This window comes from Uranotaenia lowii, unplaced genomic scaffold (assembly GCF_029784155.1).
Source record: "Uranotaenia lowii strain MFRU-FL unplaced genomic scaffold, ASM2978415v1 HiC_scaffold_62, whole genome shotgun sequence".
NCBI classification, from domain to species: Eukaryota; Metazoa; Arthropoda; class Insecta; order Diptera; family Culicidae; genus Uranotaenia; species Uranotaenia lowii.
Window position 1 is genome coordinate 4481 of NW_026598556.1, and position 53788 is coordinate 58268.

Genomic DNA, 53788 nt, shown 5'->3' on the forward strand with positions numbered 1-53788 from the left:
TATTTTTTCATTTTTTTTCCTTTTTAATCTTTATTATTAATTCTTTTTGTAATCCTTTCTTTGTTTGTCATTTTCATTTTTTTCTTTGATTTATTTTCACCTTTTTTTCCTTTTTATTCTTTGTTCTCTTTAATATTTTTTTTAAAATTTTTTCATAATTGCTGCCTTTTCATTTTTTTTTCAATTTTTTTCTGTTTTCTTAAAATATTTAAAAAAAAAAGTCACTCATTTTGTTTTGTTTTATTTTTTTTTTTTCACTCAAAATTAAAATCTTTTTTGGCATATTTTATGCTTTCTTTTTTCTCTCTTTTTTTTACTTCTAAGTATAAGCTAACGTGTTCAAGTGCAGTCCTTCTGCCTGTTAAGAAAACAAGACTTAAAATATATTTAAAGATTTTGAAAGCTACTTGTTTGTATAAGTGACTTTTTTAGAAAAAAAAACAATTGATCATACTCATCCTCTGATACTGGACCATAAAAGCTTGAAAAATATATGAAACCTAATATTCAGAGTCAGCATTAGAATCAGAATTCGAAAGAGAACTTGATAAATGGAAGTGTAATATTCACAGTTGTTTTATTGTTTTAAATTTATACGTTATGTATTTTTTGTATTCGTTTTCTAGGCTAGAGACGTTAAATTAAAGCATGAATCGCTTGAAAAATTATGTAGCACATTTTTGGCACGTCACCTTCTTTTTTCCAATTGATCATCAACAAAAACACTCAAAAACCAAACTCAAATGTTCAAGTTCCCACCTATGCCTTCTGTTTACCTTCTGTATTGTTCCCAGAAACTCGATTATTAAAGGGAGTGCTCTCGATGCAACCCAAACAAAAAGAAGGAAAAAACTCCATCCAACATTGTGAACCCCATCTTACTGTCTCAGTTTCGTCTGTTTTTCGGTTTAATTGTTATGGTAATCATGCGCTTGCTTGCATAACAACCAAACCAACCATTCTGTGCGTTGATGATGCTTTCGAAAACCAGGCCCCTCAAGTTTTCCGGTCGATGGTAAGAGAACAACTGTCAACAGAACAGCGATAATCCACCTCGACGCAGCACTTTTCGTCCAAGCGTTGGAATGAAACTCGACAGACAATAAATACCAACCTAACCTATAATAAAAAGGATGATCCATTATGTACCGCGACGGCCATGATGGATGGAAACTATTCACCAACATTCGCACAGAAACGTCTCTAAAGTCTGAGCGCTGAAGACTTGCTGTGGAGGGTTGAAGTGTTTGACGATCCAGTTGGACGGTCGAACGAGAGGCTATCCTACATTATAATAGTAGAAAGGAAGTTGGAAACGAAACTTCATTTTCATAATTTTCCACTTTTCATCCTTTCGTGGCGCAGCAGCGAGCACTCGAGACGCACCGAGGTTCTCTTCTGTCTGGGTGTCTGTGTTTGCAAAGTGCTTGGACGTCTTTTGCCATCGAAGGAGATATAGGATTTAGGAAAATACGGGAATCCGGGAGACATCCGCCCCAAACTGTGCCACTTTGGGGCTCATTTCCGTTCCAGATTTGGTCCTTAAGTGAATTTGGGCTAGCTAGCTGTGCGGTGAAATTGTGGGAAATGATTGCGTCGCGAATCAATGATAACGAAGAGGTTTCGTTTAAGATGATACTTAAATTTCTATTTTGATTAAAATTTGTACTCTTCGAGACTCAAAACAACATTAATAATGGAATTGTGAATCGCCATTCGAACTGCGTAGAGAAAAGATCGTATAAATTGTCGCCTGAAGTCAGTTTAAATCGGATATGATAGAAAGTTCACCATGTTTGTAAATTTTGAAATGATTTCGCTTCGCGCGGGTTTCAAGTGAGGAAATCATCATCATGTTCTCTCTGCAACCAGCAGTGCATCCAGATGGCTAAAAATCAGATGAGAATTGAGTAATATTGACCAATGAGGGAACTGGAAAATATTGTCGCTGGCAACGATTTTAAGGCTATGAGAGAAAAATCTTGCGAAAAATCAAGCAATCCGTCCGCTAACTGAATCGTTGATATAAAGTCGAAAATGAAATGTTTTTCAATTTTTTTTTGACTCCCAAATCGATAATTTCCCACGTTTTGTATCTTAGCTGATCATTAGAATTATTGGCAAAAAGATTGAGATATCTTAATTTTGTAAGGATTTCTTCACTCGACTATATGGGCTTGGCCGGCATCGTTATTGGAACTGGATGTGGGATTTCAAAAGATGTTTCAGTTTTGCCAAGGTGTGATATGACAACCAATACTCCTATTTTCTCGCTATCAGGTTTCTCACCGTTGGATGTGATCTCTAGCGGGCATTCACACATGGCGACCGTGACAGGAACAGGGTTTTAGGTTTCTGTTCTCAACGCAAATATGTCACGGTCGCCAAATTTATGAGCCCCTATTACTCCTAAAGGTTATACTCATCGGTGTACTTATTTACTGGAATGAGACTGCAAATAAGGCGATGAGTATATGAGTCTTCACAGAGTGAGGTAATCCGAAGGAAAAGGTTCTCTTTTGTCTAACACACACCTTAAATCACGAGGAAATCAATTAATTTAGTACAACATATGTTTACGTATTTTTTTCAAAGTTCACTAAACGCGATTTTGTGTTTTATTATCCTTCAATATAAAACAAAATCGGGTACCAATATCACGTAAACACCTTTCGTCGATAAAACACCATTACCATCAGAAAGCAGTAAATCCCTTTCTTGCCACAGCTCAGTCATCGTTGTTAAATTTTACTGGGGGTAGCAGATGTAGATTTCATGCGTCTTTATCCTAAAAAGTTCCAGTCAGGCGGCAGCCAAAGCAATGACTTGCTTTCCTCCCTCAGCATATTGGTGTTGTGCAATCTAGCCGCCAGATGATGGCACATGGCGATGACGATGGTGGATGCTGGAATTTTTGCAGTGGGCTTCCATTGCTGAAGTTTATAACACCCGGACCTACATGGCATGGATAAGCTCAGTTCCAAGTCGATCCATTGGGTGTGAAATAAAAATAAAGCAACAACACCCCCGCTGACGTTGACAGGTGGTAGCCAGCAATAATGTGCAGCTTTTGTGAAGCCTTCCTGTGCATCAGAATGTGTGTTTGAAGCCAAAGTTCAATTTTGCTCCTCGCTCAACTAGCAACAACAACGGGGGGTGTTGATTTTAGATTCAAGACAGCAAAGGAAACGTTTTCTCCTTCCCTCCCTAGAGGGAGAGGATGATGCTTTTTATCTCCGTTTTGGTTGTTCGTTGCATGTTATCCTGCTCGGTTTCGGGATCAATACGTGCCTGTTGTTTTTACCTTGAGCTTCAACAATTCATCAGCCAAGCAAGACAGGATCCGGATTTGCACAAGCTTTTAGGAAAGGTTTCACTACTTTTTCGCTTGTCATTGAATGAAATTTTCTTTCAATTTGACCACTTCTTCAAAATCTGACAAAGTGGTAAATTTGGCAAGATTTTTCGAGAACAGCTGACAGGCATTAGTCTTTCTTAATTTCGAGAACTCTTGAGTAATCCTCCTAGGAATAAGCTCGTCGATGTGACTCTAGTCGGAGGAGGCAATATGGCGCGTGTCGCGCCACACGACCCACCGATAGGCAAACGCTCGCTCATCTCATCATCCTTCCGGGAAAAACCCGAAACACAAGAACGGTTCCATCGTTCTCTCTTGAGTGTACAACATCTGCCTCGTACGTCCGAGGATCCGACCAGAGTCCGAACAAATGTCAATCGGCTGTCTAATTTGGAGAAACATCACTTCAGTTTTTGGGATTTGGCTTCCTTTTTTTTGTTTTTAATTCGTTAAGTGCTCTTGAGCCATCCTTTGGCTAATTTTAGCATTTTAGGGCGAAATAAGGCGTGGGTCAGTTGCACGGAAATGAGCATTTGATTATTGAAAACCCGTTTGAATTAGCCTTTTTGTTTTCAAACCAAAGGAATTCGAATATTCAAAATAACTTTCAGCTTCGTAACGTCTTATATCATAAAAAATGCAGTTTGAAAGGTTGTAGATATTGCCAATACAGATTTCATAGTTGATTTTGTAACCTTGGATCAAATTTGCCCCTTACATAAACTTTAATTATTTTTATGATTTTGTGTAAAAGACTCAGCCTTAAAATTAACGTAGAATTATGAACACATTTCTTTTGTTACAAAAGTTTTGTAGATGAACATATTTCTTGTAAGAAGCTACTAGACTCATAGTTCATGCCGAACAATCCTGTTTCTGTCCCTGATCCTCATCCCGATCATTTTAGATTGAACTATAATGATATGATTATATGAATATAAATATGATAGATTCAACTATAATAATATGATAGATTCAACTATAATAATATGATATATTTAATTATAAATATGATAGATTCAGTTTTAATTCTATGCTTGATTCAATGAGGGCAACTAAAAATATTGTAAATTTAAATTCTGTTTATATTGGAAGTTATCATATCTTAAGATGATTTTTTCGGAATAATTTTTTGCCTAGGTTTTTTTTCTTTTAATTTATTATTTCAGCATTTTGCATCTAGTCCGTTTTAGCCGCCACCATGCTAGAAAAGCTGTCCGAAAATCTCGATATCCTAGTCCTGGTTCCTCTGATGTTGTTCATTTTGCAGATGCATTTGCCCAGCAAACTCATCGGTTCCGGAAGACGTCCTTAAAAGTCCGTGCTTCTGCACCCGGCGAAGATTGACCTTGTTAGGAGAAACTTCACTCAATATCATGACATCAATCTAAATATCATACGCTGACTTATCAATGCTAGTTTCCTGTGGGATCCTGCCAGGATCAAGTAAAGGAACGTCGAGACCCAAGTCGATTTCGCGGGCAGCCAGAGTAGGTGTGCCTTTCCCAATTCCAGGAACTGTCGGCCTACTACACAACGTCTGCCAGGAACTGCTAGAGAAAAATGGCGCCCTGCCACCGACATCAGAAACTGCCGACCGAGCCCTAAAACAGAACTACGATCACTGTAGGGAATACGTACTTCTCTCACACTTCTGATTTTTTTAAATTTTTGCTGATGAACACGGATGAACACTATATATCACACAATCAATCATAGAAAAAAAAAGTTCTATTTACTATATTTATAGTTCAATACCTAGAATCAATCATACATTTGTAGTTGAATTTATCATATTTACAGTTGAATCAATTTTACCATTACAATTGAATCTATTGTTTTTATAGTTTAATTTGAGACGTCAACCAGGAATGTATAGTTGAATCAATTATATTTATAGTTGAATGCCTAAAATCAATCCTACAAAGATAGTTGAATCTATCATATTAACAATTGAATCAATTATACCATTACATTTGAATACATTATATTTATAGTAGATTCCGTAAAGTCAATCATCAGTTTGTAGTTGAGTCTATTATATTTATAGTTGGATACGAAAACATCAACTACACTTTGATGATTGGTATAACCAGCTGAAATAATCAGAACAACTGTGGTCTTTTTTCTCCGTGTTAACTGATTCTGATCCTGTTTCCAATGCTGATCCCAATCCTTACACTGATACTAGTCCTGATTTTGATCAATATTCTTTGATTACTATCATTGTTGACGAATCAATCGACGCATAGCATAGCCTGTAATACCGTTAATTGCTTTTAAGTAATAGATCATTTCATAAAGATGTCTTTTAAATTTAGATGTCTTTTGAAATTTGTTCGAGATGAATGTTCGCACCTCCATAGTGTTGCCGTAAGCGCTTTTCTTCATCAAAAGCACCTTTTTGGCCTTCTGGACAAAATTTCGGCTTAGGTTCAGCTTCTTAGCCACATTCCGAACGGAGGCGTTTGAGTTTCGTCTGAAGGCCCCAACTACGCGGTTGTGATTTTTGGTGTTGTACGGAATACTTTTTCCTTCACTTCTGGGCTTCCAATCAATGGTCAATCGTTCCTCGAACCGCTTAATCATTCGCGACCCCGTGGAATTCGCGATTCCCAACGTTTTAGCGATGAAACGATGCGAGAGATCCTTGTTCTCGTGGTGAATGCGCAAGAATTAATCACGCACGAGCTGTTCTTTCGACTCCATTTCCGCGAGTTTTGATCAAAGGACTTTAAAAATTGCAGGATGTAAACAATGCACTATGAACTAAATCCACCCAAATTTTCATTAAATTCTACCCAACGGTTAAAAAGTTAGAGAAATTTCATAGTATGACAATTTCTTCATGGATACCCTTTGATATCGTTTTCGTTTTTTTTTTCACACATAATCGATTTTGTTTGTTTAAGAAGAAAAAGTTTGCAACTGTGCCAGCAGAAAATAAACGAAAACGCTATAAGTTTATCTGAAAAGGTTCCTGAGATTTTCATCAGCTATTATTGTCTACAAACAACTTTACAAACGCTCATCCCAAAATTACCCAACAAATTCGATTCTGTTTGCTTTGAAAACAGAAAATATTGCACCATATTTCTCAACTTAAAGGAGATGGTTTCACGGATCCGGAGAGAGAAAAAAAAAACATTAAACACATGCTCATGGCTCAACGGCAAACGAGACAGCAAAATCAGCGCGCTTCACCCACATACCCAACCCATGCATGAATCTGGGATTTCTGGGAAAGCAGAGCAGCACATCGCGCGCGGCTTGATAGTGTACTTTTTTCCTCGTTTCGTTCCGTTTCGCTCCTATCTCCTGTATAAATAAATTAAACCGTACGCATGTTACATATTCAGCACCTCAGGACCCCACAAGCCCCAACAAACATCCACTGGCTTCCATCCGATTCCCGGTTGATCCAGATAAAGAAACTTCACCGAGGCTGAAGCGTGGAACGAGGAAAAAAAACATCAACAAAACATTCATATATGCGAGGGAACTCCATCTTTCGTTTAGTCTCTTTTTTCTATCTCTCATTTACTGGATCGCTTTTCATACCGAAATTGTCGAAGATAGATTACTCCGCGAGCCCCCAAACGCGGACGGATAGAGTTTTTTTAAAGTGGGTGATGCTTGATCAACCAACCGTTGAAGTGATAATAATAAAAAAAAGTCGAACTTTTAATTAAGCAGTACTATTCTGCCATTCGGTTGTTAGGATAAGATTGATTCCCCCGCCGGCGCGGTGGCTTGGGTTATTTGTTGGCAACCGAAAGCCTGGTGTCAGTCACATTTTCCTGGGGTCGGGATCGAGAGCCAAGAAACGTGTCCGGCTAAATGGTTTTCTTCCGATAGGACACCAAAAAAGCCACACGTCTCTGGTCCCGGCTGACGATTACCCAACAAAGTTTGTTGGAAATGGATCGGAAAATATGAAATTAAAACATTTTTAGGGGTCGAGAACTCTCCCGGAGACAAGAAACCGGTGCCAACGCACGTACCGTATGGCCTTTTTTTTCTTCCTACATACTTTATACCGGGTCTCGCTTGTGGGTGGATTAAAACTAATCGTCGCTACCAGAGCCCGGGACATGACAACGGAACGTTTTCCGGGGCTCAGCTTAGTTATTATCGGGTTTTATTGCCATTGGCCCCTGCTGCTGCTGCTGCTGTCTTCTTCTGTGAACTTCCAGAATCGAAACGTCTGACTCGGTTCGTTCGTCCCGGAGCTAGCTGGAACTTTACGATTTAATATAGGTGGGTATCTGTTTTATTTTCTGGTGCACTGTTCCGACCAGAGCGTGGACGCATCACGGACGGTAGCTCAGTAAAGAACGGCTCTGGCGTAGCTCTGACAACTGGTGATGAGTAATCAATGGAGACGCCATCAACAGAACCACCACCGCCAGTAACGGAGCAGCAACGTGGTAATTACTTATCTCGACATCCGATTGGATGCAATGCTCTACGAGTTGATTAACGGGTTCGCTTTTTTGTAATTATAACTTCGGAAGCAACGGGGGAGTGCTGGAGGAAAAGCGTGACGGCTTTAAGGTTATTCAGTTTGATGAATCCGTTTTTGTTGAAATCCTTTGCCGATGTTTTTTTGCTGTATGCCTCACGCCGTTATCTTGATGGCAGATAGAGTTGTCCTTCATTTACAGTATGGATTCTGACAGGTTCTCACACAAAATCTCTTGAGCCGATCATTATTACGGTTGCTTAGCAATATACCAACCATGTCGCACTTGGTTGTCATAGAGCTTTCTGGTGTGGCGATCATGCTTACAGTCACACACAACCCATTTTGCTGGCGATTTTTCAGTGCAAAAAGACGTCAAAACCCACCAAAATTTAACTGAACAGCTACGAAAAATGTCCTTGTCAGATGTAAACAAACAACTGTCAAGACCGAGGGGTCCATACTCCAATTCTCCCGGACTCAGATTTCAAGGAAACCAAATCAGACATTTCATAAAGAGATTAATCATCTTAATTTATGTTTGTTACTTCATTTATCGGCCTTATCGGTGAAAAGTGATGTCCTTTTCAGTAGGGACATCTTAAGATCATCTTAAGAGCATTATCATTACATATCAAATTTTTGTTCTGCACGGGCCAACTAATATAAAGTGGTAGATACAGATAGAGTGGCAGTTGCATCCACCGCACATTAGTGGATGTGGATATTCTTATGCCGTAAATTTATTTTTACCAATAAAATATTGGTGCCATCGGGCCAAATTGACCACACCATTTCAGGGCTCGAGCGAGTTTCTTTCAAATCCTACCTACCTACCTACTTCATTCCGATTTGGAACAGATGTCCTCCCTTTTTCGACCAACTGTTGAATGCACCCAAATTAAGAAGGTTCTCGAGCAGCTCCTTACGCGCGCATCTCCGGAACCTGATTTATAATTGCATTCATGTATCAGTTTTCCATTTTTTTCCATTCCTGAACCTTCACCTTGAATGTACCATGCACGTTTGTTTCTTGCTGTGGTAGATGTAGCTCATTTTTACTTGCAGCCAGTGAAAGAAACATAATAAATCCTCGGAACAAAACATCTGCTCCTTTTTTCGTCTGAAAAGCTACAATCTTTTTCATTCTGGATCACAATACACGGTCACCGGTTATTCATCCTTTTTTTTTGTTTTTCTCTCTTTTCCATCTCGTCCGTAGTTTTCCACAAAAGATCGATCGTCCATCTCAGATTTACTCGACACATCATCACCATCCCGGTAGTGGTAGTGGTAGCGGTCTGTTGGCCACTGGCAGTGCTGCCAGCAGCAGCAATGCCAGTGGCAGCATCTGTGGTGGATCCGCCGGCCCGGGACCGGTCACAGCTTCCGGCGGTTACGTGTACCTGCCCCAGACGACGGTCAACAACGGCGGCCAGACGCAGCACCAGCACTACGTTTCGCCGCAGCAGCTGGTCTACCACCATCATCATCAACCAAACAGCTACCATCACCAGCTGGTCAATCAGACAATCACCACTCCGACGCTGCACAAAAAGGGCTCGATCCGCAACAACAACGAGGTGCTGAAAAGGACCCGAGTTCAAAATGCGTAAGTACTTATTAAACTTCATTCAGCTACACAGACCAAATTGATTCATCGTTTGCATGTTACATAAAATGCATTTCCGCTAGCTAGTCAGTCGAAGGAAGTCATTGCCATTTGAACTTATCGTGTAGCGTCATAATGACTTTGTGCTAATCCAATTGACTGCGACAAAGACCATCCGACTAGAGTAGTGCTACCAGGCAGGAGGTTTCCCTATAATTATCTCTACTTGGGGCCTGTCTAGCGCTGGTCATTTCCCTTTACGGCAAACGAGCACTTCGTTGCCCCATTTTGGCTGCCGTTCGCCAACTCCAAACGCGGTCTCATATGCTCCAATTCCTCTGATCCCATTTAATTAATGTCGTTGAAAATCTCTTGCAAATAGACAAGTAGGAGCGCACATTACGTGTGTGCATCGTCGTCGTCAGACGCAAGGCGGGCGCGGAAAAGTTCTCACTCCCCCATCCCGTTGGTTAAATTTTGACAGCGACAGCTCAAAAACGTATAATTAACGAGCCGATTTTCCGATGACCCAGCACCATTAATTAGCCGACGACGATTCCTCCAACACTCCTCGACTCGAAACGCGCCCGTGTGCTATAATCCAATTCATTGGAACATGCAGCAACGCCTACAGACAGGACACCAAAATCGCCATCAGAGCCCAAGCTGCTGCTGTTGGTGCTAAAACAATGGAATATTTTAATTTATGAGCCTATAAATAACACCGTTCCCCCCGAAACTATTATTTGAATGGGAAATGGATAGGTTCCGTCGTCGTTGTCCACCCACGAAACGAAAAGAAAAAAAAATTGCCTACCTACTTTTTTCGATTGAAAAACTTCCGATCGCATGCTTCAAGCTTCTCTCAAGTGACGTCTAGCGACACCTAGCCGTGAGTTGTGCAACCATACAGCACCCGTTGCAAAAGCGTGCATGGAAACTTACGCATGCAGTTTTGTTTTGTCGGTGGTTTGTGGCGTCGGATCTGTCAGCCTGGCAAATCAGATAACAACTTTTAGTCGTCGGTAAAGTTTTCACATGACTCACTACTGTTGAAACAATTGCAAACTGTGTTTCGGTTGAAACAAGTGTGTTTTGCCAGCGGCTCGCTCGGTTCTGGAAAATAGAAACAAAACAAAAACAAACTCACACGGGTCGTTTCCAAGCTAGCGAATCACTTCAAAATAAGCTGATGTCTCGCGACAGACAGCGTGCTGGCGTCACACGACTTTCAAAGCGAGTAGGCTCTCGTTTCCGCAGTAATGGTAACGGTCAACTTTTGCCGTAGCGTCATCGCAAATGCAAACACAACTGTTACCTACTGATAACGCGTCGTTGTTGTAGCCTCGAATCTATGGTGACGACGCGTAATGCGTGTTTACCGCTGCGTTTGTGGAGTCAAAAGATTAAGGAGAAGGCACTGGCATCCTACTGTTCATTCATGTTAGCCGAAAAATTTAATCTTTTAAATTTTAGTACAACGTGGCTGCTACACGTGCAGTAGTCGGCGTCTGTACTAAAATTCAACCGCTGAAGAGGATGAGAGCCGTTTGTCAATTTTCGAGTTTCAAATTTATTATAAGCTCGTCTTCTTAATGTTTGTGAGTGCAAAACCTGCTTTATATGAATTATTTCTGGATGAGGACATTCTAAAATGTTTTCCACTAACCTACCCTTTATTTTTGAGACAAAAACTGGCCGGCGTGTTCCTATATTTTCCATCGCAAGAATCAATCAGACAATGTCGGTCGCCCCCAAATGGAAAAAAATATATATATATATTAGCACATTTAGGGTCGACCACCCCAAAGTGCAGATTTCTGACAACATCTGCCAAGAAAACCCAGATCTTGTCCAATAGCGGTGACGCCACCAGACTTTCGCAAATAACAAACACACCCGGCACCTTCTTGTTGTCAGAATAAGACACCGCACATTTGCTGATAACAGACGTCGACTACGACGACTGGAGGCAAGATTGTTGTGGTACATCGAGAGAGTTCGCGAAGGCTGCTGTCCCGCGACGGGGATGTTCCAGCAGACAGTCGAATCTCTACCTCTTACAAGGAAACAATTTGCGCGAAATCGATGTGATAATTGTTAGGTCTAATTGAACATCCGAAAAACGCGTCAACCTTTTGAACCATCATTTGGATCGACGGCTACCGAGAATCTCACTGAGCTCGTGCGAATACATATCTCGCTAAGAGCAGCGGTTAATTGAAGGTAATTAAAGCTAAATTACACACTTTTTCTTGTTCCCGTACAAGTCCTACGGCGCCGCGCAACGTAACCTTTAAGGCCGGCGTCGGCGGCTAAACGCTTCTTGACACAGTTCTGTCCGAGAAAACTCGTATAAGTGGGTGTGGGAGGATTAGTCAGACTTGATTCTATCAGTTTCACCTACTTTTGAGCATCCGTAGTTTTACGGTGGATCTTCCGCGTTGGTTTTTTCTACAAATTTGTCCGCGTCATTTTTGGTAGATTATTTTTGAAGATAAACAAGTCATGTGATAAAACTAAATCATGCCGAACGTTTGTTAAAGAACTGAGATCTGAAGATCTCAGAAATGAAACGTGAGTGAAATTCAAAAGACTGGCACCTTGATCGTACTGCTTCATCGATGCTGACCACCGAATGAAGTTATTAAAGCTGATAAGATCTCTCCATTGTATTGTGGTTCGGCAAAACTGAATCGTAATATTTCGTGGAAACGAAAACAAATGTAACATATGAACTCGCCCCAGCTAGGGCGAGAAAATCGAAACGAACGAACATATTTCACAGCTGCTGCTTTCTCACGGCGAGGTCTGGCGGCAGGGATTTAAGCAGTCAATTTAAATGTTTCACAGCGCGATCATCTTGTAAAACATCGAAAATCTCCGTGTCATTCAACCCATCGCAAGCAACCCGGAAGCGATCCCATTCAAAAATACATAGTTCCCGGCTAGTGCTGTGCTTCGAGAAAGGGGGATTCTTTACCTTTCAGCTCGGTTGAAACATTAATCCCACCAGTTGTGTACCAAAACAGCGTTTCCTTCTGGAGCTGCTCCAAACAGTGTGTATACACACTTAGACTGAGGACGACACGGTAGCTTCTGCGTTTCATCTTGTCATGTGTTTATCTCCTCCCCCACCAAACCGACATCCCAACTGCTTCCAAACACAAACAGAACGCGCCAGCACGATTGAAAAGTGTTGAGATTGAAGAAGATTTCGGTCCTAGTAGCAACAGCAGCAGCAACTAACTCTTCATCATCCTCATCAGCTGTTTTGCAGGCATTCATTCGATTGACTGACTGGATGGAGGTGGGATTTAGCTTATTCCGGGACCGGGAATGACTAGGTGGGAACCCCGCATCACTCCACCACCGTCAGTTAATGAACTGAACTGAAGAAGCTACCGGAGTCCGGAGCAATTTTATTGAAAGGACCGTGCCAGTGCATCAATTTTCCCGTCGGTTTTCCCTCGGACGGATGAAAATGTGGGGGCGAAATGTTTACAGCCAGGCGTCCCACAATTTTTTCGACTTGGTCTTCCATTCGCCCGACATATGTTGAGTTGTTTATGACAACAAAATTAAAACTTGAGGACTCTGCGAAGTATGGAAAGAAAAGTTCTTTCAAACAGCGACCAATCAATTTCTATCACTTTCGATTTTGTACTTGTTATACCGAACCGATTGGAGACAAACTTCTTTTTTTTTCAATTTGACCTGTATTGATGACGTTATTTGTCGATTTTTTTTTTCTTGATTTGTGTTAAGTAATTTTTGGGTTTGGCAAAATCTGCCCGGATATTTCCCGGAATTTTTGTCGTCAATTTAGAAAACAAAGGCCCGGATTTTGCCAGGTTTTTATATAAAATTGCCGGGATTTGCCCGGCCCGGCTTGAAAAATTCTCGCAACCTTAGCATAGTTTCTTGAAAATTTTACATTGATATCAAGAATATTTTAAAAATATTGCGTAGATTTTAAGAAGATTTGACAATGGTGTCTTGAAGATTTAGCATTGACATCTTGAAGATTTGGCATTAATTAATGTTTAGCAGTGATATTTTTACAAATTTGGCAATGATATTTTCAAGATTTAACATAAGTGTATTGAGGATTTGGTATGACAATCTTTAACATTGCTATTAAGAAGATTTATTTCTCATAAATACCTTGAAGATTTGGCATTGAAACTTTGAACTACATATTGACATGGATATCTTGAAGATTTGTACATATGTATGAACCTTGAAAAATTGGCTAAGATGTTTAGTAAATTTCGGATTAACGTCTATAGGATTTGTTATAAAAATATCTAGATCATCTGACAACACCCTTGAAAGATTGGACATCCATAACTTGAGGATTTGCCATAAATTTCTTGCAAAAATATATTGAGAATTAAGATATCTTGAAAAATCGGCATAAATGTTTTCAAAGATATTACATTGGTATCTTGAAAATTTTTCATTGATATTTTGCAAATTTAGAATCTTTATAATTTGAAATTGATATCTTGAAGATTTGTTAATGATACAGTGAGGTTTTGACATTAATATCTTTAACATTTGGCATTGAGGTCTCGAAAAATTGGTATAGATTTGGCATTTGCACCTTGGGCATTTGGCTATACTATTTTGAACATTTGGAAATGATATTTTAAAGATTTTCAATGATATTTTGAGGATTATGCATGGGTATCTAGAATGCATTGGTAAATGTCTTGTAGATTTGGCAGAGATATTTTGAAGATTTGTGGAGATATCTTGACGATTTGAGAGCGATATCTTCAAAAATTGGCACGAATATTTTGAAGATTTGATATAAAACATTTTGAGGATTTGTCATTAATATCTGCAATGTGTCGTATAGATATTTTGAATATTTTGGCATTGATATCTTAAGGATTTGGCATAAATATCTTAAAAATTTGACTTAAATGTTTCGAAGATTTGGCATTGATTTCTTGAAGATTTAGCGTATAAATAGAAGTTGAGATTTAATACAGATAAACTGGACTTGGTTTAAATATTTTGAAAAAGTTTCCGTATAGATTTTGCCTCGATATCTAGAAGATTTACCAGTTTTGAGATATTTTGAATATTTGCCAGTATTATCTTGAATATTTAGCATTGTTATTGTCAATGCAGTTGAAATCCAAAGTTTTCGCGCTGGTGATTGGCAACCAATCAAACACCTCGGCTATCGACACTCGAGACACTGTCAAGAATCCTGATAAATCAGGATCTGACCTGATATTTGCCAGACCAATCTTCCTGATTTTTGAAAAATTTACTGATCTTGATTTTCAAAAAAAAAAATCGAAATGGATACCCGGAAAACAAAAATAAAATTGGTAAAATTACCGATAAGCAGAGGTGATTTTTTCCACCCATCTTTCTCAGTAAGTTTTACCTTTTTTACCTAGCAAAAAGGTTAATTTTACCTTATTTTCATTCACATAGCAAAAAGGTAAAATTACTGAGAAGCGGAGGTGTTTTTTTTCCACCCATCTTTCTCGGTAAATTTTACCTTTTTTCATTCACCTTCCAAAAAGGTAAATTTTACCTTTTTTTCATTCACATAGCAAAAAGGTGAATTTTACCTTTTTGGGATTCACTGGCCAAAATATTCTACCGGTTTCTCATCAACGGACTAAAAATGTTTTGTTTTGGTTTGTTACCAAATAATAAAAAAAACAACGAAGACACAAATTCATTCAAGATTTGATTCTTATTTAAAATTGCTGGTTGTTTTGGGGATCTGTGTTTAAATAAAGTTCTTCTTTTCGACGACTCGGATCGTTTTGACGGATGAATACACTTTTGTTTCTCTCGGAAATCAAGGCTGCCTCCTCCGTATCCTTCCGCGCAACCATGGAAGCTGAATCCTTTGAAATGGGTCTTTTGACTCATCCGTCCACCTGGGGGATAATACTAATTGTCTGTGACTGTTCCGGAATGATGTGGAAAACACTTCGAAGCTCATTGGGCCAATCTGCAAAATTTATGAGAACTAGCACAACTGAATGAAATTTAAGATACATTTACCGTTTTTATCCGATTCTAAAAACCAGCTCAACCTCCATAAACGGATTAAGAAAATAGTTACCATTTTTTTAGGTGAATTGTACAGGTTTGTTTAACTCAATCGAGGTCAATTTCACCTCGCTACGAGGTAAGTTTCACCTCGCCAAAACGTTAATTTTACCTCAAAGAGGTAGAAAGTACCTTATTTGGTTTTACTTTTTTTCTCGGTGAATTGTACCTTTTTATTCTTCTCAATTCAGGTCACTTTGCTACGATATAAGCTTTACCTTTTTTGGATTTACCATTTTTTAGGTGAATTCTACCTTTTTGTCAGGTAAACTTTACCTCGTTGTGAGGTGAGTTTCACCTCAAAAGTTACATTTTTTGGATTTCACGAGCATTCACCTTCTTATCTCGGTAAATTTCACCTTTTAATTATTTTTTTTTTAATTTATAGTAAAATCACTAACCACACTGACATGACACTAAGAACAAAAATTCGATCATACACAGTAAACGAAAATGACCGAGTTCGGTAATTTTTTTACCGAAATCCTAACATGTGTAAATCGGTAAACTGTTCGGTAATTTTTTCGGTAAAAAATAAACGAACATCGGTAAATGAAGAATCGATTTACCGATGTTCGTTGATTTTTTACCGAAAAAATTACCGAACAGTTTACCGATTTACACATGTTAGGATTTCGGTAAAAAAATTACCGAACTCGGTAATTTTCGTTTACTGTGTATTCTGTCTTATTTTTCCACCTATTGTGGGAATTGCGAACTCCGCGAAATTTGACAAAAAATCGCTGTGAGGAAAATTTACTTGGATCGTCGAAATTGCATACTTTTCCTCGAAAATTGGGTGCCACTTCCCAACTGGGATAGTATTTTATCAAAAGCGATCGATGCACACTCTGGAATCGATATTTCGTACTGTGGGGAAAAATTATCCAACAAACGAAATCGTGTGTCCAGTCAGTATATGGTTGGTGGTAAAATTATCAGAATATCGAAAATCTGTAATAAAATAGTTTAATCGATATTAATGTTCGGTTCAGATGATATTTAAATGTGTTAAATATAAACTGCAGGCCAGCCAAGATTCTGCTCGCCTCAGTGCATAGATTAAGGCGTGTACAGCAAACATATTTCGACTCTTTTTACACTGAACCCAAATTCACTCTTAAAATACACATGATTTTTCACTTAAAAACAAGGATCCAGTTTTTCTTCCATTCAAGTGCGACGTATACATTTCACTTGGCAGTCACTTAAATTTCAAGTGAATTCATCCACATTCACTTTAGTCGTTTATTGAATTTGAAGTGAGAAAAAATATTCACTTCCCCATCACTTAAATTTCAAGTGAATGTCGGGTTGTAATTGTGTTTATTTTCAGAGTTCAAAATGGCAAATTCTAAAGAGCAGCGTTTAAAGCTTATGTTGGATTTGGATTTTCCCAATTCTTCACTAGGCGATTTAGGCGGTAGTTTTTGTTAAACGTGATGTAAGAAAAAGTTATTTAAAGGTGTTATCATGTTTCAGCTTGTGGGTTGGACTGGACAGATTTTCTGGTTTGCAGCAGGAAAGATTTAGAAGTCGCACTATCCGCAGTTACCGATCTGCCTTGGGATTACGATGGAATTTTTCAATCAATAAATTTATGGCGAAAGCGTAATGTAAGTATTTGAAATCGGAGTGGTGTTCTATAAATGTTCCTTTATTTACAAACGCGAGAGATCATTAACTTGAAACTTACTTAGAAATTCAGATAAATCTCACTCGAACGTCATAGTGTAATTCACTTGACCGGTCACTTAAGTGAACTCACTTGACCCATCACTTAAAATTCAAATGAAATTACGTATGGCGAGAATTTACTACAGATGTCACTTACTGTTTAAGTGAAAATTATTTTGCGTGTATGCAATTCAAGCAAAATTTGTGGTGTCCAGAAAAATCTTGACTTTTTCTTCATGCTGTCCTGATTTTTGGAAAGACCACCTTACATCCATCCCTGATTGACATCTCAAAGATTTGGTATTGAAATTTGAAAGATCCAAAATTTAGATCTGGAATTCAGATTTCCATAATTTAGATTTTCTGAATTCAGATTCTCACATCCTGATTCTCAATATTCAGAATGTTTTAAATCATATTCTCAGAATTCAAATTCTTGTACCTAATTCAGATTCTTGGAATTCAAATTTTCCAAAAAAAAACTGATTCTCAAAATTCAACTTATCGAAGTTCAGAATCTCAAGATTTATATTCGCTATGCTCAAAAAATTCAACTTATCGAAGTTCAGAATCTCAAGATTTATATTCGCTATGCTCAAATTCTTAAAAATCAGATGCTCAATTTCGTTTTTCAAAATCAGATGAATATAAGTATAAGGATCCTCAAGATTCGGATTTCCCGAATTCTCAGAGTTTTTATTTTCGAAATTCAGGTTTCCTACAATTCAGATCCTCAAATATTTCGATTCTTAGAACTCAGATTCTTGAAATTCAAAATCACCGGATCTAAATTCTTAGAATTCTCATTCCTAGTTTTCGGAATTTCAGAATCCAGATTCTTCTTCGATCAGGTAATGTAAATTGATTCGCAAGACTGGTGTTTGTAATGTTTGTGGATTTAAAGCTGGTAGAACAATAAATCGGCATCTGGTTGACATTTGCTTACGATTTGTTTACCGTCCGCCTGGTTTCTGATTGCGAATTTCTTTCCGATTCACCTGATTAAGCAATGCATTCTTTCCTAAAAATAAGCTTAATTTTGTAATCAAAATCTGACCTCGCAGTTTGTTTAAAAGGAACATAAATTTGAATTTGAAAATTTAACCTATGAGTATCACATGCAGTTCCACAGTTCCATGCAACAATGAAGCATTCGTTCGATCCCACATTTAGGTATGAGAACTTAATAGAAAGTTGCGAAACCTTCGGTTTCACAATCAAACAAACGTACAAGAAGCTCCCAACCGCTAGCTGATAAATCAAACCTCTCTCGATTTGCTGGCTTAGGGGTTTCATAAATCCGACTTTATCGGCATCGCCGGCTTCGGTACTCAAATTCAACAGAGAAAATCAATCAATAGCGTTCCTGGCCTAACAACAACTAGATCAAAATGTTCTCTGCATTTTTGTTGCATAATTACCGGCGCTGCCGGCAGCATACAGTCATTCAACATTAGAGGTTGGCATAACCGATTTTTTTTGTTTCGTATTGTTTTCCCTCCAAGTCCGCTAAGCTAACCGTTAATCGGCAAGGCGATATCAGTAAAGAGGCCCATACGCGTGGGAGTTTCTCATCCACCACACGGGCGTCCAACTCGTAGAGTTGGTTAGTTAGCTCGGTTAGTTCTTGGCTGCCGTATGGTCCATGTTAATTCAATCAGACCGTATAGTACAGAATATGTTCGCGGTGGAACTTCTGGAGGCCAGGCCTCACATCGAGCGAGCCGGAAGGTGCGGCAAAATACATATTATATGCAGCTAAGGGCTCGAAGCTTTCCTGCGGTGGGAAACGCGACAGCCTGCGCGCGACGCCGTTCGCGCAATAGATTGCTGCCGAGCGCCAAACGCGATGATGATGATGACGACGACGACGACGGCGGCATCGTTGCATATGGAAGATTATTGTTGCTGGTGGTGGGTGAGTCAAGCGACTCTGCAGCCCTGAACGGTTTCGCAGTTTCACTCCGGCAACTGACGGTACGGTATCGCGGGGCGTTTTGGTTAGTCTGTCTGTCTGTCTGTCTGTCACAGAAAACGGTTTTGCGCATCGCGACGCTGCTTCTATCGGGTGGAAGCGCACGGTTTTGAGCCAAAGCTCGTCAATATCAGCCAGTCAGTCGGTCACGGATCGTTGAGGCCGGTCCGGTCCGGTATATCACGACGACTTCCGCACCCGTCCGCTCTCTTCCTGGTCCTAATCAAAGTGTTCCGCACACATCCTCCTTTCGGTGCAATTATTTGCCCAGGTACTTGTCGAATCCGTAGAGTCGCGCATGATAACAGCGGAAAAAAAAAACGGTACGGCCCATCGGAATAATTGCTGTGCCTCGGTTCAATTACAATTTCAAAATAGTGTACACAAGGCAATCCGGCACCTGCGTGTGCGGTTTTCAGCTATTGCTTCGCAACTCATTCGATTGAGAGAAGCGAAAAAAAAAACACAAACGGAAAAGGGCAAACAGCTGCGGCGCGGCCGCTGATCCAACGACGGTGAATCAATCAAGAAAAACCTTTACAACTAATTCAGTGCTTGTGTCGAAAAAATCCAGTTCAATCGGCCTTTGTGGCTGCTCGGTCGGTCAAGGCGCAGTGGATTTATGTCTTCCTCCTAGAGATTCCACACCATTGGACCGACAAAAGGGCCTCAAAGCCCGTACGCGGATGTAATTTCCTACCTTCCGAGAGTCCTTCGTGTTTGCATCCATCGTGTGAAAAAATCCAGAGTGAAGAAATCCATCCCAAAACACACAGGTTCCGATAGTTGAAAGGGAGTGCATCCTTTAGGACCGGAAGTATTTCTTGCCTCCTTTCTTCACATTCTTTCCGGTGCTGCTCTGCTTGAATCGGAACTTCCTAATTGTATTGTAATTTGTGTGTGCTCTTGCATCGAGTACGGGATTCAGGAAACGAAGTTTTCTCGAGCTCACAAGTGTTCCCGCGTTGGACCCCGGGAATCGAAAACATCCCTCTACGGGAGAAAAAAAACCTGTAAATAAACAGAGAAAGCGAGAAAAAAATCAGTGAAGTAACAAGCGAAACATTCGTTTCGGGGCAAGGTACACAACTATCAATCGTTTTCCAAAGGAGGATAAAAAAACCCATGTGAAGAAATCCCAGCCTACTCTTTTTAGCGTTGTTGCGATCGATGATGGGATGAAGTGCATGTGAATAAACAAATGAGAACGTCTCGGACGACGCAAGGCGTCGTTGCTGGGTTGCGTAGCGCGCGCACAGTGGCGCGACGCATGGTCTGGTGGGAAGTGTTGAAAGTGATGTAAACAAAAGCGTAGCGAGCGTCTCAACGAAATTGGAGCAGCCGCAGCAGCCAGTGTTCGAAAAGATCATTAGTTTCTTTGCCGGACGATTATACGAGATCGTTCGTTCTTCCCAACAATAGCCGAAAAAAAGGCAATACATAAATATGATGCACGATCGCGACCGCCGCCGCCGCCACTTGGTGTGAACGCCAGAAGTGTAAACAACCAAACAACTCGGGAGGGATCAGAACTTACTATCCGACCGCAGAAGCATTTTTTTTTAAATCTTATTTTGCAGCGCTGTTTGGCGCAAAACTGAAGCAACGATTTAATTAAAAATCTGATGATATGCAATCCTTTTGCATCGTACGCATGAAGGTTGTTTGAATCCAACCAACCCAGTCAGTGGTTTAAATCTTTCGGTACAATCAAAATTGACATAATGATATAATTAGCATGTATACGCGCGTCGCGCGCGCATTTTGCCAAGATTGTTAACGCCTGAAGTTCTCCCTTTATATTTACAATCAAAAGCCAGCGCCCGCTAAATGTGTACCCAGCAGTGGAAGAAGATGGTTGCAGAAGCACACTCCATCATGCTCCAATTAGCCGCAAATGAATGCGTTCATACGCCCTGACGGTTTCCCCCTAATTCCTTCTTCAGTCTCAAGAAGAGAGGGAAGGACTCCGCCCCACCCGGAGCTAATCTTTACTTTACTGTATGTAGATAAAATTGTGCGATATGCTTGTCGCTTCCCTATCCCTCAAGTTTGTCGACCAACGACGACTTGACTTGAATCGTTCCGATTGTATTTTCCATACCTACATTGCAAACCGGAACCTGAGGATGACTGACAAGTTTAACACTATGCTGCCGCTGGATTTTCCACCCAAGAAATTATTACCATTTTAATGTTGGGGGAGTCTCATCTTCCCTGGTCCCTGCATTCTTAGTTGCATTTTTTATCATTTCAACTGGCTTAGAAAAAATCAGTAACCGGAATCCACCTATTGCATGTAGGATTCATGTTTATAGACTACTTTTAAATCGTTCCCAGATTTATGCAATTTCTGTTCTATTTTCAAACGCCTTTGTTTAGGCAATACATGAATGTTACGTAACATAACATTGAAATGCCATTGAGTGTCCAATTTACTGATTTCGTCTTCTACCTATGATTTTTTGAGACTCCGCACAGAGAAATGCCGAAACATACCTTATTATTGATTTTGCTATCCTCCGCAGAACCCCTTCCAGAAATCCGTCTGAACTCGCTGCACTAAAAATGGTATCACCGTTTAAAGGCCGTCAACAGTTTTTCAAACTTTTTCGGTCGTAATCAAGTCGAATAAAGTAAAAAAAAATAATTTTTGATTTTTATAAAAATTGAACTTGACTCCACAAAATTTTTCAGATCCTCAAAAGCCTCTTTAGGAGTCTTCGAAACTTGAAGAGACGCCTTGAAATGCTAGATTTCTCAAAGACTTTTCGAAATACTGTCGCGCTATACTCGAAACATCTTCAGACTTTTCGAAAAGTTTTTAGACATCTGTGTCGACTGACTCCTTTTCAACTTACTGAACACCAATACTTCAGGATTGCGAAAAATTCTTCAGTATTTCTTTCAAACTTTCCGAAATTCTTCGGGACTGTTCGAAGCCCAATGGAAATTGGAACTTGTATTCAAAATATTAAAATTTTATGATAGTTTTTCAAAACATCCGAATTTCTTCAGAGCCTAATCTAAATTTTCTAGAAATTCGACGTGAAATCTCGAACTTTGTCTTGATTCCTTGACATTTTTGGGGAGGCTATTTATTTACATAGTTTTCCGTCTCACGACATAACTTGATGAACATAATTTACTCGGTCCATGCACGCTCCTTTGGCTAAACTCAAAATTAAGTTGTTTTGGTTCAAAACAGCACTTCAGTGGCAGCCCTCAACTTTGAGTTCCTTGGCAGTTCGAACTCCGTTTTGAACCTCCGCGAGGAGGAAAAATGGAACTCAACTTTAAGTTCATAGAATCGAACTATGTTTTGAATTAAGGCCAAACTTAATTTTGAGAACTAAAAAAAACGAGAGTGTGGCACCGTTCTCCAATTTCACGGGCATCCCAGATTCGCCAGATCTCGCTCCATTTGGTCTAACCACCTCGCTCGTTGCGCCCCTGCTTGTCTCGTTCCTACCGGATTCGTAGCGAATAGCAAAGAACGTTTTGCAGGACAGTCGTCCGGCATTCTTGCAGCATGTCCTGCCCAGTGTATCGATCCAGCCTTCGCGACCACGTCGCTCGAATACTGTGAGTGTGCGCAGGTCCTCTTCGAATCATATCCACGTCTGGGGAGGCTACAAATGTTTAAAAGTCGAAGTTTCTGAAAATTTCTCAAAAGTTCTCAGGAGTGTAACTTAATTTATTGGCCTTATGGGATGTCCTTTTAAGAAATTTTATAGACGGATAGAAAGTTAGAAGAAATGAAAGATGGTGAAAATGACGGGTAGAATTTATTAGAAGCTTTAGATTAGAAGCCCACAAGCGGAAACTTGCAGTGCGAACGAACAAAAAGATGGTATGTGATTGCTCAGATAAGCTCCCGTGAACTCAAGACGGATCTATCGATGTGTAGCCTTCTCAGTTTGTTATCATCGCGTTCGTTACAACCGGGGTTTGGTTGCGAATCGTTACGGTAGCGTAGCGATTACCATCTTTTTTTTTTGTTGTTGTTGCACTGCAAGTTTCCGCTTGTGACCCGAACCACGCTTGGCCTACTAATGTGTAATGGTAGATGCAACAACATATTTTCAACTTCTGGCTTAAGCGATAAGAATTATACAAAATGGACGATATTCAACACTTTATTCGTACATCCTTAAAGTAGGCGGGAGAGCGCCAGTTTTGCTCTCAATGCATGCAAAACGTTGCCAGCAACAATGTTTGATGCTTCTTTCATTGGAATTTTTTTTCCAAATGAACCATCTGATTTTTAGCTATCTATCGTGTTTTATGCACTGCTTATCGCAGAGAGTAGAACACGGTTGTTTTCTCTTTTGAATCCCGCGCGGGAGACCACATTTGCAAGCCTGGAGGACTTTTTATCACATCCGATTTAAACCGACTTTAAGTAACAGTTTTTACGATCGTTTACTTATTTGGTAGGAATTGTGATTCGCATTAATATGGTTAACGATTTGAGCTATCATTCCTTAAGGAATTTTATGTTTGCTGAGCTGTATCTACCGCTACATAGTAGTTGGCTCGTGCAGACCAAAAATTGGATATGTGATGATAGTGCTTCTAATAAATTCTAGCCACTCATTTTCATCATCTTTCATTTTTTCTCACTGTCCATAAGTTTATAAAATGTCATAATCTTAAGATGTTTTTACTAAAAAGGACATCACTTTTCACCGATAACGTCGATAAATTAAGTAACCAACATAAATCACGGTGATTCTTCTCTTCATGTTCTGAAGATTTCTCAAAGGTATGAGCTTTGGAACTACTCGAAACTGCTCGAAACATTCCACCATTTTTCGATAGATCTGTGCCATCAAATTTCCCTGGCGTCTGTTGAAATCTTTTAGACTTCAAATTCCTTTTGAACTGGTTGAACGTTCCAAAATTTCTTCGGGGCTAACCAAGGCTCAATAAGACAATCGAAAAAATAATTAAACAGTCGAGTTCGATCTTTTCTACATTTTTTTTTGTCAGTTCACGTAATTTTGTGAAATTTTATGTGACATCTTGAAAATCTTCAGCCCAGTACTATGAAGTTCTTGAGAATGTGAATTCTGAAATTGTCTTGGGATTTCCCAACATTTTTCTAAATATCTATGCAGTCCAATCTCTTCCGGACTTACTGAACACCTGCAACACTTCATGGAATTTTACGAGATACCCTCAAAATTGTCCTAATTCTTATTATCAACATTTTTCAACAAGTTAAAAACCTCCTCAAATTTTCCAAAACTTTTGAGTTCTGACTCTGATGGCTGGAAGGTTGCGCAGAACTCAAGTCAAATTTTCCTTTAGTTTTTCAACATATTCCAAACAAATTCAGGACATTCTGAAAGACTTCCAAAAGTTCCACCGTTCTATGATAATAATTAAAAACACCTTTTGCAACGGCCACGTGACAATTTGGATTTCCTCCAGAAACAGAACGCGTTGGCATTGAAAACCGTTGCGGTTTAGTACAAGTTTCACACATTTTAGTACAACGGCTCCAGGACGCGATGCTCCTTTGTGGTCTGGTAAATCGAACGAAATTCAACATCTTAAAATTGAGTTATGAGCGGCCTTCTTAACCATTTTTCGTAGGAAAAATTGCTAGCATGAAAAGCGATCGACGAATTATCATTCCTGTCAGGATGTCCCACGCAAAAATGTTCAACAATCTAAATTTCTCTGATGTTAAAATGGTTTAAATCAGATAAAGGTGGCCCCGAATGAAAGTTCCACCCTCCAACAGTGCTACAATAATCGTGACGTCCTTCGTTTGGTCCAAGAAAATGTTTTCCAAAACAGAGCGAAACTGCATGGTGGAAACTTTGGAAAGTAAAGATTGTTTGGAAAAACAATTTCTCTGCACAGCCTTCGAGACGCACACCTCAACAGCATTTCGGAGCCGTATCGCGGATTATCAACCACCACGCACGTTTCTATTTCTTTTTCCAACTTTCGTGGTATAAACTTTCGAACTTTAGCTGTCTATTTTGGTGATCATTTTCTAGTGACATTATTGGTTAATATTTTTTCCTTCCTCTCAAAAGGAGAACGCAAACAAACCGGTAGAAGGAATTTTATCACGTTTACGGGTGACGACGACGCCAATATCCTCTCGATGGTGTGTTGTTATCTTATCACGAATCAGACCAGCCGCTCGTTACAAAAACATCGTGTAAGTGTCACTTATGCGAAATTTCCGCGTCGGCAAACAACGACGAATGAATATTCGATTTGCAACTTTGGGGTTTGGTGCGCTATTTCCATCCGTGATAACGGCGATTCGCGATAAGCAAACAGCAGATCCGGAGGGATATTGGGTGTAAGGAACTTTATGAATGATTTATCCAAAATAAAGCAAAATCCTGATAGTGTGGAGCAGTACGATCTGCCTTCTTGCTTACCAGCTGTCAGGGGCACGTATTCCGTTTCTTCAATATAGGGACAACAGTACCTTTTTCTCTTTGTGGAAGTTAGTTTGTAAGAAAAGCGTAGAGCTAAGGGAAGCCAAAAAAAAACTTATACAATTTCCATCCCTTGCTTGTTCGTATCGTAAGACGGAGTCTTGAGAATTTGATGCTTACGCGTAGGGGAAAAATAAACGATGTGTGTGCTCTATGCGCTACTCTCCAGACTAGAACAACTGTCATCTAGGGCGGACGTGCTCTCGTGGATATTTTTTTCTTTCGTCTCCCTAACATGGCTTTGAACTATAAAATCAAGAAAATATACTCTCGGAAACTATTTCAAGGTGTACGATGATATGCTCACTCGAATCAATTTCCAGACCGATTCCCCTGCGTGTAAAGGAATTTCAAACAAAAACATTCAAAGTTGGATTGGTTTGCTGCAGGCAGGAAGACCGGGCCTACCGAAATGAGAAAAAATAGTGCTCGCGGCGCTTGTGGACAAAAATTTCGACGCTAGTTCAGCGATGAACTGTCGTCGGAAGTGGAAGCATTGCGCCCTTGTGCTGTGTCAAAAGTTCGTGACTACCGTGTGTGATTTTTTTTTAATTTGAACTATCTCTCGGACACATGTTTCGAGCTGTATTATTGAAGGAACAAAGCCGAATCCGGTTAATGGTCCACAATACTGTTCACCGTTGTTATTACTATTCTACTCGTGCCCAGCAGCTCCATCTGCAGCCGATGGTATCGAAGCGAAAGTGTAATTTGCGAATCGAATCAGTAGTGCGCCCCCAAAAATGTTCAATAACGACGCTAACGTGCTAGTAGCGGCTCAGGTTCAGAATGGCGCTGGACGGTGGCGATGAGGCCACCAACAAAGACTCGAACAATAACAACAACTGCCATAATATTGCTGCCAGTGACAATGATACTCGACCGGAACTTCCGGAGTGCGATTGTGTGTGCTCATGTTGCTGCCAATGTTTCACCTCCGAAAATGATGGACCACCAAATCGGGGAACACAGGAAAGCCAAATAACGACGACGACGACGTCGACGACTATCGATCGAAGCCATGACTCGGACAATACTCAACTGGTGGCGCAGCGTCAGGAGCAGCTGGTGGTGAGACGTCGTCGTCGAAAGCGCCGTGCCAAGTCCGGTAACATCGAGGAGCTGCTGCTCGCCAATGGGGACACGCGTCCCAAGGGTGATGATTCCAAAAGTCTAGTCAAACAACCACCGAATCGACGCAACTCGGCCTACTGCGTCTGCAAGCTGGAGATAAAAATTGTCTGGTAATTTTGTCTAACATAAACATAAATTTCAATTCCTCTCTGGAATGCTAATTTTAAGAGGCTACACCCTTTCCGAGTTCGAAAATTTCGAAAAAAAATAATTGATACACGTTGTCCGTCATCACGGCGCGCTTTAGGTGACAGTTTCTAATTTTAACTGCGGTTTCTCTCCCGCAAGCCGTTGCCAATTCCAAACGTTGCTCTTTGTATGGATTTCAAAAGTCAGCTGCGCCATAACTATGTCATCTATATTGTATGTGTACCCCTAGAGTAGTTCTGATATTAATTAATTTTGTTAGGTAGAGCGCAAACGTTAAGGTCAACGAATCGTAATTTTAACGAGTGATTCATTTAGGTGGTTTTTTTTCCTGCTCTCTATCTATACACATAAGAAGACGAACGTACAAACGCGACACGGGACACCCGCACATCTCCCCCCTTGCCGCTTCTTTTCAATAAAATCAACTAAAGAAGATGCTCAGCCGGGGGCAAGGTTTTCGAGTCATGTTTCAAGAAGTCACTTACTTATTTTCGGTGCACGTTTGCGTTTGCCTTTACGTGATATCAGTAGCAAGTTCTGTCCCACAGAGTGATATCGCCTGGCAGGGCGTAGATCACTGGACCAGAACGTGTACTGCTGCGCTGAGCGTTCCACTTAGCTCCATACGCGTCGTCTGGTCTGACTGTTAGATTTCCTGTTTGTAAGTTGTGCCTGACTTTCCGGAACCAACTTTGTTCCAGCTGGAAAAGTTTACCGCACTGTTTGGTTTGTTTTGATAGTAGTTTGTGAAAGCCAACGGGACCAGCGATTAGCTTTGTCACTTTTGCCGATTGAAGCTTTAAATTAAAAATCTGTAACTAAATAGAAATACAGTTGTTTCTAGATAAAATGTAGTTGTGTTCAACATATAATTTTTAATGAAAAAGGACTGAGAATTTTATTAAATGAATAATTCTCAATTTTCTCAAACTAGAAACCCCTTTCTGACATCAATCGAGTAAACGGTTTGAAACTGACTTGTTTTATTTCTTTTTCCAAGGAATTTCAAATCAAGATGATTTTTACATTCAGAGAAATTCTGTAGAATTTTTTGAATAAATATTGCAGAAACGTTGCTTTTTTTGAGAACATTCGGTCCGAAAATAGACGACATTCGGTCCAACCGACCGAATCTTCACGGACAGGGTTGATGTCAACTGTCAAAAACACTGCAAAAAAGTGCAATGTTATTATTACTTCCTAATGCTGGAAGACAGCACATTCTAAAATTTGATGAATATGAATTATGTATGACGCAACTTCAATACTGTTCTAAAGAACATTGCAAAACTTTTCCCAAATCGTTCGAATCAACGATCCTATCGATTTCAAATAAAACTCAACAATATTTTCCGAACATTTGCAAATTTTTTGCTTTTCGTGGAAGAATTTGGCCCGTACTTCGATCACTGACCATACTGACTGGACTCTCGATTTCGTTTGTTGGATAATTTTTCCAACAGTACGCAATATTGATTCCAGAGTGCGCATCGATCGATCGATCGATGAAGAAATGCTATCCCAGTTAGAAAGTGCCACCCAACTTACGAAAAAAAACAGGCAATTCAGACGATAAAATCGGGCTAAACAGGTACATTTTTCCTACAGGGCATTTGTATCGGAAAAATGGTAGGTTCGCCACCTACCGTCGGTATTGCGAACCTGCTAAATTTGACGAAAAAAATTTGCCAGAAAATGTTCGAACTTTTGTTCTAATGCCATAATTCGTTTTCATCTGGTGGAAAGATGGTTGTGCACCAACTGCTGTCATCTTCATATAAAAAAAAACGCTTTGACAGCACTTGGTGCACTACCGGTGCACCACCAGGATGAAAACGAATATGGCATAAGTGTCCTGTCAGTATGATCAGTGCTTCGATCTCATCGATCTAATCTTTCCGCACATTCTTGAATTTGATGAATATTTCACAAATATCGTTTCAAATGTTTATAGATATTTCAACTTTTTCACAAACCCACTCAATTATTGTTTATACCTAATCCACCTCTTCACTTAAATGTTCGTTAATCGTCATCATTGGATAATCAAACTTTGATCAAATCAAAAGCGCGCTCTCGAGATTAATAAGTCAAATCTTTCGCCACTTTTCACATTTCCACCCAAGCCGATATCTGCCAAAGACATCTCAAGTGCACCGGTCAGAAAAATCAAAACAAATCATCGCACCCAAAGATGGGCGGAAATTCCTACCTGCGCTCTCTTCAATTAATGGCCTATATAAAACGCCCTTTTGGATATAAGCTTCTCGAGAACGCAATCGACTTGGCAATTAATATAAAGATACGCGTGCATCTTCCTGTAGAGTGGAGGATGTCTTGGCTGGAGTATCTCTCCCTACACCTTTTTTGCATCAAATGATGGTATTGCATGAATCTTGGTCTCGTTTTTGACCGGACAGCGACAGCGACGTAAACAAATCCAAATCCCATCTCATCCGTCCGTTTGGACACTCACAAACAAGCTTGCCAAAGACGCCTGCGTCCCTTTCCAAACCGTTTCACTGACTTTGTCTCCTTGGCTACTGACATGAAAGGCTAAATTTAGAGAACTCTTTCCTCCTACTGGCACGTATTCTTTGTGGTACCGCATCAAGCACATTTGTACTGACTACCGTAAAGATGTTGTTTTTCGGTTGGACCCCACAAGGCTATACTAGAACGTAGTAAATTCTTTTCGAGAAAATGCTGCACACCCTAATAGTGTACGGCGCACAGAAGTGAAATTTACAACTAACCGTAACGTATAGACCGACTGTTTTTTTTTTGGTCTCGACTGCCTGTCCTGCTGGGACAAATTAAATCACTTTTTTGTCCCCATCGGCGGCATCGACACCGAGAAGCGTCACTTAACTCGACCGGTAGCCTTCAACTTTCTAGTCCGCGTCCGTCTGCCTGCTTGCTTTATCCCTCAGCTTATGTATTACAATACAACATGCAAACGGTCTGCCAACATAAACACCAACGAAAGTTTCTACCCGTTTCAAGCCCTAATCTCACGACGATTTTTTCCCCATTTCTCATCCTTTCGCCCAAACAGGTATGAACTATCGCAGGATCTGCTGGACAAACAGATCGAGCTGCTGGAGCGCAAGTACGGTGGTGTCAAAGCGCGCAAAGCCGCCCTCACGATTCAGCGTGCCTTCCGGCACTACACAATGGTGAAAAAGTTCGCTTCCATTACTGCAATGGCCAAGGCGGAGAAACGGATGAGTCGCCGGGTGCAGCACCAGCAACAGCAGCAGGAACTGGAAATGATGCACCTCCAGCAGCAGCAACAACAACAGCAACAGCTTGGCGACGATGGACAAATGTACGAAGATGGAAGCCTCGGTGGGCAGCGAGTTTGTGCCACGTAAGTATTCCGAAATTTGTTTATGGTTCGTTTTATGGTACCTCTATTGTTGCTAAAGTGTCAAATAATGGCGAATTACATGGGCAATAGTCATAAAGCAGCGATAACCTTTTCTCGATCTTTATTTCGTATTCCAATTCGATCCAGGTAGAATCCAATTTTTTTTAACAAACTCTTCAGTTTGAACACAAGTTCAGTAGAAAGTTGCGGTTTTATCTTTACGTTAGCTAAAATTTGATTTTGAATGAAAAAAGTTCTTGAAGTTTTGATTACATATGTTTTTTTTTAATAAAGTTTGTTGTTAAATCGTGAAAAGTTTAGATATACTTCAAACCAAGCGAAACTGTAGAAATTTCGCAATGTTTTGATTATTTCGGGCAAATTATTCGAGTACATGTGTTAATTCCAAATTATGTGATTTTTGTGTCAAGTTTTCAAAAGCAAAATGTTGCGGTGTTGTACTAAACCGTTGAAACAACGCAGTAAACAAATGAAGCGTCCTTAAAAAACGTTCCGGCTTGTGATTGTTCCTTCTCTTCGAATATTGTTCCGAAAGTTAAATTTTCTGTTGTAATTATGTACTTTTTGTATTAAAAAAGCGTAAATTGTTGGCACAATTAGAATGTTAGTTATTTGTTCAAAATAATCTAAGTTTTGTTTATGTAATTCACCATGTTTTTCGCAAGGTACTAAGATTTTTGGGGGTCAAAATGGGATCACAATTTTAATTTCAATTTTTTTCACAGAATCACAGCTACCCCGCCGGGTACGCTACATCACCGGGTGACGCCGGTCCGGTCCATGTCCCTGAGGGAGCGGCGTATGGATTCGAGTCCGATCCCGCGCAGCCAATCCGGAAATGCTTCGCCCGCTCCACCTGCCGCCAACAGTTCCTGGTCCCAATCGCCGGGTCAGATGACTACCACCTCAGTCAGTTCCCAGACGCCCTACTCCCACCCACATGTAAATATTCTGCACCAGCAGCAGCAGCACTATTTCGCCGGAAGCGGTGCTCCCGGACAGGTCTGCTCTTCGTCCTCACCCCACCAGCAAGTGTACCAAAGCCAGTATGGATCCCAGGATCTGAACATTAGCGGTGGAAGCTCGGTACTGGATTCGACCGTATCGTCGATGAATCTGTCCTGGAACTCGGGCAGTGTTTCCGGAGCAGCGATCGTGGCCACCGCCGGAAGTGGAAGCACACACCAAAGTCCTTATACGCCACACTACAGTGCAGCCCAAATCTATATGCGTCCACGTGGTATCGGTATTGGCAGCTCTGGGGGAAGTTCTGGATCTGCCGGAAGCAGTAGCAGTGCTAGCTGTAGTCGCAAAGTGCCACCGGAAGTACCAAAGAGAACGTCTAGTATTACGTCAGCCCAGCACACCCCCAACCGATCACTGAGGCCGAATGGTTTATGTAAAACCGCGGAGAATGGTTCGCTCAGCTCGGTTCAGTCATCCGGTAGTGATTCGTCGGCTTCGGCCGAAAGGATACAGGGCGGCGGAGAGTTAGGTTCGGACCGATCCAGCTCACCACAGTGGAAACGGAAAGGTCCTGGAAGCTGCACCGGTAGTACCGGTGGAATTGCACTGACGGCCCAGAGTCCGGACCACATGCTGGGTCCGGTGGTCGGTGGAGGTGTAGGCGGTGGACCGGGTAGTGCCAACGTTACCATCAGCAGTATCGAGAACGAGTGCCTGAGCTCGCACACCAGTGCGGCACAGTACTCGATAGAACAGCACGATCAGATCGTCCATACTCCAACCAGCTACAAGGTTTCGGAAACCATCCGAAAGCGTCAGTATCGAGTTGGGTTGAACCTGTTCAACAAGAAACCGGAAAGAGGTAAGTTTCCCATAGATTCAACAAATTTGAAACGATTTTACTTATTCTTTTCTAATTTTCACAGGCATTACATATCTTATCCGTAAAGGCTTCCTGGAGAACACCCCCCAAGGGGTGGCCCGATTCCTTATATCGCGCAAAGGATTATCGCGGCAGATGATCGGTGAATATCTGGGCAACCTGCAGAATCCCTTCAACATGGCGGTGCTCGATTGCTTCGCTGGGGAGCTGGATCTCTCCGGAATGCAAGTGGACGTGGCGCTGCGCAAATTCCAGGGCTACTTCCGTATGCCGGGCGAGGCTCAGAAGATTGAGCGTCTTATGGAGGTGTTCTCGACCCGCTACTGCCAATGCAACACCGACATTGTGGCTCGGCTTCGATCGCACGATACTGTCTTTGTGCTAGCCTTTGCCATCATCATGCTCAACACGGATCTGCACACGCCCAATCTTAAACCGGAACGACGCATGCGGTGTGACGATTTCATCAAAAACCTTCGGGGCATCGACGACTGTCACGACATCGATCGGGACATGCTGACCGGGATCTACGAGCGGGTGAAGGCGAACGAGTTTAAACCGGGCTCGGATCACGTCTCGCAGGTGATGAAGGTGCAGGCCACGATCGTCGGCAAGAAGCCAAACCTGGCGCTACCGCACCGCCGACTGGTGTGCTACTGTCGGCTGTACGAAATCCCGGACATCAACAAGAAGGAACGGCCCGGCGTTCATCAGCGCGAGGTGTTCCTCTTCAACGATCTGCTCGTTATCACCAAGATATTCAGCAAAAAGAAGAGCTCGGTCACGTACACCTTCCGGAATAGCTACCCGCTGTGCGGCATGGTCGTCACGCTGCTCGATATACCAAGTGAGTAGCTGGATGCATTCGTTTTACAAATTCAAATTCATTGACCTCGGAACGGTCCCTAAGGGGAATAAGGGAGCTCAGAATAACACCCACAAAACAAGGAAGTTTTTATTAGTAACTTTTATTAAATTAAACGAAGGGTTAGAAATCTAGAGTCACTAAAACTCTATATAAGCTTCAGAATCCAATAACCGCGTTGGGTGGTGATCAAAAATTTTCGAAATGGTCACCTTACCCACACCTTCAATATATTAATCATTAAGAATATTGTCACATTTCTTCGGCAACAATGCTAACCATTATTTATTTTTAATTCGCCCCACAGACTACCCGTACTGCATCCGGCTGTCGCAGAAGGTCGACGGCAAGGTGCTAGTGACGTTCAACGCCCGCAACGAGCACGACCGGTGCAAGTTCGCCGAGGATCTGCGCGAATCGATCAGCGAGATGGACGAGATGGAAACGCTGCGCATTGAGGCCGAACTGGAACGTCAAAAGTCCGCACGTGGTCAGCGCTCGACCAACAGCGAAAACAGGGACAGCGGGGTGGCCGATGTGGAAGTTTGCGCTGGCGGCGGTCAGTTCCACCATCATCATGGACACGGCAGTCATCATGGGCCAGGTAGTGTCGGAGGAGCAGCAGCCGGCAACGGTGGCGGCCCCCTAGTCGTCGGTGCTGGTGGGGTCCTGGTGGGAGGTGGCGTGTCGCCTAGCGATTGCGGAATTGCACACACACATAGCGAAGCACAGTTGAAACGAAGCGCGCTTAGCAACTCACTCTTAGATATGCACGAACAATGTAAGTCATTCTAGATTGTTGCCGTTTTCTTGAGTATGGTTTATGTTTTTTTTTGGTTCCCTTTTTCTGTTTTTAGATTTGTACATAATTGTGATTATTTTGGTTCATTAAATTATAATTTATGTTGAAGTAAAAAGACCAATAGCGAAAGCTTTGTTTTTCTTTTGTCGGATTGTCCCTTTCCATGAGGTCTTCTGTTCAATTATCTAATGAATCAAATCATCATGCTACAGCAAACAAACCAAATTAAAAAAGCTTCATTTGCATACTGCGCACATCACTAATTGTTTTTCCCTTTCTTTCTCATTTTCTCATTTCAAAAATATCAATCATTGCCAACACCCGCACAACCGGAATGACATCGATCAACCATCATCAACCATCATCTGAATTCCGAAACTTGCATACAACAAACAATGGCCATTGCCTTTTATGTTTACTTTTTCACCGACCATTCTCCACGCCTGTCTCCGAATGATCGCGCGCAATTCCATTTGTTCGATCGATCTGTAGTTGGTAATGAGAAGCCGCAGCGCCGTGGTAGTGTTGGCTCTTTAGATAGTGGCATGTCGATCTCGTTTCAATCTACCTCCGCGAGCACCGGTTCCCGTAACGACATCAAGGTCGTCCGGATGCTACCACACAGCAACACATCCGGCCAGATAATCATCCATGCCGGGCAGCATCCGGTGGCACTGAGCGGTGCAACCCTCTACCCGCAGCATCAGCACATGATGGCCGGCCCCCAACAGCAGCAGCAGGCAGTTGTGGTCGGCGGTGGCCAACCGCTGAATGGTGTCCTCCACCAAGGACCTCAGCAACAGCAGCAGCCTCAGCAACCCCAATCAGGAGCAGTCATACGACGGGAACGGAAAGTCTCTCGCTCCGAGGATGCAGTACCGGGAGCGACCCCCGGTGCCAACATTGGACGCTCAACCGAAGTCTAAGAAGAGAAACTAACTTTGTGTATACATACCCCTTATAGATTATGGGAGAAAATCCCACTCTGTAATACTTATTTGTACATAGTTTGAACAAGGATACAATCTAGAACCTAGCAAAGACACAAACCAAAACGATCTTTCCTCTTGTAGTAGTTCCGTTACAACAGAAAAACAATATCAGAACCGAATAGCCGTTTTTGTCCCTTCCAAGCCAACTGATAATATAGCGTTTAAAGACCTAAACCGTAAACCTCCATCCAGGTTTTCGCAATTGCTTCGAGAATCAATCCACTTGGCTGGGCTCAAACTACAAAACGTGCTGTACATACTTTTCTGTAACAAGCTATTAACCTAATTTAAAAATTTTAAACCTATTAGGAAAAACTGTGTGATTTGACCCCCCAATTGAATAGTAAAACAAACAAAAAATAAAACCATCCTAATGTTGTACCATCTGATTAGCTAATATTTTTGCAGTTACGCACCTTCAAAAATTGTTAAAGCAGCCAACAGCTTTGATTATCTTGATAGGTTTTGAAAAACCTATACAGAATACAATAATTAATATACATAAAGGTACATTTGAAGCAAATCTTATTTAAGCTAACTCTGAAAAATAGCAACAGATTGATTTGAAACAAACTGAAGAAGTAATCATGTTCGTCAATCGATTTTTTTTTTCATTTCAACAAAATAAAAAAAAACAGTTTCCAACTACCAGTTTAACCGGAAATGATTGAGAATTTGCTATTAAATATGGTAATCAATGGATTTGAAATCAATTTTTCTCGGTAAATGGACAAAGTTTATTGACACGTAACGTTAATTGATGAGTAAGAAGAACTTAGCACACGTAACAAACAAACAAAAAACAGCAGAGACAAAAAAAAAACAAACCATTAATCAAACTAAGGTGTAGGCTAGGGTCATTGTAAATGTGAATGTGAAAAGTTTAAAACTAAAAAAACAAACAGTAACAACTATCATGGAAATGGGTTTAGCAGGAACAAAACGGTGAAGACGAAAGAAAGTTAAAAAAAAAACAATCTGAAAGAAATAACTAAAACAGAAAAAATCTAATAATCTAGTCCTGTTCGATAAATGTAGTAATTCGATTATTACACAAGATGCCACAAGTGGGATAAACAAAATAAACAAATAAATAAAAAGAAACTAATATATTCGTTTAAGCATCGACAAACAAATCCAACCAAGCCAAGGAAATACAAAGAGTTGTAATATGAAGAGAAATAATTCCGACAAGCGAGCTAAACCGGGACAGTTTAAGATTGATCACATCCACCACGAAAGCATCCACACACCCATCCGATATTTAACTTAACGTAAATTGTTGTTCCCCCGTTCCTTTCTTTTTGCGAAACAAATAAATATCGTAGGACCGAAAATCCTTAACCATTAAAAACCAGAAACTGGACGGAAAATTACTATAGAACAAACCAAAAAGAAAAAAAATATTACAAAACTTTGCACAAAGGCAAACCCAAAAAACGAGACAAAAAACAAAACCCTTATCCTTGATTGCAGTTTACAGAAACAAAAATGACAACAACAGCAGATCGGTCAGCTCCCCGGTGTTGTGTGAATATACGCAAAAATACGAATCTACAAAAACTCGAAATTCCCATGCATACCAACAACAATAAACAATAAAATTCTATTGGAAAAATATCAAATTGAGCTGAGTCTGAGTTTATTTTTATCGAGATCCGAACTTATTCTGAAATCTAGACAACCTCCTATTTTTACTTCTGATGCAAAAAAGGCTTCCTACTATAATACATAGAATACAAAATGCTCGAAAATTTCTGATCTAACAACTTCGTGCTACTTCTGTTGAAAATACACTGTTAGCACGAATAAGAAAGTCTTCAAGTTGTCATTAAAAATTCGTAAGGTTGGCTCTCCACTGATTATTGATTGAACCTTTCATATGGCTTCATCAACACAAGTTTTTGGTAAGTTGATTCGGATGTAGAGGATTTCTCAATTGCTGATCGATTAAATAATTCACTACATGGTAGATTTGGCTTTTTAATTGATTTAAACTTTTTTAAACATTCTAATAGTACCACATGTAAAACATATTGAATGCAATTGTCTGAATTTGTACATTTCTTTTAATAGTAAATTTCCCTTATAATTTCGTTTCAAAGAGTCGGAAACTGAAACTCGGAAAAAAATTTCGATTTTAATAATATGAAAATACGTAAGGTATGTTAATCCATCGAATGCTAGAACGCATGTAATTTTACTAGAATTGCAAGATTCACGTCACGAACAAGTTGATGGATGTAGATGTTCCAAAAAATTGACAGATTTTCTAATGCTATACATCATTTTATTTTACTACTTAAGAAATTTAAACGACAAGAAGTGAATAGCTTGGAAAAACGTAAAGTTAAAAAACCACAATTTGTTACAATAGTTTATTTTATGAAAAGCAGATGGCGCTGCCTATTGGAATCATGTGAGTCTTGAATAACATTGCGTGCAACTTTCTTTGATCGCATTTTACTCATCGAATAACAGAGGGCAGTGCTAACATTAATACATGCAGCGCCATCTGATATTGTCTATCAAAACTAATAAAAAATCATTTTACGGCTGTTATAAAAATTTCTTGTAACCAGCGGCGCTTAATTCAAACGACGGGAAAAAAATTCGACTATACAGTCGATTTCACTATTTTAAATGCTACCCACTACAAGACAGAACAGTTACGCTTTTCCGTGCATCTTATAAAAATGTTGGAGTTTCTACGATGAAATACCATTGGCAAAGGTATGCAGTGATTTTCACAAACTTAAGAAACTTTTGACAAGCCAGTTTTGAAAATATTTTGTAATTTATTTATTGCTACACTTCTTAAGTCAGAAAAATTTGAACAAAAAGTACAATATAAACGATTCGTCATTTATTAACAAAGCAATGGTGTACTGCTAACAGTTAACCGTACACCGGTATTTGTTTTGTCAACCTACACCTAGACATATGTTCGTCATCTCTGTTTCACAGTTCATGCACACATTCCATACAAACACTTCCTGCCTATTTAAACTTACAATTAAAGGGGGTTAAATTTACAATTTTGTTGTTTGCTGCATAAAACAGAAAAAATCTCTTATTCAATAGAAGCTAGGTTGTGTCCGTTTTCAGAAAGAGACAGAAATATAATTTAGAATTTTGTTTTGCTCATAAAAACAAATGAGCAATCGTCCACAGTTGAAAATGTGAAGAAAAAAATATTCTGATATTCTGCGGTTATGAAATGTACATAACACATACATATACAATCTGATTTTAACCTAACATGCTAAGCTATCGGTTTAAATTATAGTAGTGATACTGTTATCCTGCAGATACTTTACCGCACACCGTTTTCGATGTATCTTCAGCCCAGCGTACAGCTTGAATGCCGCGGGACAGAGATCGCACTTGAATGGCCGTTCCTCTGAGTGCAGCTTCCGGTGAGTGATAAGATTCGATGGGTGCACAAACGCACTCGAACATAGGTCACACTTGTGGCGCCGTTCACCGGTATGCGTCCGAATGTGGATCAACAAGTAGTCCTTCCTCTTGAACCGCTTATGGCACTCGGTACACTTGTATGGCCGATCGGCCGATGGCACAAAAGCAACCGCTTCGTTGTTACGGAAGTGCGTTAGTACGTGCTTTTCCAGTTTGTAGCAGCAGTCGAAGCTCAGCGCACAGATTTCACACCTTCGGGGACCAGTTTGAGATCCGCTCGCCGACGTTGAAGGTCCACCATTCGTTTCAGAAGATTTAGAGGCCGATCCTTCCTCCCCATTAGCAGTTGTTTTATCATTTTTGTCTTGGGTTCGTTTTTCTAGCTGCTGTTGTTCAGCTACATAAGATTCCAGGGGGTGGTGCTTTTTCATATGCGCTACCAGATTCAGTTCACATTTGAACGTTTTGAAACACATTTTGCAACTGCGGGACTGTTCTACATCATCGTCCTGCTGGTGAGTATCAACATGTACCTTGAGCAACTCTTCGGTACGAAACCGTTTGTCGCACTTGTTGCACTTGTGAGCAGGAAGCGGAGCATTGGCCAGTTCTCCCACATCCTCATCAATCGAGGGATGGCGAGGTTTCTTGGCCGGCGGTTGAGCCTTTTTCGCGCCGTCTAAAGAAACTATTTTGACGGTGGTTGTTTTCTGCGCCGGAGCTGCTGGCGTAACTTCGACAGGCGTTGTGTCTTTGGTGCCGTTGTGCAACTTCATGTGTACTCGCAGCTCGTACAGATATTTGAATATCTTCATGCAATAGTCGCAGCGGAACAGGATTACCGGTGGCGCTTCCTAAAAGTAACAGAGAAATAGGTTTAGTATGGTGTAATACAAGTTAAAATGGGGACAGAATGAATGGAAATCATAGAGAACATATTACAAAACAAACTAAAAATAGGGTAAATACTTTGACACCATTCGGAAAGCACAATGTCACTTCTTGTGACTGTTAAAAATTTCAGTTGTGTTAATGGACAATTCTGAAGATTCTTTTATGTAGGCAAAACAGCGTACTACCATACCATACAACTTAAAACCCAGATCTACCTTGAGTTTTACATAATTTTCCCAAACCGATTTTGATCGCGGAACGGAGAATATTGTTTTGGGCACAAGTTTTACGGTTTGACAATCCGTCTTGCAAGTATTTGGCAAGCTTCCGAAAAAGTTTTACGACGAGGTTGATTTGAATTTTTATCTCATGAAAATAGTGACCGTGTAAACAATAAAAGGCGCAAAACTAAAGACTTGGAGGAAGCAAAAACACATCAAAACGAAGTGCGCTGCTTCACTCGGCGAATAATTAGAATTTTTCAGAATAAGCTTTTGAGTTGACTAATCTACAATTTCTCAGGAACTACCTATTTGAAATTCAAATTTTGAATCATGTAAAAAAAGAAAGAAATAGCAGATACGTGTTGGCCGGAATACTTCATGTACCCTGTCATTCATAATATATTTTAAATAAAAACATCGTCTTACCTCTCCCGTGCTTGGTACAATTTCTGTTAGTTGCTCCATAGCGTTCGACCCGGCCGTTTCCGATATTTCGTCATCCATCGGTTCTTCTTTGATCAGAACAACATCCTGGTCCATTGGTTCCTCCTTGATTTTGACAGCGTCATTTGTTGTACCGCTGTCCGCAACAGCTGCCGGTGGTGCCGAAGCTTCCATATTTGTATCTTCAGAATCCATTTCAATCTTCAGGAAATCCCCAGCGATAACACCGTCCTCAACGGCCTTAGTCAAATCGTCCAGCCGAACGTCACCGTGCTTGTCGACGACGTGGTGCGCCAGATCCTCATAGGTACTGGCGGTTTCCATGCAAAGTTTACACTCGAACACCTTCATCTTGCGGTGAGAACGCAAATGATACTTCAGGGTAGACGGCGAGATGAACGTTTTGAAGCAAACCGCACAACGCAACAGATTATCGCCGGTATGCGATCGCAGATGAATCCTCCAGTTTGAACGATCGTTGAACTTTTTGTTGCAATATTCACAGGTGTAAAGGTTTTCCGCAGTGTGCAGATTCATATGTCTCTTGAGAGTATAATTGTTGCGGAAGGGCCGATTGCAAAATGTACATTCGAAAGGTTCCCCTGATGTATTCCCGGCACTGGAATCGGCAGAATCATCAGATGCTGGGTCTTTTGATCTGCCAATACTAGAACCGGGTTCAGAGGCTTCATCAATATCGGGAGAAACCATTCCCCCGGATGTGACAGATAGAATAGTTGGAACGACCGGTGAAATACTTGCAGGAACTGGTGACGGAACCCGAGGTGGAGCAGCTAGTGCAGAAAGTGGAACTAAACTAATTTTCGGCTTTTCCTTGACTGGTTCAGCCGATTTTTCGGCAGTAGCCTTGCCACTTACATCGGCTTGGGATACAACCTTTGTAATTTTCAGTGTCGAAGGAATGCTCACGGTAATTGTCTTCTCCGGCTCGGAGGTAGATGTGTTAGGAGGTTCAGCAACTGGTTCAGATTCTGCCTGGCTTTGATTGGTTTCGTCGGACGAACCGTACATTTGCATTTCCATTTCCTTGAGTTCGTCCGCTTCGGTGTACTCGATAAGCTCGATACTGTCGCTAACCGATTCGGTTGAACTGAGTTTGTCATCGTTGCTGCTGTTGGGCTCATCGAAGTCCAGTAATGTGCGTAATAGAGCGTCATTTTCGATACACTTCTCCCGGAAGCGACTGTACTCCGTCAGCTTGTACTCGCAGATCGCACAAATAGAACCGGGATAGTTGGATTTAACGGTTATCTGTAAAAATATGTAATTTATATGAAACAAAGGTTTATGTATGGTATTACAAAAGTTGTATGGGCGCTAAGTACATTTAATTTTCCTAGCTAGTTTCAAACGGAAGTCAAGACTGGAGCCATGCTCAGTTCAACACAGCTGAGCGAAAACAAAATAAGTCCCGAAAATCGTTATCGTTGGAACTGTATTGCGCACAAAAGGAGATATGCCTCCTCCCTCTTACCTTTTTATATAGCCTTTTATCTTACTGACTTTTAAGGACTTGTTTAGAACTACCTACCTACTTCTATTTTCAGAAAACCAAAACTTAAGAACATGATGCAACTTAGACCCCAAGTCGCTGTCGAAATCTTATATATCACTTAAACTGTCCAAGAAATGCGGATATCGTAGTCAATTACGGTCCACAGCGAACTACAATTAGTTTAACAAATCATATCCTGAAAAGTTAAATCGAAGTTCTAGTAGAACGTAGAGCAGCTTTGGATTTGCTTTGAATAAGTTTAACGGGTTATTAACGGATTCTAGCTGAAATTATGCTCAATGCAACCATATCATTATGAGTTATTTTTATGTGAAATTTATCCTGCTCAATATAAAAATATTGTCTGAACGAGAAATAATCTTGTTAAAATAATATCAAATTTTTCAATAAACTCGAAAATCTGAAAATGTAATCCATTGGCCACCCTGTGACTAATGAAAGAAAACGTTGTCATTGTTAATGAACTTTTATGTAACCATGTGGTTGCCCTATAAAATTGTCTATTGTGCAAATACAGTTCAATCGATATTTCGGTATTATTCTGCGCATTAAACGTTGGATCAAACAAACTAGTACCCAACGCATGAGAACAGACGAAAGAATTCGGTTCTTCCTAATACGTTTACAAATACAATACCGGTCAGGATCAAAATTTACGAAAAGTCTTCAAATCGCATTGTTCATTCTGTTCACATTTTGCTAGTTATGTAGGCTTAATTGCGAGACGTTATCCAAACGCACGAGAAAATTGTGACTGCATAATCGTCAGTAGCACAATCCAATACCAGAATCGTGATAAAATCAGGCAACTAAAGCAACATCACAGAACGAGCTTAGCTAGAATTAACAAAACATCATCACACTAGCAGTTTTCGTTACCTTCACTGTGGTACAATCCAATATCTTTTTCAGCAGCCCTTCATCTGTCGTCTCATTCATTTCATCTCTAAACTTGCGAGTCAACTTTGCTTCCTTGCCCAGGCATAAGCGGCATATTTTGGATGTATCCCTGGAAAGACAAAAAAAAACGTTAAATACATAGCTACATTACAATCAGCATGTGTATGTGTCCCGAGAGTGACCGACCAATGACGAACCAACTGATATATCAAAAACCTGTTTTGGTGTTCGCCGCAGCCGCAGCAGAACACAACCAACAGTAGTAGGTAATGATTAACAATGAAACCCCCTTCTCGAACATTCCCTTGGTTCCAACATGGCACCTTGTTCAAGCAAGAGTAAGCCATTGTTTACTTTTTATTCCACCATGTATACCTTCTTCTTTTCTTCGCTGAACGAGGGCCTTGGCTTTCCTTGAATTTCCACATATGTGGGAGAACAATAGATGATTAAACGGCCCTGCGCTATTTTTTTTTGCAATCGATGACTAGCCACGGAACTGCGCTGATACGGAACGGATCACCCTGCTGCTCGAGTTGGAGCTAATTCTAACCCCAGTCTCTACTATTGCTGATGACTGCAGAACATGAGGGGGCAACTAAACAGAACCGAACGAGTCTCATCGGTTCGGTTTACTCGAGAAGACCAACATCAGCTATCTATGTGTGTTCGTCTCATGTCTGGCGGCTGGCGGTAGAAAAATGAATACCCACATTCAACACACGACATAGCAGGCGATTGAATCTGCTTGTGTTTGAACGATACCCACACGTTCCCCGCAGCTGGGAAACGAAAAAGCCGGAGAAACAACCATTATCATCAACAACAGCACCAGAGCAGCAGAAGTTAAGAAAAAAACAACACATATCGGGACGGAGCTGAAATAACGCGCAAATAAGCAAAAGCAGAACACATTGAAGTGACGTCGCTTGAGTTTGCTTCTTTTTACTGCATGCATGTTTGATTCTGCTCTACCTCGCCACTGAGGCGGAGCCAATGGATGGAAGTGAATCGCTTTTGGTTTGGTTTTGTTTGCTCCTCTGGCCAGGTCATTATATTAGCTACAGAGACCGTACAGTCTCGACAAAAGAGCATATAGCTTGAAATGAAACCATCTTCCGATAGAGCATAAACTTGTTTGGTTGATTTTGCATTACAAAATACTAAAGCAGACGATATCGTCATCAGCTTTTGATGATATGAATGAGCTACTATTCCTTGTATGAGATTGTAATAAACAAAAGATTATAGATCCTTTCGATGTGTTGCGAGTGTTCTTCATTCGAAAAAACCAAGATTCCGCACGGCCTGTAATCAAGAAGAAGATCAATGATCGAAATTAAATGGTTTGGCTTTGAGCCGGTCGTATGTAAACGGTTTCCTGATCGAATCGGGATTTCCAGTTCTTGTTCCTTTTTCGGTGAAGCTCATTTTTATGTTTGTCATTTTGATACTTTTATTTTTTATGGATTATAAGTTCTATCTAAGCTTCATAGAATATGCAATGAATTGCCATACAGCATTAAAATAACATTAATTTAAAAAAATAAATAACTCTCTATTGGTGTACATTGTCGACATTTCCGAAACAATCAAAACGGTACAGTGAAACCCTCCAGTATGGGGGGGGGATCAACCACAAAATATCGAAACCCATGTCGGGCGGCTCTTGCTCTCACAAAGCTTGTTCATAGCCAGGCGGATTGATTTGAATTTTATTATGCCACATATTGAGCCAGCGTGTGGTGGATCTGTTAACTGTGGAAGCTAGCTGCTAGCTCTTTTGTCTGCAATCTTTGAATAACACATACAATCCAAACTATTTTGCCCTGCCTGATGAATGGCTTGTCGTTTGCCCACTATGTGCCTCTATTTAACAAGCGCTGTCAACGTATTGGTATGAAGATGATACTCACACAACCGCCAGGTTCCTTCGCTGATTTTTCTCCGATTGTTCCATCCTGGCCAATTTAGCAGACTATTGTTGGGAAATTTTTTCACTTATCTCGATCTGAAACCACTTCACATGCCTGGAAGTTCATATATTTCGGTTCTCCTATGATAAACCGCAACACACGATAAGAATAGTCCACAAAATACGAAAAACTTCAGACCAAAATTCGATTGTCAAAGTCCGAAAAGAACGATCACCCATTAATGCGTGCCTTTACTGCTGGCTTTCTCGCTTCGTACTGAAAGAAGACCAGCATGAATTTCGCTCATAACTTGCCCGAGCGAATGAATGGAAATGGATTCTCCATGTATGCGTATGTGTGTTGGTACAATTCCGTGTGTTCTTATGACAAACAGTTTTCCTACACAATCGCATGCATCTTTATACAATCATCGCACACAACACAACACCACACCATCTTCATTTCGAAGGTTTCCGTTTTGTTCCGGTGTTGGTATAGTTTTGCCAATGGGACACCCGCTAAAGCAAAATTTATTGCCTATTCTCATGCACGGCTCGAACGCAGAAATATTAAAAAATAAAGCGCATACAGCGGATTGTTTATCTTCTGAAGAAACTTATTCTAAAAATTATTTATACACGATTAGACTAAATAATTGACGGCTGGACGCACAACGATAAATTTGACCAGGGGGGAAGAGTTTTGACTATATTGGTTCTGATAGATCTGTAGGTACATGTTCGAAATATATCTTTTCCTAAAAGCTATTGATCTATTTTTTTCATATTTCCCTTTATATTTTCTTCTCTCTTAAAAAAGGTGAACTAGAAGTAAGCAAACAATTTTAAACAAATAAAACGAGTTTGGCTCCTTACAAAGCCTAAAGGTATATGAGCCATTTCAAATAAAGAATTTTCAAAAAAAAGAAAAGAAACCCAGTGACTATAGTGTAGGTACCTGTTAAATAGATAATAATTATTATGTGTGTCAAATAGTCTGTAATGTAAGACTATGTAAATATAAGATAGGTTTTTTTCAAAGCAATTATGTTTGAATTGATAAAAAATTGATCAAGCTTCGTTTTATGTTCGGGAGAATTGTACTGCCAGAAGATTCTCGATGATAGAGAACAATAATCCAGATTGTTATGTTTCCGTTCGAAGTAGAAAGTGTTATCATAACTTGCACACATTGAGAAACAATCGCCAAATTATTATGGCAGAGCTAATTTTTTTCGGCGCTAATGTGCTGTAGTTCATGCCCCCTTCATCCGCTTTCGCACACACATTGGCAAAATCAAAACGCGGCGAAATTAGTGAAGTATGAGTGACAGAACGGGGGCGGGATGTATCTCGCTATATGTTTTGATTTCGTACCAGTGCACTATGGGAGATCAGGTGACCAAAAATGGGAAATATTATTTACGTCGTGTTCGTAAATTGGTTTTTTCTATCGATGCTGGCGTTCGTAAATTAAACAAAAAATATTGATTTATCGGAAAAAACAAAATGTTAAAATATCGGTTAGTGCATTTTGAATAAGGTGAATGCGCCAAATGTAAACAAATGGGGTTATCACTGAAAGATTTTTGGTTTTCGGAAAATAATGTAAGCAAAATAATATTTTTGCTGGGAGCATATGGAGCTGTCAAAACTATGAACACGTTTTTTCTAAAATGTGTTGTTGGCACATTCGCCGTATTCAAAATTCGATACCGATATCTTATTAAACACTAATAATAACAAAAAAGTTATAAGTGTTAGGCCGATGACATATATCCAGAGGCCGGCAATTCTACTCCAACCGTGTGGAGCACATCTCTCAGATTTCCCCCTTTTTTTGACAGATTTAAGCTTTTTTCCTCAGATTTAAGCTTTCATCTCCTATGCTCTCAAGGCAAAAAAAACCCAAATCTGAGGAAAAAGAAGCTTAAAAACGAGATTCACGAGCACATATTTAAAAAATGTTGGTCACACGATACATAGACAAAACGTGTAACGTTGCCGCCCTCTGCATATACCGTATTTGCTGATTTCAAGCGTTAACGCAATTGCCCAGGTGCACCACTAATTGTTGTCATCTTATTTGTTCCTTCGACACTGTTGCACTGGTTTTGACCTGGTGTCGCACTGCTAACGGGCGGTAGTGCCCCGAAAATTTTGTCAGTGTTGCGAGAAAAATGGTAATTCCGGTAAATGGTATAGTCCGGTACAAAGGACTGAAGCAACTGTCAAATCACATACAAACGGACCGTACTGACTTTTTGGAACTAGAACGTCAGGTCCCCTTTGATTTCAATGGAATTTTGATACCAAAACGTCAGTGCGCTACTGAAATGTCAGTTCGAAAATTTTCTTCTCTTTCAGCCCCTTGGTTCGGTAAGTGATTTCCAGTAAATGGTATTATAATAGGCCGATATATAGTACAGCCCGGTACACGGTAGTCTGGTGAATGCACAATCGGTAAATGAAATTCCGGTATACAGTATACACAGTATACAACCTTATTTACCTTTGAAAATATTTATGAGGTGTAGTATATCAACGTGGACGTTCATTGATTTTCCAACGTCTTGAGCTTAGTAAAGCTAAAAAACTCTCCCCAAAACCAAAAAGTGTTGGTGAAACATCAACATAATATCACGACCTCTACCAGCGGCTTGTATGCTTGTAGGACATAGGGGCCGTTCACATACCACGTGGACAACTTAGTGGGGAGGGGTGTATGGAAATGTCCACGCTTGTCCACGGAGAGGGGGGTAGGGGTTCGGGTCATGTCCACGTGGACATACTTACTTCCAAAATATTTTCTCAAGGTGAATGAATATTAAGGTGTATAAATCAAAATCTTAAAATTGCAAAGCTATCCAGTTTAAGTTTAAACAATTAAGTAGCTACTTATGAAAGCGAGTGATTAATATGATAATTAAGAAATTTAAAATTTTTAAATTTATTTGACATTAGGAAATTTTTATTCGTTTTTTTTTTTAAATCAGCCACTTCAATAACAAAAAGGCAAAAAGTGGTCTTTCCTAACTGTCAAATTATAGGTATTTGAAAAAAAAAAACAAATTCAAATCTGTCCACGTGGACATCCGGGGAGGGGGGTAGGGGTTTGTCAAATGTCCACGCTTGTCCACGGAGGGGGTGAAAAATCTCATTTTTCTGTCCACGTGGTATCTGAACGGCCCCATATTGGTTCGGGTTTTTGCTGCGAACTAAATTGAATGAACATTAAAAAATATAAGAGGGAATCTTTGGAAAATTTTGTTGCCAATGTATCACAGTGTGGATTGGCGGCGGGCTTCGGCAAGCGAATGAGTCATGATTTCGCCCGAACTTGACAACCTTTGTCAAACTCGCATTTTTCTCATCATTCTCATCTGTAGCACGGAACCCACGGAACATTCGACGTCGCGAAGTAAAAAAATATAGATCTGTAAAGTTTTCAATCGTGAAAAATATCCTTAAATTTGGCAGCTGATTGCTTTTGGATACATTCGCCTACATTCTTCGCCTTTTCGACGCAGTAAGTTTGTACCAGAAGATATTGAAAGCGTGGCCAGGAAGGCTTAAGCCCTAAATCAGCAGCCATTCGTCGTGAAGACCCGAAAATAGAGATTTTGCATTGCGGATTGTTTCTAGAACAAACTGGACGGCTCTCACGCTCTCCCATAGTTGCCGACCGAATTTGGAAGCAGCTGGTCGTGGATAGGTGCAGCGAAAGAAGCAGCTGAGAGGAGGAAGTGCGAAACTCAAACATATTCTCGGGCAAATAGAACCAGGTATTCAATAGATTCATTGGAATCCTTACGGTTGTCGGAATACCGGAACGGAAGAGCTTTAATTCTAGTGGCAGATTTCCTAGCAGACTAAACAGGTGAGTGGATTTGGGTCCACATCCACATTCTAATAGATAGTCCTCATAAGAGATTGACACGATATGTTACGGCGAGTGTGTTTTATTCTCGCATACGCTCGAAAAAGTGAAACAAAAATCAATCTATGAGTAATGGTTTTATTTAATATCCGATTTCACGTCAAGGTTGTGACGTAAACTGGAATTGTTTGTTTAGTATTGAATAATTTCTAAATCGGAAAGCACAGCAACTGAACATAAGTAAACAAATCGTACTTTCAAATACTAGCGATATTTTATCCAGTTATCTTAAAATTTTAAGTACATAATATTATTTATTAACGTTAGAAAAAGGTTTGAATATTTTTTATTGGATTCCGATTTCAAATTGAGAAAATAACTGTTCTTAAGACTTTCGACTATTTTTTGGCAAATTAATTAATCTTAATCATAATATGATTACGATTATTATTTATATTTATTTCCGTTTTATTTCTTTCTGTTTTTGATGTTAAAACAACAATTTTGAAACGTAGAAAAGGCAACACTTTCGTTCTGTCTAACCGGTACATAAAAAGTATCAGTTTTCTAAGAATTGCTCTATACTTTGTTGGAATCTTTTGTGGAACGACAGCGTGTGCACTAACGAATGAATTTAAAATTTTTATAAACTTAAAACAGCACAACTACAGTTTACAAAACAAACAACGTCGACTACTTGTTCTATTTGAACAGTTTTAACGTCCATGTTTTCAATATTTCAGAAAACCGGTGCACGAGAATGTCTCAACAAGAACCCCAATCTACGCAGCCTACTGTTAGGCATATTCCGATCTTCGTAGAAGGCCGTTCAGAACCGCTACTGAATAAACTTCCGGATCCACCAGCGAGTGAAAAACCGAGTAACAATCCCCAGCATTCGGCATCTTTCGAACGGAACACCCACACTATGCCGGAAGCTCCTCGCATGGAAATGCCTTCCCACAATTCAGACTTTTTCAAACAACACGGTTCAATTTTTGATAGAGCGAGAGATTTCCCGGTGCGTAGCTTTCCAAATTCGTCGTCGTTCTTCAAGCAAGCTAATAGCAGCCCGGCACGAGAATCTTCCCCAGCCAGGCAAGTTCCTATCTTTGCCACAGAAAGTTCAGTGCCTCCGTCTCATCAGCAAGCCAGCGCGCATCCCCAGTCAGCTCCTAGAGGATCTTCGATGCCTCGACAAACTCCATCTCCCCCAACGGCAGCCCAACAGCAACAGCAGTATCAACAACAGCAAGCTGCTCGTTACCAACAGTATCAACAGGATCAGGCAGCTAAACAAGCGGCTCCAACAGCTCAGGATCAGCCTGATTCTAAACCGAAACAACCACCACCACCGGTTGCCAACGATCCAATCAGCAAAATCCAAAGGATCCAACGGGACGTTCTCGACATCTTCGATCAAGTCGAGCGGTTCCAGGGCGGCAAAGACGGCAAACGGGACAAGACGTATATTTATTTGGATGAAATGCTAACGCAGAATCTCCTGAAGCTAGATTCGATCGATGCAGAAGATCAACCACAGATCAAATCGGCTCGCCGAGAAGCAATCAAAAGTATAAACCACTGCATTGCCGTACTGGAGGCCAAGGCAGAAGCAGCTGGTACTCCCGAATCGTCGATGCCTACCAGCGGTAGCAGTGATAAGCTCCCAAACGGGACTGCAGCCAATCGGACCGGTTCCGGCGGCTCTTTATCGCAATCCTCGTCCATCTCTAACAATAATTCATCTAGTCAGCAGCAGTCTGGGGAGCAGCAGTAAGCTTCCCAAATTCTTTTTCACGTGTTGTCTATTCTTTGAGATCTTGGAACTTTTTTAACAGCGCTTTTCACCGCTGGTAGCGTATGATACCTAAATAAGTTTGTGCAATTTGTCTTTTGATATTTCAATCTTTCGAGAACAGACAAAAGTGCTGTTACTCCAGTTTATTTTTCTCGATATATGTGAGTCATATATTTATACGTTTTCAAATTTAACTGTCGTAAAAAAAATGTGTTGGTTATTTCTTTTCCATAGTTTTCCTCAAAACATAATAACTTATCCACTGCGATAGTTATTTCAAACACATCGAGGTCGGTTAGGCTAAAATACATAATATGGAATGCCCTCTTTCTCGGTATACTTGACTTATATTGTTCATTAGTCTGGATAGTTTGTGAAAAATGAAATAATTCTCTCACTCCAATCAGTCAAGAACAGTTTCATAGAAATTTTATTAAGTGCCATTTTTTTCTCTTGATTTTCAACTTCAATAATAAATAATATGTGACTTCGCCTTCGTCGATTGCCATGCAATCTATTTGAGTCAATTGGTGTATTGACGACATAAGGATGTTAGCTTCTTGAGATTTGGATTTGCATATCAATTCCAATGAGTTTATTGTTAATCCGTCCTTCAAAAATTTTCAAAGAGAAGCTGTTTTGCAGTTCTTTATTTCATTATTTTTTTTTCTTATTCATTGAATGATTGCACATTTTCACTGTATGTAGGTAGTAGGTCTAGGAAAACAACAAACTGAAAGTGATTCACCTAGCGAAAGGTAGTTTAATATCTCACAAACATCATGTACCCAAAACAAGTTTTTTTTTGTTTTTCATCATAATTCAATGTTCAGCTTGTACAACTAGCACTTATTAATACTCTAAATCCAACTGCGTCTTTCAAATTCAATCATTTACTTCAAGCCAAAACCACTTATTTTGTTTGTTAAGATACAGAAACTCAGTCTACCATAACTTATATTTGAAGCAGTCAGTGCACTAGTGAAACTACGACACATTTCGGAATTGAGCTCTTAACGATCACTGTTGGTCTTGTTTAGGCACACACGCTTTTTAGTTTGTTCTAGTAAGCATCTTTTAGTAACTTGTAACATACCTAAGATCAAGCCTACATTTGATGATGATAACAAAGGATTTATTCTTAAGTTAACACTTCTAGATAGAAATTATGGTTTTTTTTGCAAATATTACATACTCGAAATTTGAGAGTAGAAAGCACCGATTGAGGCAAACAAATTTCGGGTGGCTTCACTAGGAAACACATATGAAAGTATATTGCGTAAGAAACCAGAGTATATTTATTGTTCGTTTTTTTTTTTTGTTTATCTCCCCCACCTCTATTTTCTTTATAGGCTTAGTTTAACAATTATTGTAAACTAATTTATGTGCTACACCAACACCATACACTTCGAATGATATGCCTATAAACTGTAGAAAGAAGATTAAAGTTACTGAAAACAATTAACAACATAAATCAAAATATCTTGAACACAATTCACTCAAACAGATTCTAATGGATAGAAAGCAAGTGTTGAGTAAGTAAAATATACAGTTATACAACAAATGTAAAACTTTGAACACTGTTTAATAAACAAGAGCGAGAAATATTATTAATACAATAAAAATGATCGAATTAATATTGAAAAAATTAAATAAAATCAGTAAAAACTTAAGCTCTATTTAGTACACAATTTGAATCGAAGAAACTGTTTACTGATGCCGAAAAATTGACCCAATGGCAGCTTTGCTTTTTTGTATTTTACAGGCCTTCTTCCTAATTTTTTTTTTACAAAGCATAGCTAAGGTTCATCGATTCAGTTCCCGGTTTGTCTGAAAACATATATTTTGTCATTTTTTTTTTAGAGGCAAAAAGTTGTACGGTGAGTATTCCACATTTAATAGAAAAACATATTTTTCTAACGGGTCTTCAATAAACATTAATAAGGCCTGAACAAATACCAATTTCTTCTTTTGTCAACCCCCCCCCCCCCCTCGAAATTCCCAAAAATGAGGGGAATAAATAAAGTTTTAATTATTTTATGGAAATTTCGTAAAAAAATATCAAATATACAAAACATTACAAGAGCAAAAAACAAATTGTGGCAGATGGGAGTTTCATGACCATTTGTACCATTTGTACCTACCTACTTGATTAATAGGTTTTGTGCGATTGTATACTGATTAGCATAAATTCATTTGGCATAAAGCCGTTTGGCATAACGCCGTTTGGCATAAAAGTCGTTTGGCATAAAGTCGTTTGGTTTGGCATAATGGTCATTTGGCATAATGGCCGTTTGGCATAAAATGATGGATAAACATTTCGAGGAAGCCTACTCACGCTTCGCGTTCGAACTAAAATAAAATATGGTCCTTACGCTTCGCGTTGTGGACCGGGCTAGGGGATTGTCCCTAGCTTTGGGTAAACCTAGAAACACGGGGCCTTCCTAGGGCTTTGAATAAACCTAGAAAGACGTGGCCGTCCTAAAATGATGGATCAAAATTTCGAGGAAGCCTCCTCACGCTTCGCGTTCGAACTAAAATGAAGTATGATCCTTACGCTTCGCGTTGCGGACCGGGCTAGGGGATTGTCCCTAGCTTTGGGTAAACCTATAAACACGGGGCCTCCCTAGGGCTTTGAATAAACCTAGAAAGGCATGGTCGTTCTAAAATGATGGATCAACATTTCGAGGAAGCCTCCTCACGCTTCGCGTTCGAACTAAAATGAAGTATGGTCCTTACGCTTCGAGGTGCGGACCGGGCTAGGGGATTGTCCCTAGCTTTGGGTAAACTAGTGAACCTTCATATAAGAGAAGCGACATCTGATTCCTCTTAAAATAAAATATGTGGCAACATCGCCGAAATCCTGGAGAAAAAAATCCCCAGCACTGTTTTCTGGTTCAATGTTCAAGCTCTAAAGTGAACGCTCCTTCAATCCAACAAAACAACATTGAACTCGATGCCCGAAGGATCGCGATAAACGGTATGAATGACTTGAATTTCGTTAACAATCAGTTAGTTTTCTAACTAGAAACACGATTCACCGAAGCATTGAAAAAAATTGCACCTAATCATAAACTCATATGACCAGCTAAAAAATTATATGTTTGAACTATAACAACAATCACAATACCTTCCTTGGTTGAGTTTTCAATAAGAAAGGTAAAAGCTCTGCGACAAAATGCTCGGATCGATTGGAATCGATTTTGACAGTTCTTTTGCTCGATTGGAATTTCGTGTTTCAGATGTCACTTCTCTTATATACAGGTTCACTAGGGTAAACCTAGAAACACGGGGCCTTCCTAGGAATTTGATTAAACCTAGAAAATCGGTAAATTGAAAAAAAACTTATAGATTTTTATGTTTAGCAACATTTTATGTTACCTTATAAATTTTTATATTTTTATGCCAAACGTCCATTATGCCAAACGGACATTATGCCAAACGTCCATTATGCCAAACGGCCATTATGCCAAACGACTTTATGCCAAACGACTTTTATGCCAAACGACGCTATGCCAAACGGCTTTATGCCAAATGACTTTAGGCCAAACGGCGTAGGACCGTTTTGTGCAATTATATAGTATGCAATTTTGTTGCATATGAGATTTCGTGCAATTTATTCCAATTTATCAGTTTTTTGCATTATTTTTTATTGTCCCCCCCCCTCGCGATGTTCCAACTCCGAGTGACAAAAGAAGAATTTGAAATTTGTTCCGGCCTAATAATAGTAATAATAATAATAATAATGTTTTTATAACGGAGCTTGGCAATGACATTGTGCATTTTAAACGATACATGTTAGAGTATAAAGCACGAGTACCCACCATTTATAGATGACTGTAACTTGGCCGAATGCCTTCACCGGTTGATGGTCCGGATCTGGGATACAGAATAGCTACCGGAGAAGTTGGTAGGAGGGAGTAATATGTCATAT

The 53788-nt window shown here is 40.1% G+C and overlaps 3 protein-coding genes across 6 annotated transcripts; 2 read left to right on the top strand and 1 right to left on the bottom strand.

Annotated features, from left to right (window-relative positions):
• The first annotated feature begins 11526 nt into the window (after positions 1 to 11526).
• LOC129760467 (IQ motif and SEC7 domain-containing protein 3) lies at positions 11527 to 36468 on the top strand. Of its 3 annotated transcripts, none has more exons than XM_055758108.1 (7): positions 19198 to 19451; positions 26323 to 26897; positions 29996 to 30310; positions 31057 to 32159; positions 32224 to 33027; positions 33353 to 33826; positions 34340 to 36468. In XM_055758108.1, exons 2-7 carry the CDS (start codon positions 26443 to 26445, stop codon positions 34771 to 34773), a joined length of 3585 nt encoding a protein of 1194 aa, XP_055614083.1. In that variant the 5' UTR covers positions 19198 to 19451; positions 26323 to 26442; the 3' UTR covers positions 34774 to 36468. The 3 variants fall into 3 exon arrangements, with proteins under 3 accessions (XP_055614085.1, XP_055614083.1, XP_055614084.1); XM_055758109.1 differs by having other exon boundaries at positions 26326 to 26897; XM_055758110.1 differs by lacking the exons at positions 19198 to 19451; positions 26323 to 26897 and adding an exon at positions 11527 to 11661.
• Positions 36469 to 37615: 1147 nt separating this feature from the next.
• Positions 37616 to 44439, bottom strand: LOC129760475 (zinc finger protein 658B-like). Of its 2 annotated transcripts, none has more exons than XM_055758118.1 (4): positions 44175 to 44439; positions 42238 to 42367; positions 39804 to 41093; positions 37616 to 39113 (listed from the first exon to the last, which is right to left on the bottom strand). In XM_055758118.1, exons 1-4 carry the CDS (start codon positions 44216 to 44218, stop codon positions 38118 to 38120), a joined length of 2460 nt encoding a protein of 819 aa, XP_055614093.1. In that variant the 5' UTR covers positions 44219 to 44439; the 3' UTR covers positions 37616 to 38117. The 2 variants fall into 2 exon arrangements, with proteins under 2 accessions (XP_055614093.1, XP_055614092.1); XM_055758117.1 differs by lacking the exon at positions 44175 to 44439 and adding an exon at positions 42634 to 42944.
• A 3111-nt stretch (positions 44440 to 47550) lies between these two features.
• On the top strand, positions 47551 to 51545 carry LOC129760468 (BAG domain-containing protein Samui). The gene is made up of 2 exons (XM_055758111.1): positions 47551 to 48053; positions 48797 to 51545. Exon 2 carries the CDS (start codon positions 48814 to 48816, stop codon positions 49831 to 49833), a length of 1020 nt encoding a protein of 339 aa, XP_055614086.1. The 5' UTR covers positions 47551 to 48053; positions 48797 to 48813; the 3' UTR covers positions 49834 to 51545.
• The last annotated feature ends 2243 nt before the right edge of the window (positions 51546 to 53788 follow it).

Coding starts and splice junctions, on each gene's coding strand:
- LOC129760475 (XM_055758117.1), bottom strand. CDS start 42,686: ATGTGGAAATTCAAGGAAAGCCAAGGCCCTCGTTCAGCGAAGAAAAGA. Junction 41,094..42,237: donor TGGATTGTACCACAGTGAAG/GTAACGAAAACT, acceptor ATATTTTTACAG/ATAACCGTTAAATCCAACTA. Junction 39,114..39,803: donor TTGTACCAAGCACGGGAGAG/GTAAGACGATGT, acceptor TGTTACTTTTAG/GAAGCGCCACCGGTAATCCT.
- LOC129760468 (XM_055758111.1), top strand. CDS start 48,814: ATGTCTCAACAAGAACCCCAATCTACGCAGCCTACTGTTAGGCATATT.
- LOC129760467 (XM_055758108.1), top strand. CDS start 26,443: ATGGCGCTGGACGGTGGCGATGAGGCCACCAACAAAGACTCGAACAAT. Junction 26,898..29,995: donor CTGGAGATAAAAATTGTCTG/GTAATTTTGTCT, acceptor TCGCCCAAACAG/GTATGAACTATCGCAGGATC. Junction 33,028..33,352: donor CACGCTGCTCGATATACCAA/GTGAGTAGCTGG, acceptor TTCGCCCCACAG/ACTACCCGTACTGCATCCGG.